Source organism: Myxocyprinus asiaticus, chromosome 22, assembly GCF_019703515.2.
Source record: "Myxocyprinus asiaticus isolate MX2 ecotype Aquarium Trade chromosome 22, UBuf_Myxa_2, whole genome shotgun sequence".
Classification (NCBI taxonomy): Eukaryota; Metazoa; Chordata; class Actinopteri; order Cypriniformes; family Catostomidae; genus Myxocyprinus; species Myxocyprinus asiaticus.
This window is the reverse complement of record NC_059365.1, coordinates 45639543-45711631: the sequence shown is the minus strand read 5'-3', so window position 1 is coordinate 45711631 and position 72089 is coordinate 45639543. Positions and strand designations below refer to the sequence as shown.

The 72089-nt window shown below is 39.0% G+C and overlaps 1 protein-coding gene across 2 annotated transcripts; it reads left to right on the top strand.

Moving 5' to 3' along the window:
* Positions 1–26786: 26786 nt before the first annotated feature.
* LOC127413333 (ras-related GTP-binding protein A) lies at positions 26787–66932 on the top strand. 2 transcript variants are annotated; one of them, XM_051650388.1, is made up of 11 exons: positions 26787–26935; positions 27414–27502; positions 29445–29544; positions 34959–35025; positions 35324–35546; positions 45386–45481; positions 45560–45682; positions 47305–47396; positions 47470–47585; positions 48160–48285; positions 66473–66932. In XM_051650388.1, the coding sequence occupies exons 2-10, from the start codon at positions 27476–27478 to the stop codon at positions 48261–48263; spliced, it is 948 nt and encodes a 315-aa protein (XP_051506348.1). In that variant the 5' UTR covers positions 26787–26935; positions 27414–27475; the 3' UTR covers positions 48264–48285; positions 66473–66932. The 2 variants fall into 2 exon arrangements, with proteins under 2 accessions (XP_051506348.1, XP_051506350.1); XM_051650390.1 differs by lacking the exon at positions 26787–26935 and adding an exon at positions 27181–27340.
* Positions 66933–72089: the final 5157 nt, after the last annotated feature.

The window sequence follows — 72089 nt, the reverse complement described above, 5'->3', positions numbered from 1 at the left end:
GCATGAATAAGTAGGTGTACTGGTGTACCTAATAAAGTGGTCAGTAAGTGTAAATTTCTGTTGATCACATGACACCTGACATGAAGGTTATCATGACCTTTTTAATTCAACAGGTTTCACTGTTGGAGATTTATTTTTTTTTTTTTTTATGTTTTTTTAAGCTAATGTTTTTTAACCAACGTGACTTAAAAGAAAGTTTCTCTCTCTGACAGGCCTCTAGTGCAGGGATGTGTTCAGAATAATGACAGATGCATTAAAATGAGAATTAGGAGGTCAGCTGCAAAAAGCAATAAAAACAAATTAAAAGCATTAACACATCTGAGAGGAAGCTTTGTGTTAGGAAGATGACAGTGTGTGTGTTTGTTTGTGTAATGGAAAATGGGGAAGGCCCTTTACTTAACTGATTGGACACACAAAAGATCAAGCGAACCAATGTGTTCGGCTTCCTGGTCCATCTGACAGCAGTCAGCCTTGAGAAAATTTAATGTTTCAACAAGGGGGAGAAAAATAAACCATCAGACATCCGGACAGCTGATTTCAGGTAGTATGAACACAGAAGTGAGAAAAAATATAACATTTTCCCACTGCTTTCAATATCACATGGTTTATCCATGAAGGTTTAGCTTTAAATATTTGCAGAGCTATAAGTCACAGCCAGAATTGAGACTATGTTCATTTTGAGTAATGATGTAAACATACAGTGGCTCTAAAAGTGTTTGGAAAGTTAAAACACAATAAAAAAATAAATAATAAAAAAGTATGGATATCATTGAATTAGATTAAAAATATCAAAGCACGTGTAATTATTTTAAAGAATCATAGAACAATATTTTACAAATAGTACAGTTTAAATATATTTGGCACTTTATAGTTGTCAGATGGTAGTGGAACATATACCTACTTAATGTGCTGAAGTGCACCTGTAGTTACTCTTCTAGGACACCTGTGTGACCGTGAGGGGGACTTCATCCACTAAAAACTACTTGGCACCAGCTGCTTAAAGTGTCATTGCAGAAAATTGCTAAATTGAATTTAGTTCTGAGAAAAGCTCTGCATCATTTGTTTCAGATGACATTGCTTTTAAAAGTGTGATTTAAGTGTCCAAATACTTTTTGGGGCCATTGTATCAGTATGTTGTCACATGAGCAACATTTAACAAAAGCTAATTCATTTGAGTGTATGGCATGCCTCAACAGGCCGCAATTAATTTATTTTAGATTTGTAATTATCTAGATACTTGCATTCATGGCTTAAAGGTATTGGTGCAGTCCAGCAGAGACTACCATACGTTAGGATTGCTCTGATTCATCAAGCTAAAGCCCAGAGGTTCAGACCTCGACTACACACATAACTTCATCAACGTCAGTATGTGTGTGTGTGCACAAGATGTCTGCTGCCCAGCTGATGCATCAGTCAGGGGATCTTTATTATAATTTAGCTGGACAGACATTTTCTGTGAAGCAGAGGTTGTGTGGCCGCAGCCTGGCAACATCTGTCGGCACAGAGGCTGCACTCAGTACCTGAATTGGTTGCAGCTGAGGCAGACAGAGCCACAGTAATTAAGGATTGGCATGCAATAGTCTGAACACCTCTTCCGACCTAGGTGGGACATTTGACCTCCCATCTGTTTCTTGTTGAGAAACTGTGGCAAAGGAAAGAATGACCAAACAAGGGCCACTATCAAAACTGACCATTTGAGCTCCTTATAACTAAAAGGAAATGGTTGAAGGGATTAACACAAACCACCTAATAATAGATAGAAAAATAACATTCAGGGCCTGAAGCAGGTTTCCCCCATATTGATTTCTTTCTCATTATGATTAAGTGAAAGGGACAATTTGAATCTAAACAACTTAACAATAAACAAAACTGGAGTTAAATATCCCCTTTACAGAAATCAAGTGACATAATTGTTCACATATGGAACAAATATGTGTAAATACTACAAAAATAGCCATTTTCATATATGTAACATATTTCCAAATACTACTGGAATTTACTGCCATACAGATTTATGTATGGGTTAGAAGTTTATTTTATTGTAACAGACAAAAATTGGAAATCTTGAAAAACAGGCATGTACCACTAAATAATAAATAATGCTTGTTATTCTCCACTGTACTGTCATAAAAACACTGTTAAAAAAAACTCTCTTTAAAAAATAATGCTTTTACAGTAGGGACAATAACTCTAGGAACTATGGGATTCTGCAAAAACAATGGTTACAATGGTACAAACAAATTGAGCAACTCGCCATGCATTGCTCAGGATGTCAACATGTACAGAAGATGCCAAAAACAGCTCCATTGCACCGTGGGAATGCCCCACATCACCATGGCAAAGGATTCATGTGGACTTTGCAGGACCTTTCATGGGCACTACATTTCTAGTTGTGGTCGATGCGCGTTCTAAGTGGCCAGAAGTTTTCAGTATGACGTCCACTAATTCTGTTCAAACTGTCAAGGTACTGAGAGAACTCTTTGCTAGAACGGGTGTACCAGAACAACTGGTGAGTGATAATGGGCCCCAGTCTGGGGAGTCCCAGACATTCCTAAAGAACAACGGAATCAAGCATGTGACTTCAGTGCCATATCACCCAGCTACAAATGGCTTATTTTATTTTTTTTATTAACATTTTTTTATTGATTCCATGCAGCAAATCAAATAGACAGAAAAAGCAGAATCAAACCACATGAAATCACAACTTTTCCCCCGAACATTAACCCCCCCCCCCCCACCCGACACACGAGCACCCCAGTGGTCAAAAGCCAACTGATATAGACAATAAAACAGCAGAAAATCTGTAGAAAAAAAAAAGAAAAAAAACACACACACAAAAACACTGCCACTGCCCCTCCCCGAGAGCCTTCCAAAAAGGCTAAATAGCTGCCCCATTTCCTGATGTACAAATCCAGGTTGCCTAGCCTTCTACATGCCATCTCCTCAAATGCTGCTACCCTGCCCATCTCGGTGGACCACTCATGAAATGAGGGCACATCAGTTGACTTACATCCCCTGAGAATTACCGGTCTGCCAGTCATCACGCTGGTTAGGACCCAGCTTTTTATATATTTATCAACTATATTCAGGACTGCCCCATCACCTAAAATACACAAATTGAGTGTCCACTACATCACACACAAAGCTCTGAACCCTCAACCAAAACTCCTGGATCCCAACACATCCCCAAAAGGCATGGGTTGTGTCCCCGTCTTCTGATTGGCATCGCCAGCAGGTGGGAGTGTCTTTAAGACCAAGCCTATACAATCTAGATGGGGTCCAATAAAATCGATGCAAAATCTTAAATTGCATCAGACACACCCTTGCATCTCTAGATGCAGACTTGACATTTTTTAGGATCCTAGCCCACACCCCCTCCCCCAATGTCAAGTTTAGATCTTCCTCCCATAATCTTTTGAGAGAATTCAAAGTTCTGTCCCCCAGACTCAGGGAGTAATACACTGATGCCTCATGACCCTTCCCAAAAGCAGCAATCACCACTCCCAGAGTATCCGCCACTTTAGGGGGGTGCGTGCCACTCCCAAAAACAGTGCAGAGTAGGTGGCGAAGCTGTAAATACTTATAAAACTGAGATCTGGGAATGCCAAAATGTTGAACCAAATTTTCAAAACGTCTCAATACTCCACCCTCATATAGGTCACCGAGTGCATTAACCCCCCTCACAATCCAATCTGACCAAAAGAAAGGGGACTTATTAATACATAGTTTAGGGTTCAGCCATATGCTCGAGGCTGCGTTTAAATAAATATCTGAATTAAACACTCTGGACACTTTTGTCCATATCGAGTGCAAATGCAAAATAATGGGGTGCGACTCTCCTCTCCGGCTAGTTTGATCGAAAGGCTTTGCAGTGGCGAGATAGGGGCAAGAACTTCCTTTTCAATACAAAACCAGGGAGGGGCTCTCTCAGGTGGAAGCGAGCAATGAGCCAAATGTCTAAGACCAAATGCATAATAATAAAACAAAATCTTGGGTAGGCCTAACCCACCATTGTCAATCGGCCTATGTAACTTATTGAAATTTAACCTGGGGCGCTTACTATTCCAAATAAAGGACTTCGCTATGCTATCAAATTGCTTGAAATAAGAGAGGGGGACATCTACAGGGAGAGACTTTTAGAATACAATTCATTTTAATAACATTAACCTTCCCAATCATCGGTAAATGTAATGAAGCCCACCTGCCCATATCGCTTGGAAAAACATTTTATTAAAGGGTCAAAATTAACACGAACTAAATCAGACAAATTTGCTGGGAAAAAAATCCCCAAATAGTTAATGCCCTGTTTGGGCCACTGGAAGGTGCCCGGCTGGAAAGCCGTTACTGGACAGTATGCTGTCAGAGCCAAAGCTTCGGATTTAGACCAATTGACTTTGTATCCTGAGAACTTGGAAAAGGAATTAATAATTCTGTGGAGGCAAGGCATAGATCTAGTAGGTTCAGAGACAAATAATAAAATATCATCTGCGTAAAGCAGAAGCTTATGTGCCACACCTCCCGCAACCACCCCTGGAAAATCATCCTCCTTTCTTATCGCAGCTGCTAATGGTTCCAGGGCAAGACAGAACAATAATGGGGAAAGAGGGCAGCCCTGCCGAGTGCCCCTATTCAGAGTAAAATAATCTGAAATTAATCCATTTGTTTGTACCGCTGCTACAGGGTGTCTATAAAGTAACTTAATCCAACCAATAAATGTACTCCCGAACCCATACATTTCCAAAATCTTAAAAAGATAATCCCATTCTACCATATCAAACGCCTTTTCGGCATCAAGTGAGATGGCAGCGATCGGAGATTGATCATTCGCAACTGACCACATGATATTGATGAGATGCCTGATGTTATCAGAAGAGCTGCGGCCCCGAATAAATCCCACCTGATCTATATGTATAAGAGATGTCATAACCTTACTTAATTGGTTAGCCAAAATGTTTGACAATATTTTTACATCTAGTTGGATCAGGGAGATTGGACGGTAACTTTTACACTCGCTTGGATCTTTGTCCTTTTTAAGAATCAGACTGATCTGGGCTTGTGTCATGGTTAGAGGAAGCTTTCCATTCTTTAATGATTCAGTATAAACTTCTAACAAAAGTGGAGCCAGTTCTGTAGCATAAGATCTAAAAAATTCTGTGGCAAAACCATCTGTCCCCGGGGCCTTGCCTGTAGGTAGGGACTTAATTACCTCGTCAAGCTCCTCCAAGGTTATCTCAGAATCAAGAGAGTTTCTTTGCTCAATCGTCAGTTTAGGGAGATCTAATGGTTCCACAAAGTTTCTAATATATCAGTAGATGAAGATGTGGAACTATAAAGATCAATATAGAATTTTTTAAAGGCATTATTAATATCAATGGCTGAGGTAAAAATTTCACCACCAGCAGATTTCACTGAGGGAATGGTAGAAAGAGACTCTCTCTGCTTTATATATCTAGCCAAAAGCTTCCCTGCTTTGTCACCCAACTCAAAGTATGACTGTCTTGCCCTGAATAACCAAAACTCCACTTTCCGCGACAAAATAGTATTATATCTATATTTAAATCAGGTCAATTCTCTGAGGCCATCAGCTGACATACAGCGTTTCAGCTCTGCCTCTGCATTTTTAATATTTCCTTCCAACTCCACGAGTTCTCGTGCTTTGGATTTTTTGATGAATGAGGCATACTGTATGATCAAGCCTCTAAGAACCGCCTTAAATGCCTCCCAAGCCACGCCCACAGAGGATATTGGGGACCAGTTGGCCTCCATATAAACACTTCACATTTCAGTCTTTAACATTTGTTGGAAATCAGGATTTTGCAAAAGGGATACATTAAGGCGCCAACTATATGATTTCTTTTACTCTATATGTGGCATCACCTCTAAACTCACCAGGGCGTTATCTGAGACTAAAATGTTTCCAACTGAGCAATCCACAACAGATGAAATGAGGGATTTGGATATAAAAAAAAAAAATCTATTCTAGAATAAATCTTATGGACTGATGAAAAAAATGCATAGTCCCTACCAGATGGGTTCAAAAGTCTCCAAATATACGTAAGACCAAGATTTGTACACATCCTGTGAAGCGTCAATGTTGCTCTAGGGAGTTTACACACTTTTGCTTCACTGTGATCAAGGACTGAGTCCATCAAAAGATTAAAGTCTCCTCCCAATATTATATCATGTGGGGTGCCAGCGGTTTGCAACATCCCTTCAAGATCTATAAAAAAGCCCTGATCATCAGCGTTAGTTGCATAAATATTAGCCAAAATCAACCTTTGCCCTTGAATTTCAGCTAAAACAATAATGACTCTCCCTAATTTATATTTAGTCTGTTTGAGACATTTGAATTGTAGATGTTTATTTACCAATATAATGACTTCCTTGCTCTTACTTGAGCCAGCACTAAAAAAATATGTCCACCCCATATCTTCCCAAATTTTTCAGCTTCCTGCAGGGAAAGGTGTGTTTCTTGAAGAAACACTATATCATATTTCTTACGTTTAAGAAAAGTAATAACCTTCCTTCTTTTTATGGGGTGCCCCTACCCATTTACATTCCATGTGGAGAGAGATAGTACACTCATATTGACATATGACATTTTGAATTAGTAGAAAAAATAAATTGTGTGTCAAAAACAAAATTATACAGACCACATTCCCCATTAGTGAAACAATCAAACCCCGAACTTCCCCCCGAACAAAACAAACAGAAAAAAGAAAAACATGCGCATTAACCCCACGTACGAGAGCGCCAACCGGCGACAATCCCTCTAAACTCAAAAGGTCCATGAATGCCCACGAGCACCCACGACAACTTTGCCATCGGATTGCACAATTTTGCCTCACAAATTTGTGAGGTAAAATTACATAACAGAAAATACTTTGTAAAATAAACCCAGTCAATAGGAAGAATGAACACAAAGAATGTGTAGATTCATTCACAGAACTGTCTCAAAGGTGTGATCTTCCACAAAACAAATTTCAGCTGATATAAAACGTTCAGATATGTTCAGTGAGCTGGCTGTTATGAGTTCAATGGATGACATAATCATTCCAATGTCCCGTAAAAAAACTCAACAAAACAAACTACAGCCAGCAAGATCAAACAGATTAATCCACAGCTGTTCCAAAGGAGTGTTATACAATAGAACAAGCTCCAGCCGCTAAGTGGAACCAATACAAAAAGAAACAAATCCGGCATCCCGGTTCCCCGGATGGTCGAGTCAATTCACTCGGAAGCCGCATAAACGTATATACCATGACTTACACAATCCGTCAACTTTATAAAAGACATCCTTTGTGTGAGCATGTAGATATTTTGCGGTCATCTGTAGTGTCCACTCTCAAACTGGCTGGGAACTTCAATGCAAAAGTTTCTTTAAGGAAAAGTGTTATTCACAAAACAAGCTCCAGCCGCACAGCGGAGCCAACGCAAAAAGAAAAAAGATACCAAAATGTCACCCAGCTTCCTCAAGAGTAAGTACAGTGAGTCGACCCACTCACATGAGAAACACCCAATTGTTTACTCAATAAAAGACATTGCCTGATTGGGACATGTAAATACTTTAAGACCGACCTTCATTTCTATTCTCAGTTTGGCCGGAAACATCAGAACAAAAGTGATCTTTCGCCGATGTAAGAGTTTCTTGCATTCCTTGAACCGATCGCGTTTCTCTCTTGTCGAGTTCGCAAAGTCCGGGAACAAGAAAATATTATGGTTCTTCCAAGAAAGCGTCCCTTTGCTCCTCGCCTGGCCCAACACAAGATCTTTATCGGATGATCTCAGAAATCTGGCCAGAATTGGTCGGGGCCTATCTCCCTCAGGAAATCTGTGAGCTGGGACTCTGTGAGCTCGCTCGATTTCCAACTTGTGGCCTGTTATGTTGAGCAGACTCTGGAAAAGCTCATTAGGAATTTCACCAAATCTCTGCCCTCCTCATGCTCAGGCATTCCAACAATTCAAACGTTATTCCTGCGGCTTCTATTCTCAAGATCTTCAAGCTTTCCAAGGAGATATTCCAAATCAACTTTAGTCGTGGGCGGATTAGTGGTTAATTCCCTCTCCGAAGATTCCAGACAATCGATTCATCTCTCAACATCAGTCACTCTTGTAAGTAGCTCAGAGAATTTTGTTTCCATCGCCATAATCGATCGACGTATTACAGTGAGATCCTCCAAGTCAGCAAGAAACTTTGTCAACATCACCGACATGTTGGACAACTGACGCTGTATCTCCTCTCCCGCCGCGCCATCCAAATCGAGTCCCCAGTCTGTAGGCCTGTCAGGGCTTTCATCCTGAACACGTAAGTGTCTTTTAATGTCTTCAGAGCCCGAGGATTTTGACTTCTTTGCCATGGTTTGCATCAAAGAGCATTTGTGTTACTGGGTGTAACAAAATTCACCAGATTATAACATGAATATAATTTAAAATTTAGCAAAGTTCGCAGAGCTCATCACTCACACGTCTGCTTCTTGCATGGCGTCCTACAAATGGCTTAGTTGAGAGATTTGTGCAAAGTTTGAAGAATGCAATACGTGCTATGACCGATGAACAGATCACACTACATCAAAAGTTGCACAATTTCTTGTTTGCATATCGGAACGTCACTCATTCTACCTGCAATGTTGTTCCTTGGAAGATCCTTGCCTTCAAGGCTGGATTTACTAAGACCAAATTTGAAAAGAACAATACAGGACAAACAGATGAAACAATCTAAAGGAGGAAAAATATGGGAGTTGGAAATTGGAGAGAGTGTGCTTGCTAGGGATTACAGAGGAGATCGCAAATGGATGCCTGCAAAGGTCAAGGAAAGAACAGGACCGCTCTCTTACACAGTAGATATTGCACCAGATTCTATTCGGAGAAGGCATATTGATCAGTTGAGCTATTCAAATGCGCCACTCACATCCACTGTTACTGCTACTGGTGGAAGTGACACAACTACATCACAAAATGTCGCTGAGATTCCATGGCAATCGTCACAAACACCAGTCCTAACTTGTGTTGAGAAATATTATCCTACCCATATTCGTAAAACTCCTCAACATCTTGATTTATATATATATCTACACACAGGTGCATCTCAATAAATTAGAATGTCATGGAAAAGTTCATTTATTTCAGTAATTCAACTCAAATTGTGAAACTCGTGTATTAAATAAATTCAATGCACACAGACTGAAGTAGTTTAAGTCTTTGGTTCTTTTAATTGTGATGATTTTGGCTCACATTTAACAAAAACCCACCAATTCACTATCTCAAAATTAGAATACATCATAAGACCAATAAAAAAAACATTTTTAGTGAATTGTTGGCCTTCTGGAAAGTATGTTCATTTACTGTATATGTACTCAATACTTGGTAGGGGCTCCTTTTGCTTTAATTACTGCCTCAATTCGGCGTGGCATGGAGGTGATCAGTTTGTGGCACTGCTGAGGTGGTATGGAAGCCCAGGTTTCTTTGACAGTGGCCTTCAGCTCATCTGCATTTTTTGGTCTCTTGTTTCTCATTTTCCTCTTGACAATACCCCACAGATTCTCTATGGGGTTCAGGTCTGATGAGTTTGCTGGCCAGTCAAGCACACCAACACCATGGTCATTTAACCAACTTTTGGTGCTTTTGGCAGTGTGGGCAGGTGCCAAATCCTGCTGGAAAATGAAATCAGCATCTTTAAAAAGCTGGTCAGCAGAAGGAAGCATGAAGTGCTCCAAAATTTCTTGGTAAACGGGTGCAGTGACTTTTGTTTTCAAAAAACACAATGGACCAACACCAGCAGATGACATTGCACCCCAAATCATCACAGACTGTGGAAACTTAACACTGGACTTCAAGCAACTTGGGCTATGAGCTTCTCCACCCTTCCTCCAGACTCTAGGACCTTGGTTTCCAAATGAAATACAAAACTTGCTCTCATCTGAAAAGAGGACTTTGGACCACTGGGCAACAGTCCAGTTCTTCTTCTCCTTAGCCCAGGTAAGACGCCTCTGACGTTGTCTGTGGTTCAGGAGTGGCTTAACAAGAGGAATACGACAACTGTAGCCAAATTCCTTGACATGTCTGTGTGTGGTGGCTCTTGATGCCTTGACCCCAGCCTCAGTCCATTCCTTGTGAAGTTCACCCAAATTCTTGAATCAATTTTGCTTGACAATCCTCATAAGGCTGCGGTTCTCTCGGTTGGTTGTGCATCTTTTTCTTCCATGCTTTTTCCTTCCACTCAACTTTCTGTTAACAAGCTTGGATACAGCATTCTGTGAACAGCCAGCTTCTTTGGCAATGAATGTTTGTGGCTTACCCTCCTTGTGAAGAGTGTCAATGATTGTCTTCTGGACAACTGTCAGATCAGCAGTCTTCCCCATGATTGTGTAGCCTAGTGAACCAAACTGAGAGACCATTTTGAAGGCTCAGGAAACCTTTGCAGGTGTTTTGAGTTGATTAGCTGATTGGCATGTCACCATATTCTAATTTTTTGAGATAGTGAATTGGTGGGTTTTTGTTAAATGTGAGCCAAAATCATCACAATTAAAAGAACCAAAGACTTAAACTACTTCAGTCTGTGTGCATTGAATTTATTTAATACACGAGTTTCACAATTTGAGTTGAATTACTGAAATAAATGAACTTTTCCACGACATTCTAATTTATTGAGATGCACCTGTATATATATATATATATATATATATATATATATATATATATATATATATATATATATATAAGGGCATTATAGCCATGTGAATTGCAATTGTTTATTTGCATAGATAGATTTTTTTTTTGTTTTTGTTTTTTTTTGTTTTTTTGCAATGTTGTATTGAAGAGAAATTGTTTTGTGGGAATTTCTTATCTAGAGGGGAGGAATTTTAGTGTATGACACTGAGTGTTAGACATACACCCAAAGATGGATATTAGTTGGCCACTGTTGTATTGTAACCATATGTTCAGTTCTGAAATGATAAGTAAAAACAAAAGAAAAAGAACTGCCACAGTAATCCTGACTCTTTATTGTGTATGATTTCATTAATCAACAAACACAACAGAAGGTGCTGTGGCACTTATTATTTTAATTGGTTTTCTTATTAGGGACCAAGCCTCGAAGAGGCTGTAGCCCCTCTTGCATCCATTAGTATTATTACTAATGGATTGACTTTGACCCACTCCAGTGGGAGTCTATGGCAGCCCATAGAACACTGATAGGCACACTGATAGGGGTGGTCATGAATAGCCCCCATACCAAATTTGGGGTTTCTATGACATACTCTATAGTGCCACCACCATGCCAAAAATTCACTTTTCTTTTGGGCTTAACTTTTGAACCATTTGTCCTACAGACAGAATTATAATTTTTTGGGGGGATTACTCTCCTCCTGATGATTCCCCTTACATTAAAACTCCACCCATTACAGTGGCCGCCATCTTGGATTATGATGTTTACAGTTTCAACCTTTCACATCCTTTGAACTTTGTCTGATTTTCCCAAACAATGGCTCAAAATAATCTCCAGACTGAGCCGCACAGATATGACTTCACTTCATTTAGATTTTTGCAATTGTTGAAAAGTTACCGCATCGTGAAGTTAACGAGGTTGACGTGAAATAGGATTTAAGGCTAAATCTCGGCAACACATTGTCCTATCGAAACTAATCTTGGTATGCTTCATCAGGACCATGATCTGAGTGTACATGCAGAGATTGGAGACAGCACCACCTATGGGTCAAGAATTTTTTTTTTTTTTACTGTATGTCTTAAAATCATGAAGTTTGTGTCTCTGGATTCCTTGGGTCATGAGGATTCCCATACTGGAGTATTACTTTGTACTGTGCTTATTGAATGATTGCAGGGCAAAATGAATTTTGATTTTCATCTTTGTTGTAAAGTTACTTCAATATGAAGTTGATCATGGTAACTGCTGTGCTTACTGTCAGCATGGTATGACACTCTGGTGGCTGTCAACCACGATAGAGCATGGTTCAGTGGATTGTGCACAGAGCTGTAATATGGAATATTACAGGTTCGAACGCTGCTTGGGATGACTTGTATGTGTGCGCATTTGCAAAATACACCATAGCCACTCTGAGGGTGCTATAGGTCCTGTAGGCCATAAAGGCAAATTAGGGGACTTGGCCCCAGAATGGCTGCTTGCAGATAAATTTATTAGGGGCCAAGCACCAAAGGTATTGTGGCACCTATTGTTTTTGTTGGTTTTCTTATTATTATTATTAGGGGCCAAGCACTGAAGGTGCATAGGCACCTATTGTATCTGTTAGTATTATTAGGGGCCAAGCGCCGATGGTGCTGTGGCACCTAAAGTTTTCGTTAGTATTACTATTATTTCTCCCCAGTGGGAGTCTATGGTAGCCCTTGGAAATGTACATAGGAAAATTATTACATTTGACACACTGATAGGGGTGGTCATGAATAGCCCCCATACCAAATTTGGGGTCTCCAGTACATACTCTATAGTGCATATCAAAAATTAACTTTTCTTTTGTTTATATCTTTTGAACCGTTTGTCCTACAGACACAATTCTTGTTGTGTCTGATTACTTTCCTCCTGATGATTCCAGTGGATCCCTTATATTAAAACTCCATCCATTCCAGTGGCCGCCATCTTGGATTATGTCATTCATAATTTTTCACTTCTGCTCTTTCAAACTTTGCCTGATTTGCCCACAAAATGGCTCAAAATAATCTCCAGACCGAGCCGTGCAGAATGAATAATACAGAATTTTGATGTTTTACTTTTTTGAAAAGTTATGCAAACACATAACGAGGTGGCTGTGAAAAAGGATTTGAGGCTGTATCTCGGCAACGCTCTGTCCTATCGAAATGAAGCTTGGTATGCTTCATGAGGACCATGGTTTGAGGGTACATGCAGAGTTTCGCGACAGCGCCACCTATGGGTCAAGAATTGTAAAAAATGTGGATTCTGTGGATTCCTTCGGTCATGCAGATTTCAGCGATACCAGTTTTTCCCATATCAGCCATACGACCTCTCGCCCATATTGACATTTAATAAAAAATTATATATCTTTTTAATACATTGTCAGATTTAAAAGAAAATTGGTATGCATCATTGACATCATGTCCTGATTATACTTGAGCAGTTTGGAGACTGATAACCCACACTTATGTGCTGGCTCTAACCTCATGAAGTCTCTTTGCCACTCATTAGGCATGTCATCTGAGTGGCTCAGTGTGTTAAAGCACTGGTTTATAGTTTGAAAGGTTGTGGATTTGATTTGACACTTGTGTGCTGACTCTAACCTCAGGAAGTCTCTTTGACACTCAGTAGGCATGTCAGCTGTGTGGCTCAATGTGTTAAAGCATTGGCAGGGGTGGAAAGAGTACTGAAAAATAATACTCAAGTAAAAGTACTGTTACTTCTTAAAAAATGTAGTTTGTGTAAAAGTACCTGTACTAAAAACAACTCAAGTAAGAGTAAAAGAGTAGCTCATTTAAAAGTACTCATGAGTAGTGAGTATTGAGTACTGAATTGCGAAAGCTATGCCCCTTTAAAATAAAAACTCGATGCTGCAATTTAAAAATTAATTAAATCCACATACTGTAATTTACATTCCCTTCTATGGCTGTTTGCCAGAAAGAATAAAAATAAAAAAAAAGGTATTTTATAGGTGTTTGTGATTGACAACTTTTAAAATACATCACTTATCTATGATACTGTAAACACTACATGAATCGGATTTTTTTTTAAATAAATAAAAGGGCGCTATGATTACAGAAATGAAAAGATGAAAGTTATTTCAATATCATAATGTATGAAACAATTACATTTAAAATCAGTTTATGTGTAGGGTCAAAATTTTCCTTAATGCCGACTGAGAAAGTTATTGTTGTGTATAGAACATGTTCAAAACAATGCAAGGAATGCAAAACAAAACCAACTAAAAAAGCAGGGTCACTTGGTGCGTCATGTCCCACACAATAGAGGTGGTAGAGCAGTTGTTTGGTACAGGGGCCACATTGGGCTTTAAAGGAATAATTCACACAAAAATATTGTTGTTTGATATAAGCCATATCAGCTCTCTACCATTTTGAATAAAAAAACATTTTTATTTTCACATGCCTAATTCCCAATGTGTGCTAAGTCCTTGTGGTGGTGTAGTGACTCGCCTCAATCCGGGTGGTGAAGGATGAATCTCAGTTGCCTCCGCCTCTGAGACAGTCAATCTGTCCATCTTATCACATGGCTTGTTGAGTGTGTTACCGGCTCACACCGTTCTCCATGGTATCCATGCACAACTCACCATGCACCCCACTGAGAGCGAGAACCACATTATAGCGACCACGAGAAGGTTAACCCAACATGACTCTACCCACCCTAGCAACTGGGCCAATTGGTTGCTTAGGAAGCCTGACTGGAGTCACTCAGCACGCCCTGAATTTGAACTTGAGACTCCAGGTGTGGTTGTCAGTGTATTTACTTGCTGAGCTATCCAGGCCCCCAAATTTTGAATACTTTTTTTTTATTCAAACCTTGCTGACTCTCTGGTATGTCTCTTCAGCAACCATAAAACCTGTGGCAATGTGGTCCAGTGGTATGGTGCATAAAACCTTTGTGCTGTGGAGCTTGAAAGGTTGCTGGTTTGAGACCAGCTTGGGATGACTGGAAAATCTTCGAATAATTGCAAAATGCCTCTTGACCTGTTTGTTCTTCTTTCTGCTGTGTTTGATATCAGCCATATCACCAATCCACCCCTCTGAATACTTTTTAAATTTAAAACATGCTAACTCTCATCTTAGTATATCTCTTCAGCATCTGTAAAATCTGTGGCAATGTTGCGCAGCAGGCAGTGTACCATGCCTTTTGTGCTCTGGAGATCAAAAGATTGCTGGGTGGAGTCTAGCTTGTGACAACTTGAAAAAGTTTGAGTATTTGAAATTTACATTATGACAGTCTGTTCTTTCTTTCTGCTGTGTTTGATATCAGCCATATCGATTCTACCATTTTGAATCCTTTTTTAATTCAAAACCTGATGACTCTCAGCTTGGTATATTTCTTCAGCACCCATGGTAATGTGGTCCAGTGGTAAGGTGCACCATACCTGTGTGCTGTGGAGATTGAAAGGTTGCTGGTCCGAGATTAGCTTGGGGCAACTGATAAAACTTTGAGTAATTGCAAAATACATACATCATGACCTGTTTGTTCTTTCTTTCTGTCATGAAGATTTCAGCAATACCAATTTTCCCATATCAATTATACTGTCTCTCCACCAAATTGAAATTTATTACAAAATTATATTTCTTTTAATTATATTGTTGAATTTCAAAGAAAATTGGAATGCATCATCGACATCAATGCCTGATGATACTTGAGCAGTTTGGAGACAGTGCCACCTATAGTTCAAAAGATAACCTACACTTGTGTGTTGACTCTAACCTCAGGAAGTCTCTTTGCCAATTAATGGGCATGTGAACTGAGTGGCTCAGTGTGTAAAAGTGTTGAATTATAGTTTAAAATGTTGTAGGTCTGAGTCCCAGTTGGACTGGTGATAGTGTTGATGTTCTATTGTACTGGAGGTCTTTGAATTGTGTTTACTTAATAGTTGCAAGGCTCATCACAGATCATTTCTGTTTGCAAGTATACTTCTTATTCTTTATCTTTGTGTTGTTCTTCTGATATATATGGCAGTGATATCTTTTGAAAGGACTGAGAAGTTTGGAGACAGCGTCACCTGTAGTTAGAAAAAGAACATGATCTTTTTATCATGGTTATCATGCTACATGCTATGATAGCTTAGCATACTAATCGTTTAGAATGCTAACTGTTGAGTTTTCTGTCTTATTAGGCTATTTGATCACAATGCTATCTGTAGGGCAACATTAGCTTAGTATGCTAATCGGTTAGCATGCTAAACAGCTAGCATGCTAATAAGTTAACATTCTAGCCAATGCATTTGTAAGGCTATTTGATCACAATGATATCTGTAGATGACATTAGCTTAGCATGCTCATCAGCTAGCATGTTAATCAGTTAGCATGTTAATCAGTTAGCATGCTTACCAACACATTTGTGAAATCACTCTAAACATGTCAAGTCTCTTTATCATTGATTGGGTATCTCAACTGAGTGGCCAAATGGTTAAAGCATTGAACCATTTTTCAAAAGGTTGTGAGTTCTATATTACTCCCGGTTATAGGCTCATTTTGATTTGGAGTGTCAGGCACATCCGAGAGACAGGATAAGATAGAGTAACTTGTGGATAAATGTTGACTCGAAATGCGAACTGTTTCAAACGATTCAGTCCGATTTAGTGAACTAGTTCAACTCGTTCATTAAAAAGAACCGGTTCAAAAGAACAATTCGTTCACGAACTGGACATCACTACTGTCGCCTAGTGGTTAGAGCATTGGACTCTGGTTCAAAATAATATAAGTTTGAGTCTGCTTATGAACACTTTTATAAATTTTACTTCTGTTGACCTTGTGAGTCTTCACAATTTGCTTACTTTAATGCAGGGTTGTCAAATTCCTGCTTCAGTTTAAACCACTTTGATGTATCAAAAACATTATCTCAGCAACAACTTTGAACTCTTACATTTGAATGCAAATACAAAGCTGACTCTAGCAACTATGGTTGTGCTAATTCTCAACCTGTTATGTCCCATTGGTGACTGTCAGTGTCGTGCCTCTGTAGTACAGTGGACTGTCAATTGGATTGTTGTATAGAAAATTGCAGGTTTAAACTCAACCTTGAGTGCCTTGAAATAGTGTTTTTTTTCCTTTGTCATTTGATCTCTTTGTGTTCTTTGGGTTGTGCTTAGTGTTGTGCAGTGGTTGCCATGCTTGTGCTTGGCCCCGGTGTTACTGCTTGCAGCTATATTATTTAATTCATAATTATTCTTGTTCTCACACTGAGGAAAAGCCATTGTTACAGACGTGACAGTTGTGAAAACAGCATTTACCTATACATGATGAGGTAAAACCATCCAAAATGCTTTGAAACCAGCAAACTTTGACTATTTAAACATTGGTATGGTATCCAATTAGGCTTTATGTTTGATTGAGTTAAGATCAAAATCGCAATATGGTTTTGCGTGATTATTAGAGATTAAAAAAGCTTCAAATTAGACTGCATTCAGCAATTCAGTAGCACTTCAATTAGCATTGTGTAAGCAAATGGCGCCCTCTAGCGGAGTGTATGGCATTATCCATTATACCACAATAGAACTTAAAGTTGCACTCAGTAACTTTTGTTTTTGTGTCATCTTGGACTCACACTGACACCTAGCAGCTTGGATGCAGCATAATTTAAAATCAATAGTTTTAAGTTTGAGATGCCATTGTAGATTTTTAGTATTTACAGTCAGCCATGATTACTTTAATCAATGAGTGAAAGTGTCAAATAACAGGACAGTTACTAAGATTAAGCGAGTAGTATTCGACCAGTCATGTGATTCTAACATGGCAGCCTCCATGTGCGGATCCTCTCCATGTAGAATAAAACAGCTTTTATAAGGTTACTGATATAACTGGAGTTTTCATTTTAATGTAAGTGGTCATGATTTCCTACATACAGTATATTGCAAAATTACAATTCATGTCTTTAGGAGTTAAACTTTTTAATGAAGAAAAAACTACTAAGTGCACCTTTTAAAGGGCGTTTTGCTCTTTTGTTAACTTTTATTTTTTCCATGATGTGGTTGGCATTTCCATGGAATTGACCAAGATATGCATAACATGAATTTGTGATGTTCTATTTTATACGTACATTACAAACATGTAAAATGTGACTGGTTAGGTCTGTTTTGAATTGCAAAACAATTTCAGAAGTACAATATAATATTTTTTCACATCAGTCATTATGCTGTTATATTTAGTTATTTTTCAATATTTTATTTAGCTTTGCATCTTCTATTATTCTTTCATTGTGGCTCTCTTTAAACTTTTGGCCTGTCATGTGTTCAACAGATCCAATTCATTTTCAATGGAAATTATTTATTTTTAGAACAATTAAAAGCTTTTGTACCTCTTTATGCATTTTTAAAACATCATTTCTGAGCAAAACAGTGATCTGATGACAAAATTTGATGAAATGATAAACAATGGTTTTTAAAGATTATTTTATTTGCACTGAGCAAAGTCTTTGTGTTTTTTCTTCCTTTGAAGTTCTGCAGTTTAAAATATCAAGAAAAGATCCTATACTTTGTTGTGTGATATATCGTCCTCCAAATTATAATTCCAATATTAGGGATGAATTCTTAGAACTGCTCTCTGATTTGGTTTTAAAATATAATAAGATGATTATTATCTGGGATTTTAATTTTCATGTAGACAGGGCTGACGATCCTGGAGTAAACACATTTCCAAACATTACACAGTCTTTTCATTTAGAGCAGCATGTATCTGGTCCAACACATAATCGAGGTCATACGTTAGATCTGACGTTTACTCTTGGATTAGTTTAGAGTAATCTGAAAATAGAGGACACTTGTATCTGATCATAAAAGTATTTTTTTTTTTAACATAGTATTAACTAAAGATAAAAGTAAGATAAGTTGCTCCTATCAATCTTGTTCTAACTCCAAAAATTGTATATAGATTTTCAGCCATTTTTTCTGCTTCTTCAGATAACTGGACTCATGAGGCCAGCACAGCTAATCAGTTAAAAGATTTCAACTATTTATGTCTGTCAACATTAGACTCAATTGCCCCTGTCAAAACAAGAACTAGGTCAGAAGTACATAAATCCCCTTGGATAGACAATGATATTCACATTTTACGGAGAAAGGCATTTAGTTTTAGGAAGGCAGAATGTGCTTGTAAATCAGCTATTTCAAGTTCACTTTGAGCACATGAAGGATCTCTTCATCCTGTACAATAAGACGGTTAAAGCTGCAAGAACTGCCAATTTTTCTGAACTAATAACTACTAACTGCCATAACATAAAAAAATATTAGATAAAAAAATATGGTCATCTGGTCATCCCTGTGTCTAGTGCTGCTTGCTCTCAGATAGATTGTAATATATTTTTATCTTTTTTTGTTAAAGGGTTCATGAGGAATCAAATTTTCTTTGATCTTTTGACATATAATACGTCATTGTACTATAAAAACATACGGTACGTTTCAGAACTGTAAACTTCCTCCTTAATAGAAAAAGAGCATTTATTTAAACCAGGCTGTTGAAACAACTCATTTGGAATTTGTGGAATTTGTGATGTCACAAGGACCAAATATATCTGCATATGACTGCCTCTTCAGCAAGACAATCAATGCCTATTTTTCATCATTGCACCCTTGGCCCCGCCCACTGGTGCTCAGTCTTTCACACAGGTGAATGGGAGAGAGATGAGCCTGTCATGGGAGATTTATCTACACCAAAGGGGACTTAAGCCCACTATACATGGTAGGATTTTTACAGTCCTTTAAGATTGTTGCTTGTCAGACTGTATGATATGAATGCATAGATATCGCAATGTACGATACACATCGTAGCCGACTGTGGTCCCAATCGTCACGATCAGTGAACGTGACTTACGTTACGTGAGTAGAATAGAAGCGAAGCGGCAAGAATTGTTGGTGGGGTTGTTGGTGGAATGTGAGTTGCGTGGCACAGTGCGAAAGTTGCGAGGCGAGGGCGATTAGTCTATGTTCCGCTACCGGGTCCTTGAATAATGTATAACGTGCGAGTAAGGGCAGCCGGTGGAGTTTCTGGTGCCCCCCTAGGGTAACATGGTGCCCCCTATGGAGTTGGTGCGCTAAGCAGACTGCTTAATATGCGTATAGGGAGCGACGGTAATGAGAAGACACCCTGATCACAAATACAAAAAATTACAGATGTTGAGAGTGAACGCGAGTGGGGGAGGTAGCCTACAGTAATAATTAGCTACCACAAGCAAAGATTCATTGTGGAAATAAAAAGAATTGTGGCCCAAAAAATTACAAATGTCTGCGTTCACATAGGGGAAAACAAAAAAGGTGAGTTATAGAATGTCTTTCTCCTTTTTTAGATTAGTAACCCTGTAGGCCACACAAAATTTCAAAAATTCAAATAGGCTGATAATATGCCCTGCATACAGACGCGCGTTCCGCTTCTGTATCACACCATGGTGCGATCTCTATTTCATTGAAATCGCGTAATATGGAATCAGCTTCTCACCCTTTTATCAGATCCACTGATGTGCAGTAGAGATTTTGCTTAGTTTATTAAAAAGCTTGAGATCAAAAGGCCACTCGACCAACACACTGTAAAATGTTTCACTGTTATTATTTGTATATTTATGTATGTACTCATTTTTTGTTGATTCAGCATTTATTTTTATTTTCTGTGCTTGTAGGGTTCCCCCATCTATGAAATCCCAATTTAACCCCTGCCCTTAAATACTTACCAGTATAAATTGTTAGAACTTTTTTTTTAAATGAAATTGGAGTGGTGTGAATCTGAACTAAAGAAGTTTACAGACGTTTAAAGTAAATTTATTAAAAGTAAAATAATAATTAAAATAAAGTTGTAAAGAAAATGAATGATAAATGTAAAGAAAAAAATATTTTAAGAAAATGCAATCATTTCTTTATTTCTGTTTTGTAAGCTCTGTATTTATTTAATTTGGGGAATAATGCTTTCATATTGCAGAAGTGTTACACTTTGTCCAAGTGTTTTCAGTTTATTTATTTATTAAAACTTTTTTATATAAAATGAAAAAAAGAAAAAAACAGTGAAAGAGCTTGAGTAGAGTGATAACTGGGCACAAATGTTGCTATGGTGCAGACGCGGAGCAGGTTTCTTTTCAAGTGAATTGGGGTGCGAGAGAGGAGCGGACTATCTCATCTGGCCGTCCTAATAGCAGTCACACTATACGGCTGCGATGCTAAATTTCTGAAACTGCCAGAACTTCGTCGTAGGCTAAAGATCATCGCAAAGGCCATTAATCTGCCGTCGGTGAACATGTCACACTGAACATTGTAAGATTGCCGATTTTGCCTTACGATGACAGAAATCCTTTAGGACTCCTGAAATTTGTCTCAGACGGCAGGATCGAGGCCAAAATTGGCCTATCTGAATTTAAATGTTTTTCTACATAAACCTACACTAGATGCTTTGACTGTTATCATGCATCGTGCCTCTTTTAAAAGATGCAATGTCAAGTTTAACTCTAAAAAGTAAACATCTGTTCTATTTCATTCAGCTGCACTGTGTCTTGCTGTATTGAAGGCATTCTGGACCATTTTTGCACCCATTTGTGCTATATTTAATTGTTGATATTTTGTAAACATGCACTTGATGGATGTCTTTGATTGTTTGATGCATTTCCGGTGATGTGTTTTAAGAGCAACTTTTAAAAACGCTTCACATTCTGCTGCTGCCACTGACTGGGTAAAACATGCAGTCCTGTATGTAAACAAACATGGAAGATGTGAGATGTGAAGATCATCGTCTCTGCTTTGGCCTGTTGAAGCCGGTTGAAGCACCCAATATCATGGATTGTATTACGTTTGCGTATTCAGAACATTTAAGCGTGGATTATATGTGACACAATATCATATCACAATATGATTCAAGCTTTGGAAAGGAACTGTTTTTGAAAGATGAGGCAGTTAAACACTACCAGACCCATGAGTAAACTGTTTCATTCACAAATGTTTCAAATATCATGACTGTTTTTAGTTGCTTGCTTGAGAGAACATTTTGATACATTCAGATGAAATGTGTTGGGTGTACGTTATGTGTTAACCCTGAAATGTGGTTTTATAAATTATAATGTGAAGCTTGTTCATTTTCTTCCGATTGAGTTTCAAATATGGCTGAATTTGAGGGGCTGCACGAAGTTAGCCAATCAGAACAGTTGTCGTTTACATTGAAGTCTTAAAGGGCCAGATAGTTTAAAACCAAGCATTTCAGACAGATGGCTAGAGACAGGGTGGAAAATTATAATATTTTATCTGACATTATAAGTGGACCTCAGGGAAGATAATGCAATTATTAAAAAAAGAGTTTCAGTAGTTCTCAAGTACAGTAAATGTAATCCTGCATTGAGGATAGTGTTAATATGTGTGGCTCGCTGTCCTGGTCGAAAGGGGCCCGAGGCTCGAATCCCCCCCCCCACCCCCGCGGACTTAGATTAGTTATTGATGGATAGATAGTAGGAGAAGGGGAGGTGGAGGAATGCCAGAAGACTCTATGCCATGTCGAGGTAAGCAGCTGTTTATATACTCTGGCAGTGTGATTGGTCGGATTTAATGACTTGCTCCTCCCGAACCTTGTTAAATGAAACTCCATTTCAGTAGTTCGCAAGTAAATGTAATCTTGCATTGAGGATACTGTAAACATGTGGCTCGCTGTCCTGGGCGAAAGGGGCTTGAGACGCAACCGGAGCTCGAATACCCCCCAAAAGGTGCCAGAAATTGGGAGAGTGAGCTGTTGACTACGGAGCCTTTGCATTTGAGATGAGATGAAGTATTTTACAATGCTTCATATATCCCCCAAAAAGGAGGGTGAAACTTGCGTTTGCTGAGCCCTGTGTGAGGTGGGCAGAGGTGCCAAAAAAAAGAGAGCTGCCCCCCACAGTGGGGCAGGGTCACCCTGGGTGGAGGCATGAATCCTAGCCGCCTGAACTGACCTTAAGTGTCCCTCCAGACTTGGTGGGTTCGACGGATGGGCCCGTGCAGCGAACGGGCGAACCCCAAGGGAAGGGGCAGAGTGGCCGCTCAAGCAGGCGAGCCCAACCTGTGATCAAATGTGGGCCCTCGCTGCATTTGACCGGGAGAGTCCTCCTGGGCTTCCAATGGAAGAGTCCATGATACAAATAAATGTGTATAGCTCACTCTGCATTCGGACAGGAGAATCATTGCTGTGGTTTGAATGGGAGAGCCCTTGATGGATTGTGCTGGAGGAGTCTGCCCGAGAGGAGGTGTGAATCCTAGGCCCTTGGAAACTACCTAAGCCCCTCCTCCTGACAATGGGGGCTCTCACGGCATTCGAACAGGGGAGTCCTCACTGTGCTTCGAACGGGGGAGCCCACGATACAAATAAATGTGAGTTAGCTCGCACTACATTCAAATGGGAGAACCCCCTGCAAATCATATTTTTAAGGGTTTTATTAAATCGCTCCACCAGGCCATCTGTTTGTGGATGGTAAACACTGGTGCGGATTGATTTAATGCCCAATAATTTGTAAAGCTTGCGTAGTGTCCGTGACATAAAGGTTGTGCCCTGATCGGTGAGTATTTCTTTCGGAATCCCCACCCGGGAGATTATTTTGAAGAGTGCCTCCACAACACTACGTGCTGAGATGCTGCGTAGAGGCACTGCTTCCGGATATCGCATTGCATAGTCCACTAGGACCAATACAAAGCGATGTCCGCATGCTAACCGCTCTAATGACCCGACAAGGTCCATTCCAATTCTCTCGAAGGGGACCTCGATCAGCAGAAGGGGGCACAATGGCACTTTTGGGGCGGCTGGTGGATTCACCAGCTGACATTCATGGCATACCGCACAGCACCTGCGGACATCGCCACCAATGCCCGGCCAGTAAAAATGGGCTATTAGGCGGTTCAGTGTTTTTCTTTCCCCTAGATGACCCACCATGGGATTATAATGAGCCGCCTGGAACACCATTTCCCGACAACTCCGCGGTATTAAGAGCTGGGTTGTATCTTCCTTTGTTTGAGCATCCTGCTTCACTCTATACAACCGCTCATTTATAATTGCGAAATAAGGATATGAAAGTGCGACATTCAGCTGGAGTTGCTGACCATCACTCTCACTTGGTCAAAGACGTGCTTGAGGGTTTCGTCTCGTGACTGCTCCAAAGGGAAATCCCCTTCGGTAAATCCCCTGAGGATGGGAGGGGCTGCAGCCTCCCCCCCTCCCTCACGTCATCCTGATGTGAAGCTGACGAAGACGGCCCCGGCTCCGCCTCCCCTACCAGAGAATCACACATTTCACATATCATCATGGACCCATCCGCGCATATTCCCTTTAATACGTTTCTAAATTCAGGCCAATTAGTCACCAAAATCAAATCAAATCAAATCACTTTTATTGTCACACAACCATATACACAAGAGCAGTAGTGTGTGTAATTCTTGGGTGCAGTTCCGAGCAACATTCATGACAGTGATGAGACATATACCAATTTACAATAAACATCAGATTTACACAACACAATTTAAAATCTAATATACACATAATTACACACAACACAATATACAAATAATAACATACAATGTACTATCAATACACACAATATAGAATACACTTTATACAATAAAAAATAGTATATATAGTATATATAAAATGTACAGTAGGTTGTATTGTACTGTATTGACATTTAGGCTGTCGGTTGATAGTCAGTTGCCAGTGTGTTGTTAAATCAGCAGATGGGTGAGGCGGGAACTAACCGCGGCCTCCACTCTATGTTTTGTTCCCTGGAATTTAATCACAAGGGTCACCACAGTGTAGTTGTGAATATCCCCATGCACACACTTCACCCTCACCATTTTAGCTGTGCCCAAAGCCTCGTGTTGAACCAAGCATTTGTGGATAGTGGTTTGATCAAATACAAAGAAAAACCCACAGGTAACCTCAGGAGAAATATAGGCTGCTCTGGAAAAATACGGTGTGGTTGTTTCAAGGAGCACAATACAACGATACTTGAACAAAAATTAGCTGCATGGTCGAGTTGCCAGAAAGAAGCCTTTACTGCGCCAATGCCACAAAAAAGTCTGGTTACAATATGCCTGACAACACCTTGACATGCCTCACAGTTTCTGGCACACTGTAATTTGGAGTGAAGAGACCAAAATAGAGCTTTATGGTCACAACCATAAGCGCTATGTTTGGAGAGGGGTCAACAAGGCCTATAGTGAAAAGAATACCATCCCCACTGTGAAGCATGGTGGTGGCTCACTGATGTTTTGGGGAGGTGTGAGCTCTAAAGGCATGGGAATCTTGTGAAAATTGATGGCAAGATGAATGCAGCATGTTATCAGAAAATACTGGCAGACAATTTGCATTCTTCTGCACGAAAGCTGCACATGGGACGCTCTTGGACTTTCCAGCATGACAATGACCCTAAGCACAAGGCCAAGTTGACCCTCCAGTGGTTACAGCGGAAAAAGGTGAAGGTTCTGGAGTGGCCGTCACAGTCTCCTGACCTTAATATCATCGAGCCACCCTGGAGGCATTTTGCCAAGACGAATGGGCAGCTATACCACCTGCAAGAATTTGGGGCCTCATAGACAACTATTACAAAAGACTGCACGCTGTCATTGATGCTAAAGGGGGCAATACACAGTATTAAGAACTAAGGGTATGCAGATTTTTGAACAGGGGTCATTTCATTTTTTTCTTTGTTGCCATGTTTTGTTTTATGATTGTGCCATTCTGTTATAACCTACAATTGAATATGAATCCCATAAGAAATAAAAGAAATGTGTTTTGTCTGCTCACTCATGTTTTCTTTAAAAATGGTACATATATTACCAATTCTCCAAGGGTATGCAAACTTTTGAGCACAACTGTATCTGCACCAGAACATGGTTGACATTTCCGGGTTGGCTCATTTGACTCAGACTGGCAAGGAGCCTGTTGATTATCACCCTGGTAACTGCCTAGCAACAAGATGGGATTACCCTAGCAACCAAGTAACAAAACATATATCTCTGCACCAGAAAATTTTAGACACTTCCAGGTTGGCTCATTTGACTTAGGCTGGCAAGGAGCATTTTGAGTATCACCCTGGTAACTCCCTAGCAACCATGGAACAACACCAATATCTTTGCACCAGAACATCCTACTGTCATGGGGGTAGCCTCTTTCAACTTGGGGCAGTTGGTGGGACATTGTGGTGACAAATTTTGCCACAGCAGGCACCACTCACATTTTCTTCAGGAAATGTACCTATCTAGTTCTTCTTCTTCTTCTGTTTCTTCTTCTGCTTCTTCTTCTTCTTCTTCCGTGCACAACTTCGGCACCTAACTCATCCCGCACCGTTTGGCATAGACCCACGAATGAGGTGTCAAATCGACCAGCCTATTGAGGACACCTGTGCTATGACTTTTCTAAGGGGTGGGGGTACGGTGCACCCCTTTTTTTTTCCCATTGACTTAATGTTATTTTAACTTATTTAATTATTGTATGACTCAATAGTTTCCCTAAAGAATAATAAAAAAAAGCTCATAAGGCATTTTTTTTTTGTTGAAAAAATTAAATAAAAATAAATAAATAAATAATAATAATAATTTTGTAAGGAAGATTGATGTATTCATGTTGGAATATGTTAGACGACTAGGGTCTTGTAAACATAATTGCTTGATTGTACTTGCTTTATGACTATGTTCTCCTGATAATATCAAAATAAAAATAAAAACTTCCAGCGGAAAAAAAATAAGTAATTTTGCATACCCGTTTGCACCAACAGCAAAAGAAGAAAGAAAAAAATTCAACAATTATGCTTTCATAGCTTTGCAAAAGAAGATAAAAATATACTGCGCTAGACAACAGCAGTAAGAAGATAAAAACAGGCGAAATGTTTTTTCTTTCCCTCAGCAGCTGTGTTAGATGCCTCATCGCAGCTGTGGTAACTGATATTTTAAAACAAATTCCAGGTACAATGTTATAATTGTACACTAAATATTTTTTTAGTGGAAATATAAAAAAGTTGGCTACATTTACGTTGCTAAAGAAGGCGGAACTTGTCATAACAGGTCTGTTAAAAGGGTCCAATGGCTGATGTCTCTGTTAGGATGACAGCATGTTAGTATCTTATTGGCGGCTGCCAGCAGCAGGTTTCTCCTCTTCGACAGACATGAAAGGCACTTCCTGCTGCCAGCTGAACGCCCTCTCACAACAAGTCATCGCGAGATCGCGTGTTTGTAGTGAGTCATGTGCTCATCATCGCCATTCGCGAACTGTGAGGCAAACATTGATCAGGGTGTTATTTAGATCAGGATTTGATCTGGACTTTATTCAGGTATGTGATTATATCATTATTCTAACTGCATACTAACAGAGACTGAATCTTATGCGCTGCTCTAGTGTGTTTCGGAAAGTCTTTACTTTGATTCAGTCTATCAATCTAGTGTGAACATATGAATTAAAGTTCATATTGACAGAAACAGATCCGGATGTAGATTATTTTTATTCATATTTTGTCATGTCATTACAGTAAGAATGCTCGTGACCGCTGTCAGCTGATCTGCTGTTTTTCCTGCTCGTGTTCCACCCCTTTTTAATGCGTTTTACAGCCATTCTCACCAGAAACACCAATAACTACTCACAAATCAAGACGAATCATGAATCTAAAACACTCAAACATCATAATCTGCCTCGCTTGTTAAATGCAGCAGTATATGGCCCCTCCAGCTTCTTTTAACACGTGAGATGATTGTTTTATTAGTTATTTGTATTTTTATTAGATGTGTTTGTGTTATTAATTTGTGCGTTCTTAGGTTTCTGTTGCAGTTATTGATCATCTGCAGGCTACAGTGATACAGTGAAGTTTAGCAGTGAAATGTCCAGCACTGCCATGAAGAAGAAGGTGTGTTCATCCCACCTCCCACTATGAACTATCTTTAGAAGTGAATAGAAAACGGATTGTCTGTTGTAATGGTGAATAACCAACTTTTATTAAAAACTTGCACAGTTTGGGTGTTCTACATTTGCTTCCTTGCAAAGAGAAAAACATCAATGTGTAGACAGCTGTGTCATAAAATATCTTTCTCAACTTCAGACTTATGCAACATCATCATCATCGTCCCCCTTTCTAATAGGATTGTGTAAAACTATTTTGAAAACCTGTTTAGGATAACGTAGAGCAACATGAATAGTGGATTTATGTAGCACTTCTCTCTAGGATTCAGTGCAGCTATACGATGACATCTGTCCACTAGGGCTGCAACTAATGATTATTTTGATAATCAACTAATCTATTGATTATTAGAACGATTATTCGTCGATTATTACAATGATTAATCATTCGCTCTTAACCGACTATTCATCTTGTGCCTCGACTTAAAAGGTTGTATTAAATGTGAATACAACAGTAAAGAGGACAATATCATCTTTTAAAAATACGTCTAAATGACATTCACTGAATTACAAGGAAAAAATACTTGGATTTTTATTTAATTCATTAAAAAAAAAATCACTGCAAAAATTCCTATAGTTATCTAGTGTTTTTGTCTTGTTTTCCTTTTAAAATGATCTAAAAATCATATAAGATATGATAGAAACATATAAGATAATTAGACTTGCTTTCAGAGAATGTATCTTGAATATAAGTGTATTTTTTCACTTGTTCATATTTCTGCCAGTGCAGTAAAGACAAAATATACTTGTATTCAATATATATTCTATATTGAAAGCAAGTATAAATACCTTATATGTTGCTTCTCAGGTAAATGTATCTTGTTTTAAGGATTTTTTGATATTTTAAAATATTAAATATATATTAAATATTATATTCAACATTCTTTAAAAAAAAAAAAAAATCTTCTGCAGTATAGCTCCTAAAATAAATGTACGTAAGGAGTTTTAGATAGTTATTTTGGAAAACAAACCTCTGTAGCACCAAAAAACCTCTGTAGCAAACAAAAAATTTTTTTTTTTTTTTTTTGCATTGTAAGCTAAGACTACACTCTCTCACCTTTCTGTTCACTTCAATCCATCTTTAACTCACTAAAAAACAAACTCTCACTTCTTAACAGAGCGGCGTATCGTGGATTTTCTTCACGATAAGATACACACCGTGACACATACAGTATATTATGATTCACTACGTTGCAAGCCATCACGTTAAAATCTAAATGCAGCAAACGCACACGAAGGACGAGTGTCTCCACACGAGAGGGTTTATCAGCTGGTAGAAGTTTGAAACTCTCTCTCTCTGTTTTTCATACGACTCATATAAGTGGATTTGACCACACAGAGAAATGCCAGTTTCGGTGCTTATTTAGAAAACCCGCATCCTTATTATTTGAACTTTAATAAAAGATGCATTAAACATAATGCTGTGCTATTTCATTTTTAGATGTCTGACAGGCATGTTTGACTCAAGCAGAATGCCAGGTCCGGCTTTGCTTTATTTCACGTCAGGATGACACTGTTTCTATATTTACTTATTTTGTTTTTTTGTAGTATAATTCCCTCATTCTTGCGATCTAAATCACCTTATGCTGTTTGGAAAGTTTGGAGTGCCTCTGGACTATGAGCTGTGTCTTCTTCCTCTCCTCAATCAGGCACAAGCTGCAGTGCTGCTCTTGTGTGCAGTCATTAGAATTTCATATGATCTCGTGTTCCGTTTAATGAGCTCAATGGCTATTCGACAACGAAAAGTTTTGTCAGATTTTTTATTGTCGATGTTGTTGATAACCTTGACTAATCGTTTCAGTCTTACTGTCCACAGTGCGACCTTATATCGTAGTTTTCTCCTTCCTTTGTAAAGACATTTCATTTGTGACTGGTATTAGCTGTGTTTGCAGGTGTTGTTGATGGGAAAGAGTGGATCAGGAAAGACCAGTATGAGGTCCATCATCTTCGCCAACTACATCGCCAGAGACACTCGGCGCCTCGGCGCCACAAGTAAGATATGTTAAAGCAATAATACTCATCATTTACTCACCTTCATGTAATTCCAAATCCATATATCACGGCAAGTTGTGGCAGGCTTAATTTTAGTGACACCAAACAGCACTGGTTCTCACATGTGTTGTAACCAATTGCTATGCTTCAAATTTGAATATGCAGCAGTACAAATGATATTTTAGAGCTATGGCAGAGAAGTAGATTTTCAGAGAGCTACAGTGGAGAGCTAGTTTTTCAGAGAATACAGCTTTAATTTTGGTTTCTCACACAAAGCTGGCTAGCTGTGTATTATGTGTATTTTATGTGTACAAGTGTGTATTATGTCTTTAGAAGCCTTGGAATATAGCATAGCACACAAGTCATATGGACTACTTAAAAAAAAAAAAATTTAGTTTCATGAGGTCAATTCCAGCATTATGGATATGATGTGCTGGTAAAATGCAAAATGTAACTTAACACAAGGTACTAATTGCAAGTACTGTATATTCATGCACCCCTGCAGGTAGAGTCCAGACATCAGAAAATGTTCAGTCTACACTGAGGGTTGCACAGACTAGTCAACTACAACTAATGAAGTTGACACTGTCAGCCTGAAGTCGACTAGTCACTGACCACGTGATTTATAAAACAAGCCTCTGGGAATACAGCAGGTGTGAAGCCCAGTGGCTCAGCACTGACTCAAATATAGTGGCTCAAATATAGTCAAGTCAAATCTTTTTTTATTTGTAGTGCTTTTCACAACACACATAGTTTCAAAGCAGCTTTACAGAAAATCATGCATTAACAGAAAATTAAACTTTACTATCTGTGAAGTCTTAGAGTCATCATTGTGTAGTTTGATTAAATATGATTGTAAATTGTGTATAAAAATAAATAATTAAATCATAATTGTATTTAGAACCCCAGTGAGCAAGCCGAAGGCGACTGTGGCAAGGAACACAAAACTCCATAAGATGTTGGTTAATGGAGAAAAAAATAACCTTGGGAGAAACCAGGCTCACTGTGGGGGCCAGTTTCCCTCAGGCTAAACAGCATGAATATAATGCCAATTAGGGCAGGACGATATGTCTTAAATTATATCTCAATATTTTTCAGCCCTGAAGGATCGTGAAATTAATCTACTGATGTGCTTTTTATTAAACATAATGGCCAAATTAAAGCACATTAAAATCATCGCAATATTGACGATATTGGTCAATTTTATATCGTCAGCAAAATTATCTCGATTATGTCATTAATATTCTATATATCGCCCAGCCCTAATGCCAATATTAGTTAATTGTGCAGTGCAAGTCATGGTTTAAAATTAGTAAACGAAGTAAATTTTGTTAAGGGCCAGTGTTTAAACAAAGATTTTGTATGAACTGTAAGATTAATGACTAATGTCTTTAAAGTTCATCCTGGATTGCATAGATACATTGTCCTTTGTTAGTTGGCTGATGAAGGCTTTTCTTGGCAATTAATTGATAGACTATGTATTCCATTTTAAGAGTGTAGTCCATCATTAGACCAAGTTGATGCAGGCAGAGATCAGTGAGGTGCATCGCAGTTCAACCGGCAGGTCATTTCGGTGAGGTCTATCTTAAGTCCAAGGTTCAGGCAGTGGCATATGAAGTATTCCATGTCTTATGGTTGGAGTTGGCATCAGTTCATCCCCTGAAGTCCATCATAATAGACTGAAGTGATGTCTGGCTGGCACCAGCTGCATTTAGTCGTCATCACTCAGAGACACGTAGCAGTGGAGTCTGACACCAAGCAGGAACAGAGCTGGATCTGGCCGGGTTGAGAATATGAATTTAAATATGAAGCCCGAGGTTGAGACAGGGAAACAAATAGAATAATATTAGTGTAAATACCATTAAATATTTTGATCATGATAAATGTTTCTGGTTCTGGCAGACCTAACTAAAGCAGCCTAATTGTGTTGGATAAATTAGGTGTATGCCTGGCTAAATAGATGAGTCTTTAGTCTAGACTTAAACTGAGTGAGTGTGTCTGTGTCCCGAACAGAGTTAGGGAGACTTCCATAGTTTAGGAGCCAAATAGGAAAAGGATCTTCCTCCTTTTGTGAATTTTGATATTCTAAGAACTATTAACAGGCTAGAATTTTGCAATTGGAATGAACGTGATGGAATATAGTGTGGTATAAGGTCACTTAAGTACTGCAGAGCTAGACCATTCAAAGCTTTGTACAACATTTTGACAACATTTTAAATTAATATTAAATTTCACAGGTAGCTAATGTAACGATGATAAAATGGTGCTAATGTGATCATATTTCTTGGTTTTAGTCAGCACTCTGGCTGCATTTTGAACCAGTTGAAGTATATTTACTGAACTTGCTGGACATCCTCCCAATAATTCATTACAGTAATCTAGTCTTGAATGCATGAATTAGTCTTCCGGCATCAGCAACAGAGAGCATTTAAAATTGGTCTATAATTAGCCAATTCTCCAGGATCAAACTGTGGCTTCTTAACAAGCAGTTTGATAACTGCCTTTTTAAAGTTTCTTGGGACATGTCCTAACGATAGAAGAAGTTCTGAAATTACAGGGAATACCTATTTTAAGAGCTTAGTTGGTATTGGATGTAACATACATGTTGTGGCTTTTGATTTTTCTACATTTTAGTAGCCCTTCATGACCTATGCCAGCGAAGTATTGAAGTTGCTCATGAGGAGAATTGTGAGATGCTGTTTTCTGAGGTACTGTGAAAGACTTGTGCATAATTCCAATTTTATTTTTGATGATCAAAATTGTATCAGTAGAGTAATTCATTAAGTCATTACTATTGTGCTGCGATGGAATATCTGGTTCAGTCAAGGCTTTATTCCTAACCAATTCAGCCACAGTACTGAATAATCACTAGGATTGTTGTGGTTATTTTCTGTGAGTTTGCTAAAATATGCTGACCTGGCAGCTTTTAGTGTCTGTCTGTGACTACAGACAATATTCTTCCATGCTCTGCGAAATACCTCTAATTTTGTATTCTTCCACTTGCGCTCCATTTTCCGAGCTGCTCTCTTGAGAGCATGATTGTGATCATTGTACCATGGTGTGGGGCTTTTTAATCTTGATTTTTCTTTAAATCGAAGGGGGTGACACTATCAAGAGTGCTAGACATTTTCTGTTATTACTTCAAGTTCTTCTAGACTTTTTGGCTTACTGAGTATATGAGATAATTCTGGAAGATTGTTAGGGAAGCTATCTTTAGTGGTCGAAAGAATAGTTCTGCCTGAATGATAACGTGGTGTAGATTGAGTAATGATCTGAGATGTCATCGCTCTATGGCAGAATTTCTATAGTATCAACATCAATACTATATGACAGAATTAAATCTAGCGTATGATTATGGCGATGAGTTGGTCCTGTCACATTTTGTCTGACTCCAAGAGAGTTGAGAATATCGATAAATGCTAATCCCAATGTGTCTTTTTCATTATCTATGTGAATGTTGAAGTCACCAACAATTAAAGTTCTGTCCACAGTAACTACTAGATCTGATAGAAAATTAGCAAATTTACCAATGAAAAAGGTGTTCTAAATACTGTAGCAAGGGCAAAAGATGACAGAGACTTTTTATTTGTATCTGACGGTCACATTAAGCATTGTTAGTTCAAAAAACTTAAACTTATATCCTGTCCTCTAACACCAAAAACTTCATTGAAATTTGCAGCTACACCTCCTCCTCAACCCTTCAGACAAGGCTCATGTTTATAACAATAACCTGGGGGAGTAGGTTAATTTAAACTAAGGTTTCAGTCAAACAGACAGTATCCAAAATATGATCTGTTGGGTGGACCTAATGACTATAATTATGAAAGTTGTCCAGCTTGATGACTATTTACAAGCCAATTTTGGAGACTGTAGGTGAAAATAGGGGTGCTACAGAGGCTGTCTTACCCATTTTAGAGGGGGCGCTACAGAGCCCCCCCATAAACCCATGCATGAACTTTTGCCTAGTCCTAATGGATGCAAACTCTGTGTGTGCAAAATTTCATGAAATTTTCATGTGCCTCGACACCCAAATATAGGAAGAAAGGAATAACAAATAATGTGTTGCCTTGGCAACAGTATTTAAGATATAAAATATTCCTTTACAATTTTACATCAGCAGTGTCTTGACATTGTTAAATGATTTTGAAGCAATTTCAAAAATTTTTTTTCATTTTCATCAAAATCACAGAATGCCCACAGAAGATATAAGAAATTAGCTGTTTCCCATTTTTTTGCCATAAATTTGTTGCTTCACCATGGCGACACCATTCAAAATATAAAAAATCTGTTTGCAATTTAGCATCTACAATGTCTTCGCATGATGTTGCGCAAATTTGGTGCCAGTCACATGAATCCCCCTAGGAGGAGTATTTAAAAGTTCAGAGCTTGCGATTTTCAGAAAATCCAAAATGGCAGACTTCTGTTGGTTGGAGCTAATGACTATAATTATATATGTTGTCCAGCTTGGTGAGAACTATATACAGTATACACCAAGTTTGGTGACTGTAGGTGAAAATGGGGGTGCTACAGAGGCATCTTATACGCCCATTTTAAAGGGGGCACTACAGAGCCCCCCTGTAACTTTTGCCCAGCCCTAATGGCTTACGACTCTTATGTGTATGCAAAATTTCATGACATTTTAAGCATGCCAAGGGCCTCAAAAACACACAAATATAGGAAGAAAGGAAAAATAACAATTAATCATGTGTTGCCATGGCAACACTATTGAAGATATAAAAAATATCCCTTGACAGTTTTACATCAGCAGTGTCTTGACATTATTCTAAATTATTCTAAAGAATTTTGAAGCAGTTCATTTAAACATAAAAGGGCTATTTCAAAGTCTGTTAAAAGTGCTATACTTTCTGCTGCCGGTTGGTGGTACTATGACCGTGACCCATAATAGCTGCATCCATTTGATCAGCCCCCATTACCAAACATACAGCTGAATTTTCATCAAAATCACACAGTACACAGAGAAGATAAAAGGCACTTCCTGTTTCCCATTTTTTCACTATGAAGTGATTGCTTCACCATGGCGACACCATTTTAAAATATCAAAAATCAGTTTGCAATTTAGCATCTACAATGACTTGGCATGATGTTGCACAAATTTGGCCTTTTGCCCAGTCCTAAACTCTGATGTGTGTGCAAAATTTCATGACATTTTAAGCATGCCAAGTGCCTCAAAAACACCCAAATATAGGAAGAAAGGAATAACAACAATTAATGTGTTGCCATGTGACCTATAATATTAGGCAGGTGGTTTTAATGCTGTGGCTGATCTGTGTAAATAAATTAGATTCATACATTGAAAACCCCATATCAGTCAACCACTAGTCTTTTTATAATTCAGCAAAATGTTAAAATCGACCATTTCTTAAAACTTTTTTTTTTTTTTTTTTGTATTTTAGTTGATGTGGAACACTCTCATGTGCGATTCCTGGGTAATCTGGTGCTGAATCTGTGGGACTGCGGCGGGTGAGTTTCATCGTGTGTAGCCCATTGCAGCCAGGAAGGTTCCATGATTTGTGTCTGTCAGGTTGACAAAACCCATACCTTTTTGAGCCTGTAAGTCTGATTAGCCTGTCAGGTACAAACGGGACACTTTTTGTACACTGGTCCTTTTAGATGGGTACTCTTCTGTAAGGATATGCTTTTTTAAATGTCTTTGCTCACAAAATTCAAATCTTTTATTTTTGCTTCATCTTAAAGCAATAGTTGAAACTTGGTTTCTTTTAATTAGCTTTCCCTTTACATGTAACTTGTGTTTGCACAGTCAGGACACTTTCATGGAAAACTACTTCACGAGTCAGAGAGACAACATCTTCCGCAATGTGGAAGTGTTGATTTACGTGTTTGACGTGGAGAGTCGAGAGCTGGAGAAGGACATGCATTACTACCAGTCGTGTCTGGAAGCAATTCTGCAGAACTCACCCGATGCCAAGATATTCTGCCTGGTGCACAAGATGGATTTGGTACAGGAGGATCAGAGAGACCTGGTGAGAAACAGGCTTGAATTTCCTTTCATGAAGTCTTTCTTTAAGCCTTAATGGGTTACTCTCACAAAACATGTCAGGAACATTACCAGGGGCCAGTTGCATAAACACAGCCATTAACTTAATGGAATAGTTCACCCAAAAATGAAAATTATCTAATTATTTACTCACCCTCATGCCATCCCAGATGTGTATGACTTTCTTTCTTCTGCTGAACACAAACAAAGATTTTTAGAAGAATATTTCAGCTCTGTGGGTCCATACAATGCAAGTGAATGGGTACCAACATTTTGAAGCTTCAAAAGTACATAAGGCAGCATAAAGGCAGTCCCATATGACTTCAGTGGTTAAATCCATATCTTCAGATGCAATATGAAAGGTGTGGGTGAGAAAAAGATCAATATTAAAGTCCTTTTTACTAAAACTCTCCACTTTCATTTTCACATTGTTGTTGTTTTGTTTTTGGAGGTTCACATTCTTCATGCATATTGCCACCTACTAGGCAGGAAGGAGAATTTATGGTAAAAACGGACTTAAATATCGACTTTTTTTAAACAAGCCGTCGTGTTATCCTGTTTATGATTTGACACACATCGAAAAGACGCGATTTGCACCATCTAGACAGAACAGCCTCCCCAAATGCACTTGAAATACACAGCTGCCTCATGTTTGAAGCGTGGCCAGTCAACAAACATGATTGCTTCGGTGCGATTATGTAGTGGACTGTGGCCCATTCTGACGTGTGATTTCCATCTTATGTCCAATATCCTATACACAGAGAAGAAGTGATGGAATGGCCAATCCAAATGGCCCTAAAACCATGCACCACCCCGAATGCATATATACTGTCAGTGTAAATGTTAAAGGACATACCAGCCGCGTGTTTGCAGGCTTCAGTTAAAGCTATCAGTCCCGCTGCTTGTGCGGATGGGTGTCTGGGTAAGGAGTGTGCAATGATAGTATCAAATGCAGTAACTACAGTGAACCCAGCCCTAGTTTTTTTCCGTGATAGGGTTCCTTGAGGCAGAACCATCAACAAACAGTTCCAACTCATCATTGGAGAGTGGTGTATCCTTGAGGTCAGGCCTGGGGTAGCAAATGGCTGTTATTGAAGCATCACAGTCATGTGGATCTCCATCATCTGCTGTGGGTAAAAGAGTAGCAGGGTTAAGAACTGTACATCTTTTAACATTAATGTTTAGCATTTCCAATAATACAGCATTATATCTTAACCATCATGCCGCAGACAGGTAAGCTGTTTTTTGTTCTAACAGTATGATTGATACTGCATGTGGGACCAATAAGGTTAAATGTTGATAACCCACCATATCTCTGGAAGCGAGCACTGCTTTTTCTGCAGCAGCAATAGCTCTAAGGCATTTGGGCAGCCCAGCTGCCACTGTGTCTAATTTAGATGAGAAATAAGCTACTGGCCTTAATTTTCCCCCATGGTCTTGTGACAGACCAGAAGTCGTGTAACCTCCTTTTTCGTCCACAGTCTGAACATTATGCTTAGTCATGTCAGGTAGTCCCAATGTGGGTGCAGATTGTAAAGCCACCTTTAGAGAAGAGAAGGCTTCATGTCCGAATTCAGTCCAAACTACTTCGTCATGTGAGGTCAATCCTTTAATATATATAATTACAGACAGTGGAGCCTCTATTTCTGCATAATTAGGGATCCACTGCCTGCAAAATGAAATCATTCCTAAAAAAACTCATAACTTGTTTTTTGGTGATAGGCTGTGGAATGTTTGTATGGCCACAATTCTTTTGGGCGAGAGGGACTTACCCTCAGCTGTGATCACATGGCCCAGGAATGTAACTTGAGGCCTTACACACTGCAATTTTGTTTTGCTTGCTTTGTGGCCATTCTTAGCCAAGTGTTTCAAACGGGTCAGAGTGTCAGCTTTGCATGCAGTGGTGGCTCAGCGGTTAAGGCTCTGGGTTACTGATCAGAAGGTCAGGGGTTCAAGCCCCAGTACTGCCAAGATGCCACTGTTGGTCCCTTGAGCAAGGCCCTTGACCCTATCTGCTCCAGGAGCGCTGTATCATGGCTGACCCTGCACTCTGACCCCAGCCTAGCTGGGATATGTGAAAAAGAAGAATTTCACTGTATATGTGCAAATGTATAATGTGTGATAAATAAAGAAAATTAAATTAAAATTAAATTAAAATTAATAAAAGCAGTGCACTATTTTTTGAGGCCCTTTCAGGGCTGCATTGTAAATTGCAGGGCTTTCGCATTAACCCTGTGCCAATCTTGTCCAGGTGTATGTTTTCCACTCGAAAGAAAACGCAAACCAATATTGTGAGTCTTTATCAACTGGTATGCTAAAGAAATCATTAGACAGGTCGATAACAGAGAACCACTTGCTATTTGATGGAACCTGGGACAGAATGGTGTGTGGGTTGGGCACATTTATGGCACGCGCATGTACGGCTGCATTCAGAGCTTATAAATCTTGAACAAATCTCCATTCTACTGGCTGGCCAGCATCTCTTATTTTCTTAACTGGAAAATTTGGAGTACGCACCGGTGATGTTTGGCATGGCACAATTATACCTGATTTTAATAATGAATCAAATACTGGTGGAATGCCTTCCAGTTTTGATTGGATATTGTGCCCTGCATGCCTAAGAGAGGATTCAGGAGTGATCACAACCGTTTCAGCGCATTTCATTAATCCCACATCATATTTACTTTGGGCCCAAAGAGAACTTGGTATTTCAGCCAGCTCAGGAGGGTCTTCACCAGACATGTGGTTGACCATTAAACATGTCTCCTCAACAGTCTGAACAGTTCTGTCTACAGTTATGCCTAAGGGCATCTGTAATCTGTGAGTAGCATGCTTAACATTGTATTGAACCCCTTATGTCTTGCCAATCTGTTTCAAATACACAATTATTTCTGGTCAGTACTACCCCTTCTTCAATAGCCTTTAACATAATGCCAGGAGTACACATTAAATCGCGTCCCAACAAATTTATTGGACAGCATTTTGACAGTAAGAACGAATGTTTTATGATGCCCTTCAGATCATCTTTGATTGAATGTCAATGTGATGGTAGGCATAATTTTATAGGCTGAATTGGAAAGCATTGCATACATTGTTTGTGTGTGTTATACTCTGACTCACGTGTCCTTGGTTTACAATCCCCTGTCCTCAACCCCCCAGGGAGTCAGTCCTCCTTTTGATTTATAGGTGGCTGTGGTCACTCCTTAATGTCCTTTCTAATCTCTGGACAGTCTCTGATCCAGTGGTCTGTTGCCCCACAGTTGAAGTAGCCTTTTTTTTTTCTCCTTGGTTTCTTCCTCTGCCCTGCCCAGGACCTCTCTGGCTCTGTGCCTTGTATGCTTGCAGCTGTGCCATTTGCAGTCTGTCAGTAGTTGCTTTCTCTTTCAGTTGTATTTTCTCATTCAACAGTTTTTTCAGTATGCACAGCTTGATTTTCTATGTCCTGCAACCTTCCCATTTCACAGTTTACACAATGATTTTTCACATGTTCTCTTATGTCAGATCTCAGTCCTTCGAGGAAATGGTCGTGCAAATACGCTTCCCAGGGCGACATGGTATTGGTGTCCGGTGGTTTATCGATATCACAGTTTGCAGTGTGCACCTCAGGTGGAATTCTGTTCAACAGTCCAGTCACCGCCTGCACATGCATGCTGGTATCTTTTTAAGTTTATGGGTGCTCTTCCATGACAGGAAAATCAGCGGTTGTGGCAGTGCAGGGCTGGCAGCTTAAGGGGGCTCCTCCATCATTTTCTGCTTGGTTCGGACATTGTCCGGGAGGGGTCGAGTCCAGGTCTGGGTCACCTATATATTTCAGACACTCAGAGATTTTGTTAGCGGGCCCTGTCCCTCCCTGGTGTGTTTTTCTGTCCCTCAGGTTTGTTTGTTAACCAATCAGAAAATGCTTTACAATCACCCTTAAACAAATCATGTTTTTATTTCTGCTCTTTCTTAGCCATTTTCTTGACTTGCCTTTTCCTTCTCTATCAGTTTTTCCTTTAACTGTTTCACCTGACTTGTGCTAAAACCTCCAATCTTTGGAAAGCCACATTCAGCTACCCGGATCTCTAATTGATTGCAGCTGTTTGGTCCGTAATTAGTTAACATGTATTTACAATTTGGAGCATCCATATCTGGACAGAGGTCTGGACCTCTATTGATGTCATTATTTTAACTCTAATTTGATTCCATATTCGCAGTTAGGCGATTCTCTAGCGGTTCTAAACCTGCCCTAGTAACCCGTCGGTTAAAATAATTTCATCAATTATTTAGAATCCCATTTCAGCATTGGTCTTTCCTTAATTAAAGATTTGAATTTCTCTCATTAAGAAACACAGCGGAATCCCTTTTATTCCATTGTTGGTCTTTCCTCAGTTGATGATTAAATTTCTCTCATTAAGAATCGCAGCAGAATTTAATCCAGCGTTGGTCTATTCTTAACTAAAGATTTCAATTTCTCCAATTGAGAATCACAGCGGAATTTTCTTACCAGATATGTCACCTTTGTCTGAGTCTGTGGGTTTTCCCCTTTTTTGTTAAGTGGATGGCGCATTGATCTGACCCCGCACTCAGGCTTCAGGTTCCCACTTCTCACCTTCTTTTGTAGGGTAGGTTCAGGTTTTTCAGGGACTCTAACCCCGACTGTGCACAGCTTTATCCTTCAGCACTGAGTCCATTGTCGAGTCAGACGACCATCCTGTTCGTGACTGCCAGCTTGTTGGTGGATATTCTGTAATAAAAGACTCAAAGACTGCAAGGTGGACTCAAAACCATACAGAGACTCTAACTCTGACTGGTAGTGAGCAATGAAACCTTCAAATTCTCTAGCTTATATGGGCCCTATGATGCAGCTGGATTCCATCATTCAACATTTCTGATAACAGACTAACGTATACAGTATAATTAGTTTCTCTCTGGGGTTAGCCGCCCCCACCCTTGTGACTGCTCTAGCTTCCTCAACAGTGTTTGAGTTATAAGAAACTGGAGGCGGGGGTGCAAGGCCACTCTTATCTCCACAGGTGCAGGGAGTGAGTTTAGTCGTGCACACAGAGAGGAACACAGAAAACGCACAGTATTTTCACTTAAGACTTAAAGTATGATTGTGATAACATTACTTAGTGTATAGTATTACAATTTCTATTACAATGCAATTAAGATGCTGGATTCAGCCTCGTCGAAATTTACCTTATTTGGCTGTAGTTTGTCCGGAGCTGTTATGGATCGTGTGGTCACGATCACTTTAGTTGAGTCATATGCCATAATTACATTTACATTGTAAACATTAATAGTCAACTCAGTGTAAATCGTACAAGTGCATGTAAACAAAATGTAGTAAGTGTAATAAATTTGTAAATAATAAACATTTAAAGGGAAAATAATACATTATGAAATAATTTTTCTTACAAGAACATTGTAAATATTAAAGAATTTAACAAATAGGTTCTTGTAGTGTCTGTGCTGGGTTTGGTAATAAAAAAAAATACATAGTAGTTTTGGTATAGTAAATTATTATTATAATTAAGTAATTTTTATGTGTGTAATTCTGTTTTCATTATTAGGTTTCAACCTTGTGAATATTTTGGTAAAATGTGTACTGTATGAAATTTCAAATGTGACCACAGTTTGTGTCATTATTAAAAATGCAATTTCATAACATATAAATTGATGTGAATGTGACATTTGTATATTTTTACAAAGCAAAAATGTGATTAAAATAATAAAAAGCTCAATATTAAATAAAATGTACTATCTCGCATACTCTATCACGTGAAGTCATTCATATAAATATTATATATGTGAAGATGCCCCCTTCCTGGTTAGCTTAACATCTTTTTCTGTTTTCAGTTGCATAATGCTTACATGTCATTAAATGTCTGGCAAGTAAAAACAGAAATGTACTAGCCAATAGTGATTCTTTCTACAACGTGTCCGTAGAAGGTTGGAAATAGAAAATTATAATGAGCTTAAAAATTATTTTTAGAAACATTAAAAATTTGCTCATTTCAGGGTTTTTGCTGAAAGCAGCCTTCTAAAATGTCATACAAATACAGTTTTCCTTATAATGGTCAAGGGATTAATAAAAAGCAGTTTTTACACACCCAGATTTCTGCTGCAGAATGCAACTTATGTAGTTTTTAAAAACTAAAGGCTGCACTGGAAAGTTAAGGAAACAAACACAGAATCAACTCTGGGACTAAATTAAGCGAAGCAACGGAGAACAAAAAATAGCTAAGACTTCCTCAGATGCCATGTTTGTTATTTACACCAGTGTCAAGGAGGAAATTACATTAAATCCCCTTTTTTGTGAAGAAAGCTGCTAGCTGACCGAGCCGCATGTATACAGGAGTAAAGAATAAAGGCCCTTTCACACGAAGCTCAAATTTTCATTGTGAAATTTCATTGCGAACAAGCTTTTGAATAGGAACAATGGATTCCTATGGCGCTATTCACACCGGGTGCAGCAAATTGAAAGTTTTTTACTGAGCAGTCCGATATTTTTTTTTTTTTTTTTTTTAAGAATATTGATAATTAATGACCAATGTAATATGAGCTTTTTGAGACAGAGTCGTTGCTTCTGTTTATGCAACCCATTTAAAATACATATTCTATTCCAACAAAAGCCAAATCCGACAAATTCAGCTGAAAAGGGGCATTTATCTGCGATGTGCTTGCCTTGCATTATGATCATTGTACTTTAAATCTAGAACATGACATGCATTTATTGAATCAACGTTAGCGAATACAGCTGTATTAATTGAAAACATGTGAAAGAATAGTGCAGGACCAATAGAGCAAACCTAATATCCTGTTCTAAATGGAATTCACCAAGTAAAAGTTACTTAACATATTAAAACAGTCAGGACACTGTTGGAAATAAATAACAGATAAGCCAAATCTACATGAGAGAAAAAAATTTGCATATTTCATGACATTCATGAGTCTATGATCGAATATAACCAAAAACAGTTAAGATGTAAAAAAACAAAAATAGCTAGGATGGAATGGGGCCTGTGAAAAATGTTCAATAAACCTAATGTATTGTTCTAAACATGACGTGCACACAGAATTAAAGATAGCAGTTAAGCAGTCAGTACATCATTGAAAATAGCCTTCTTGATCAGCAGGGTAGAAATAATTTGCATACCTAGCCTAAAATAATAATTTTCTCGGCTACTAATTTAGAGCATTCATTTTATTTATTTATTTATTTATTTTGGGGTGGGGGGGGGGGTTTCCACTTTTTCTCCCAATTTGGAATGCCCAATTCCCAATGTGCTCTAAGTCCTCGTGGTCGCATAGTGATTCGCCTCAGTCCGGGTGGCGGAGGACGAATCCGCGTCTGAGACAGTCAACCCGCGCATCTTATCACGTGGCTTGTTGAGCGCATTGCCACGGAGACATAGCGCATGTGGAGGCTTCACGCCATTCACCGCGGCAACCACGCTCAATTCACCACACGCCCCACCAAGAACAAACCACATTATAGCGACCACGAGGAGGTTACCCCATGTGACTCTACCCTCCCTAGCAACTGGGCCAATTTGGTTGCTTAGGAGACCTGGCTGGAGTCACTCAGCACGCCCTGGGATTCGAACTAGCGAACTCCAGGGGTGGTAGCCAACGTATTTTACCACTGAGCTAACCAGGCCCCCTAGAGCATTCATTTTTGATGAACAAAATTTAACTGTTAAAATGACTTACCTGAGGCGATTTGTCCTGCACTTGAAAAAGCCAGTTTGGCGGGAAAATAACTTGCAAGCGCACACAGATTTAAAGATTCAAATGTGAAAACATCCATAGTGACTTGCAAGCCAACATTTTGGAAATCTGCTTCCTGCACCATCACCATGACCGAAGTGATTTCTATAGATTCTTTACTAGTCTTCCGAGAGAGGAAATTTTTCTATGCGCCGCGAGTGAGAGATGGAAGAAACGCGCTGCGAGTTTAATTCAATTTGTGTGAACTATTGTGCTACTCAGTTGTTGTCCACTTTAGGAGATATACATATATATTAGCTGAAGTCAGAAGTTTACATATACTTAGGTTGTGATTAAAGTCATTAAAACTCTTTTTTTTTTAACCACTCATATTAGCAAACTATAGTTTTGGTAAGTCGCTTAGGACATAATAATTAATAAATAAAAGTAATTTTTCCAACAATTGTTTACAGACAGATTGTTTCACTTTAAATTGACTATATAACAATTCCAGTGGGTCATAAGTTTACAAACATTAAGTTAACTGTGCCTTTAAGCAGCTTGGAAAATTCCAAAAAATTATGCCAAGCCTTTAGACAATTAGCTTCTGATAGGCTAATTGGAGTGTACCTGTGAATGTATTTTAAGGCCAACCTTCAAACTCAGTGCCTCTTTGCTTGACATCATGGGAAAATCAAAAGAAATCAGCCAAGACCTCAGAAAAATAATTGTGGACCTCCACAAGACTGGTTCAATTTCCAAATGCCTGAAGGTACCACGTTCATCTGTACAAACAACAGTACGCAAGTATAAACACCATGGGACCACGCAGCCATCATACCGCTCAGGAAGGAGAAACATTTGTCTCCTAGAAATGAACGAAGTTTGGTGCAAAAAGTGCTAATCAATCCCAGAACTACAGCAAAGGACCTTGTGAAGATACTGGAGGAAACAGGTAGACAAGTATCTATATCCACAGTAAAACGAGTCCTATATTGACATAACCTGAAAAGCACCTGAAGCCACTGCTCCAAAAGGCCATAAAAAAGCCAGACTACAGTTTGCAAGTGCACATGGGGACAAAAATCTTACTTTTTGGAGAAATGTCCTCTGGTCTGATGAAACAAAAATTGAACTGGCCATAATGACCTTTATGTTTGGAGGAAAAAGGGTGAGGCTTGCAAGCCGAATGACACCATCCTAACCGTGAAGCATGGGGGTGGCAGTATCATGTTGTGGGGGTGCTGTGCTGCAGGAGGGACTGGTGCACTTCACAAAATAGATGGCATCATGAGGAAGGAAAATTATTTGAGATGATGCTTCAATATCCACGACATCAGTCAGGAAGTTAAAGTTCGGTCGCAAATGGGTCTTCCAAATGGATACTGATCCCAAGCATACTTCCAAAGTTGTGGCAAAATGTCTTAAAGGAATAGTTCACCCAAAAATGAAAATTTGCTGATAATTTACTCACTCTCAGGTCATCCAAGATGTATCTGAGTTTCTTTCTTCATCAAAACAGAATTTAAGACTTTTAGGATTTCATTTCAGGCCTCCTCCTCTAAACAATACAAGTGAATGTACTCCATTTTTTGATGGTCCAAAATGCATATTTGGGGTGCATCAAAATAATCCACACAACTCCAGTCGACAAATAAAGTTCTTCTGAACGCAAACGATTGATGATTTTGAGAAAAAAACAATACTTATATACTTTTTAACTACAAATGTTCGCTTCCGTACATATCTGTGATGTGTGCTCATGAGAGGGATGACGTAAGCTCGTTGGTAAGATCACGCGTCACTTGGAGGAGAATCAGGAAGTGTGTTTAAATAAAAAGTGTAGATATTAAAAGTGTAGGTGTTTAAATTTTATCAGGTGTAATTTCACATTTGTCCTGCAGGTGTCTGCATAAGTCTGTGTGCTTACGATGCTCTTAGCACTGTACGATTACTCTAGAGCACTTGTAAATCTATGAGCGTTTGCCAAGTACTACTTAAGTTACACACTGGTTTGAGTATTTCTGTAACTGATCTCCTGGGATTTTCACACACAACAGAATTTCACCATGCAAGGGTGAAATTAACTTTAATTATTATTCATTATCTTCTTTCTCTGTGTTTGTGTAGATATTTAAAGAGCGCGAGGAGGATTTGAAGAGATTGTCTCGGCCCCTTGCCTGTACCTGCTTCAGAACATCTATTTGGGATGAAACGCTGTATAAAGTAAGAACATTTCCAACAGCTCAACATTAACAAATTTTAGAAGGTGTGTTGATGTTATTTATGTGTACATGTCTGCAGGCTTGGTCCAGTATCGTGTATCAGCTCATTCCTAATGTACAGCAGCTCGAGTGTAACCTGCGCAACTTTGCTCAGATTATTGAAGCTGATGAAGTATTACTGTTTGAAAGAGCCACTTTCCTGGTTTGTACCACACAATGCTAACACACATATGTTTAAACAGCCTATAATGATTAACATTCCAAAATTTGGGGAAACAATCGTTTTATAGTACATCATGTTTGGAATTTCAATTCATAAACATTTAGCATTCCATATTGCAGCTGCTTAGATGTGAAAGCTATATGAACTAGATGCATAAAATCACATTGAAAAATAACATTTAGTAGTGTTTGCTTAGGCTAACCATAACTGACTATTACTATTGCTAATATTAGTACACCACTTCTATAATGAACAAGTTTTCAATTTCTGAGTTCAAAGTCATTTTTTTTTTACTTTTTTTTCTGAGGCATAAAGTAAAAACAGAAATGTCTAAGTGGTGTAACTGCCTGAAGACAAAAAATGAAAATAAATAGGTAAATTGTTTGCAGAAAATGTAAGTTGGGCTTGCCGTTGCAAACTTGCAGCTGCAATGTCCCATCAAGGGCCTCAATACCCTAGCCTGTGTAAAAAAGAGCCCACCCCATGTGACATTCCGATCCGGAGATGATCTAACTTATCAATGTTTAAGGAATAGTTTACCCAAAATGAAAATTCTCATCATTTACTCACCCTCATGCCATCCTAGATGTGTATGACTTTTTGTCATCTGCAGAACACAAACAAAGATTTTTAGAAGAATATCTCTGCTCTGTAGGTCCATACAATGCAAGTGAATGGGTACCAAAACTTTAAAGCTGCAAAAGCACAAAGTAATCCATAAGACTCCAGTGGTTAAATCCACGTTTTCAGGAGCGATATAAGTGTGGGTGAGAAACAGATAAATATTGAAGTCCTTTTTTACTATCAGTCTCCACTTTCACATTATTCTTTTGTTTTTGGTGATTCACATTCTTTGTGCATATCGCCACCTACTGGTCAGGGAGCAAAAAAAGGACTTAAATTTTGATCTGTTTCTCACCCACACCTATCATATCACTTCTGCAGCTATAGATTTAACCACTGGAGTCTTATGGATTACTTTTATGCTGCATTTATGTGCATTTTGGAGCTTCAAAAGTTTAGTACCCATTCACTTATCTGTTTTTTTTGGGGGGGGGGGGGGGGGGTTTACCTTGAAAAATACATTTGAAAACTTTAGAAAATGAATGATTAAGTTGTGTATACTCCAGTATTTTAATTCCTTATACTTGACTAATGCACAACTTGACATTTTCATTAAATACTTTTTTTTTTTTTTTTTGATAATGCTATGAAAGTTTTTCAAACATTTATGAAACCAACATGGACACAAAGATTAAATTTTTATGCACTTGACATGTTTTAAACTAGATTTTTTAAAATATTTTTATTTTTATCACCTTGAACAACCTCATTTGTCAATGGCCCAACTAACTAACGATGCCCTGGCAAACACCCCAGTATATGAAGTGGACTACGAGTCTTGTGTAGCCAGACCTTTGAGTAAAAAGGCAGAATGTCTGCTCCGTATTGCAGCTTATTCTGGCTAAGAACCACCCATTTAGACAACAAGAGCTGACTGCCATGTAAAGAAATTGGGCCTGGCAGATACAGCTGAAACATGAACAGCAGTTCTGGTGTGATTCTCTGAATGAACATTTTGTCTCTGCATGTATGTTCAGGTGATTTCTCATTATCAGTGTAAGGAACAGCGAGATGCTCATCGCTTTGAGAAAATCAGTAACATCATCAAGCAGTTCAAGCTCAGCTGCAGGTCAGTCACATGTCAGTTTTTACTTGTTTGAGGTGCTAAAGCAGCATGCTGATTTTTGTTTTTGATCCCACAGTAAGTTGGCTGCCTCATTCCAGAGCATGGAAGTACGCAACTCGAATTTTGCAGCTTTTATCGACGTATTCACGTCCAACACATACGTCATGGTTATCATGTCCGACCCGTCTATACGTAAGCATCAGCCTGTTTTCTGTTCATGTGTGGCATAAAATTTCATAAAAACTTCTTACCATTTTTTCATTTCTAGGCCTAACAATGGAGTACTTATAGGTGAATCTCATGAAGAAATGTCTGGGTCATATTTCAACCCAAAGTCAAAAGAATAAAATAAAAATATTTTGCATGAAGAAAATGAAGCCTATTTATAGGAACATTAGGATCTTTTGCTTTTTGACATTTATTTTCATAGCAATTAAGCACATTTCCAGCTGTTTTCCTTTTGCGTTTGTTTGTAATTCTCATTGATCTCAGTTATATTCTCTGGAAAAAATTTTAATAATGCAGCAAAGAAAATCTTAATAGTACTTAAAATAGGCTTCATTTGTAAAAAAAAAAAAAAAAAAAAAAAAATACATTTTCATAACATTTCTACCCTTGTGGTAAACTTATTTGATGTTTAAATACTTCGTGTCCTGGAATTTTTATATTCAATTGTGAAAGTAGTTTTGTGGTTTGGCCGTGAAATAATCACTGAGTAAAATATTTTATTGTAGAGTTCACTGTCCCACTATCTTACTCTCTCCAGCATCTGCTGCCACCCTCATCAACATTCGGAACGCCAGGAGACATTTTGAAAAGCTGGAGCGAGTAGACGGACCCAAACACAGTTTGCACATGCGCATGCGCTAGACATACACATGCAGCAGAGAATGTGAGTGTGTGCAATGTGCACGCCTAAATCTGTTTCACATACATGGCACCCAAGCTACTGAAATGAAAACTAACTATTTTCCACATTGTACAATAATAGTAATAATAAAGAATGAGTACCTGCTCATTTTATTGTATGAACTTTGTCCAAACTTTTACTGGTATTTTATGAATCCAAGACGTGTGCTCTATAGTACACATAGATGGATAATTGGATATTTCCTCAAATAAATTGATATTTACACTATTCTACTTCGGTTATCAGTTCTTTAAGATCGGGCTAAAGTTAGACATACAGTGCATCCGGAAAGTATTCACAGCGCTTCACTTTTTCCACATTTTGTTATGTTACAGCCTTATTCCAAAATGGATTAAATTAATTATTTTCCTCAAAATTCTACAAACAGTACCCCATAATGACAACGTGAAAGAAGTTTGTTTGAAATCTTTGCAAATTTATAAAAAAAAAAAAAATGAAAAAAAAAAAAAAAACGTACATAAGTATTCACAGCCTTTGCTCAATACTTTGTTGAAGCACCTTTGGCACCAATTACAGCCTCAAGTCTTTTTGAGTATGGTGCTACAAGCTTGGCACACCTATTTTTGGGCAGTTTCACCAATTCTTCTTTGCAGGACCTTTCAAGCTCCATCAGGTTGTATGGAGAGCGTCGGTGCACAGCCATTTTCAGATCTCTCCAGAGATGTTCAATCGGGTCCAAGTCTAGGCTCTGGCTGGGCCACTCAAGGACATTCACAGAGTTGTCCCGGAGCCACTCCTTTGTTATCTTGGCTGTGTGCTTAGGGTCGTTGTCCTGTTGGAAGATGAACCTTCACCCCAGTCTGAGGTCCAGAGCGCTCTGGAGCAGGTTTTCATCAAGGATGTCTCTGTACATTGCTGCATTGATCTTTCCCTCGATCCTGACTAGTCTCCCAGTTCCTGCCACTGAAAAACATCCCCACAGCATGATGCTGCCACCACCATGCTTCACTGTAGGGATGGTATTGGCCCGGTGATGAGCGGTGCCTGGTTTCCTCCAGACATGATGCTTGCCATTCAGACCAAAGAGTTCAGTCTTTGTTTCTCATGGTCTGAGAGTCCTTCAGGTGCCTTTTGGCAAACTCCAGGCGAGCTGTCATGTGCCTTTTACTGAGGAGTGGCTTCCGTCTGGCCACTCTACCATATAGAGTGGATTGGTGGAGTGCTGCAGAGATGGTTGTTCTTCTGGAGGTTCTCCTCTCTCCACAGAGAAATGCTGGAGCTCTGTCAGAGTGACCATCGGGTTCTTGGTCACCTCCCTGACTAAGGCCCTTCTCCCCCGATCGCTCAGTTTGGCCAGGCGGCCAGCTCTAGGAAGAGTCCTGGTTGTTTCAAACTTCTTCCATTTACGGATGGAGGCCACTGTGTTCATTGGGACCTTCAATGCTGCAGAAATTTTTCTGTACCCTTCCCCAGATCTGTGCCTCGATACAATCCTGTCTCGGAGGTCTATAGACAATTCCTTGGACTTCATGGCTTGGTTTGTGCTCTGACATGCGCTGTTAACTGTGGGACCTTATATAGACAGGTGTGTGCCTTTCTAAATCATGTCCAATCAACTGAATTTACCACAGGTGGACTCCAATCAAGTTGTAGAAACATCTCAAGGTTTCCATCAGTGGAAACAGGATGCACCTGAGCTCAATTTTGAGTGTCGTGGCAAAGGCTGTGAATACTTATGTACATGTGATTTCTTTTTTTTTTTTCTTTCTTTTTTTTTTTCTTTTTTTATTTTTAATAAATTTGCAAAGATTTCAAACAAACTTCTTTCACGTTGTCATTTTGGGGTATTGTTTGTAGAATTTTGAGGAAAATAAGGAATTTAATCCATTTTGGAATAAGGCTGTAACATAACAAAATGTGGAAAAAGTGAAGCTCTGTGAATACTTTCTGGATGCACTGTATAACAAAACAAAGATGACCTCATATAATGGAAGACACATTTTGCAAAATGTAGTTACACTAATTAAATAAAGAGCCTTGGACAAGTGTGTATTGCCAATAAAGCTGGTTAATTATAAATTCTGATGATGTTGATATTGTGTCTAAAGCCAGAAATAAGACAATAATTAAAAATCGGTTGTGCATATTGGTTTTGTAAGGTGACCCAGGGGTGCACAGCACAACCAAAATAGCAAAGCAAATTAAAAAGCTGAAAACCCAATAGAAACACAACAAAACAAAATTAAGCTGCAATACACAGAATAAAAAGAAAATTAATATTTTTTTAAATGCTGTATTTTAAGACGCGTGGCAGAAATACAGTCACCTCAAAGGGAATCCGCTCTATCGTGAATTTTGCACGATGGACTTCTGGTCTCGCAGATTTCGCGTGGAGTTAAAGTTTGGTGAACTTTGTGACGAACTTTCACCGTGTTGACCAGTAGGGAGTTGCTTGTGACCTTTGAGTGGGTGGTGCTTCGTAAGCAGCTTTACTGAATATTCACAATGGACAAGGATATCATTTTAGCGGCGAGTTCACTTCACTCTGGGAGATTATGAAGTGTTGCAATAAAAAGAGGCTGCTTGGCAATTGTTTTTTTTTTGCTGATTTCACACGCTCAGCATCAGCCCATGCCATCTTTGCCTGCAGAATTTCACAGTGCAAAGGTATGTGTGATCGCACCTTAAAGGCCAAAGCGAATGTTCTGCGTGATTTCTTGCCAACGTTTGTATTCGAAACAATAGATTCCTAACAAGCCATTCTCACCTGGTGTGAACAGTCGCGTCAAATCACGCTGCATCAAAGCGAAACGTTTTTTTTTTTTTTTTCGGGGAGTATGGTGTAGATTGTTTTTTTTTTTTTTCTTTTCTTCGCCCTGCAAAAAAAAGGCCTGACCAATAATATATAAGCTTTAGTTCTCGTGTCAGAAGCCGTTGCAGTTATGCCTTCGAATACCAAAAACAAAATAGTTATTGCTGTGCTATTTTTAATAGTCGTTAGCAGTATTAAAGTGTCTAATAATGGGTCAGACTGAAGATGGGATTTGTTGGGTGAGATCTGTGTTTTATTGCTTGCACTCTTGTAGTGTAAAAATTTCATCAGGTTTAATTAGTTACATGCAGGGTTTTTAGCAAATATAACACATGTAGATGTACATGGATTTAAGATACAATCAAATATTTATTTTAAACATTTGTTTGAACAGTCATTATGAGTCTGCATTACACAGTGATTTTTAAACAAGTATATACAGTATGCGTGGCAGTTAATCGGTGTTGTTCCAAATTATAAAGGGTTTTAACCATTAATATGTGTTCCATTCATTGTGCTGAGATTGTAGATGTGGACTTTAAAAACAGTAGAGTACAGAACTTCTTAAGAAGCCTGTGAATCATGCCCTGATCAAAACAAATGGCATAGGACCTTAGAAGAAGAATTGAAGCGATGAAGCTGGAAAAGGCTACAAAAAAATTCTAAAGACCTGGATGTTCATCAATCCACAGTACGACAAATTGTCTACAAATGGAGGAAATTCAACACTGTTGATAGATTGCCTACGAGTGAGCAACCTGCACATTTCACCCTAAGAGCACAACTTGCATTGCTTAAGTGAAAAAAACCCCCAAAGGTAACAGCAAAAGATCTGCAGAAATCTCTTGAACTTGCTAATGTCTCTGTTCATGTGTCAATTATAAGAAAAATACTGAAAAAGATTGGTTTTCATGGGAGGACACCACATAGAAAGCCACTGCTCTCCAAACAAAATATTTCTGTACGTCTCAAGTTTGCAAAAGACCACCTTGATGCTCCTCAAAGCTTCTGGAATAATGTTCTGTGGAGAGATGGAACAAAATTAAATTTTTTGGCAGAAACACTACTATATTTGGATGAAAAAAAGCACAGCACAGCACATCAACACCAAAACCTCATCCCAGCTGTGAAGCATGGTGGAGAAAGCATCATGGTGCCCATCTGGCACCAACAATCATGCCACGATCCAAATCACTGAGATCAAATTTTTTCACCATTCTGATGGTTGATGTGAACTTTAGCTGAAGCTCCTGACCTGTATCTGCATGATTTTATGCACTGCTGCCACACGATTGGCTGATTAGATAATCGCATGGATGATTGTTGGTGCCAGATGGGCTGGTTTGAGTATTTCTGTAACTGCTGATCTCCTGGGATTTTCATGCACAACAGTCTCTAGAATTTACTCCGAATGGTGCCAAAAACAAAAAAGCATCCAGTGAGTGGCAGTTCTGTGGACGGAGATGCCTTGTTGATGAGAGAGGTCAACAGAGAATGGCCAGACTGGTTCGAACTTTGACAAAGTCTACGGTAACTCGGAGAACAGCTCTGTGCAATTGTGGTGAGAAGAATAGAGATGTGGGTTGGCGCTGTTTTGGCGGCACGAGGGGGACCTACACAATATTACGCAGATGGTTTTAATGTTGTGGCTGATGCGGTGTATATGTGCTCCCTTTGCATTTAATTAAAAATATAACAATAATGACACATTTCTTAGAGTTTGCTACATTTCCTTTTTTGTGGTCTTAAAATTGTTTAAAAAATGTTTTCAATTCAACTTCATGGAAACCTGCAGAAACCCTGTTTAATATAAAATGGGACCAAAGAATCTGTATTGTGATCGGTCATTAATATGTATACTACATGCACTCAGAGGCCACTTTATTAGGTACACCTGTACATCGACTTATTCATGCGATTATCAAATCAGCCAATCATGTGGCAGCAGTGTAATGTATAAAATCATGCAGATATGGGATGGGCTACAACAGCAGAAGACCATGTTGGGTTCCACTTCTGTCAGCAAAGATCAGAAATCTGTGTCTGCAGTGGGCCTCAGCAGAAATCCAGATTTGTCAGATTAAGCGATTGTTTTTCCAGTAGTTTACTGTCCAGTTTTGGTGAGCCTGTGCCCACTGCAGCCTCAGTTTCCTGTTCTAAGCTGACAGTAGTGGTACCCGGAGGGGTTTTCTGCTGCTGTAGCCTGTAGGTGCTACTGGTTGTTTAAATCAGTTTTACAATCAGAAATAATCAATAATTAATTGTTATTAATTATGGAATAATCAAATAACAATTAAATAACTAAATAGAATTTAACTCAAACTATTCTCCAGAAATGATCAATAATTAATTGTTATTAATTATGGAATAATCAAATAACAATTAAATAACTAAATAGAATTTAACTCATTAAACTATTCTCCAGAAATGATCAATAGTTAATTGTTATTAATTATGGAATAATCAAATAATTAAATATAATTTAATTCATTAAACTCTATTCTCGGGGCACCACTCTTTGAAAAGAGAAAAATGATAGCAAGTTACTGATTGAGTCTCATAAAACAAAATCTACCCTGTAGGTTGAGTATCTTAATTGTTAATCAAAATAATCAACAAGGAGGAAAACTAGTTAAATTATTGGTATACAAATCCAACAGTAATCTAGTTACAGTTAGTTTCTAACACCAATAACATAATAGTACTTATAATATAACAAGATTTATTATAATCAAGCAGTAGTGAACACAGTCAATACTATCCGAATATAATCCAAAAATAAAATTAAGGATAACCTAAGTTAACAGTGGAGCTATATGCTAGTGTGTGTGTGTGTGTGTGTGTCCAGGTGTGGTAACAAAGGAATCAAAATGGAGGATCAGGTTCAAAATGGAGGGTTAAATCCAAAATGGAGGGTTAAATCCAAAATGGAGCTAATACCACGTGCGGGTGGAAATGAGCGGACACACAAAGGAACTGACGGAACAGGCGGGAGAATTTGGTTTGCCAGCCAGTGAACACAGCCAATACTATCTGAATATAATCCAAAAATAAAATCAAGGATATCCTAAGCTAACAGTGGAGCTATATGCTAGAGTGTGTGTGTGTGTGTGTGTGTGTGTGTGTGTGTGTGTGTGTGTGTGTGTGTGTGTGTGTCCAGGTGTGGTAACAAAGGAATCAAAATGGAGGATCAGGTTCAGAATGGAGGGTTAAGTCCAAAATGGAGCTGATCCCACGTGCGGATGGAAATGAGTGGACACACAAAGGAACTGACGAAACAGGCGGGAGAATTTGGTTCACCAGCCTGAGTCAAACACGAACCGAAGCGCCGCTCACTCAGTGAATATCAGTGAGAGAGAGAGAATGAGAGTGAGCGGGAGCGAGGAAAAATGCATGCAGTTTAGTTAAGGGTAACGCTCGTAACAGCGGGACTGAATTACTAGTTCAAATCACTCAACAAAACAAACGTAACCCCAAAAGAAACTAAAACAAATCTCCCAACTTGAAACAGCGAGCAGAGTTTAACATACAAATATATATACTCAAAACATCAGCATTTAGAATCAAAAATACGATTTAGATTCACAAGAAAAATCACAGTTTCTAAACTAAATCTGCCCAGATATCAAGCCTTACTTGGGAAATCCTGTGTGATTTCAGTAGGTTTGTCCATTGGAATTCCTGTTGCATCGAGCAGTCAGGAGAAACGGTCTGGATGGTTCCTTGTCTTACGCTCGTCAGCGAAAAGACGTGTCTCTGCTTTATTCTTCGGATCCAGCGATTGAGAAGAATGCAGAAAGTAGTCAACGTTGAATGAAAAAGAGGGAGAAGGGAAACTGGTCGCCTTTCCGTTTTTCAAAATAAATTCACTGTTGCTTTACAGTGAAACTGAACCGGTTGATACAAGTATACTATAAGACTTGAACAAAGCTAAGTTAATCTTACTCTACCGTGGCCAAATGGCGAGGTTAGAAAAACGTGGTCTCTTTGTTCTCAGTCCAAACGGAGGGAAATTTCCTTCAGTACGTGCACAGTACAGATGTCCCTTTACAGCCAGGCAGAGCTTAGCACAGAGAGGCCGAAATTCATCTGTCCGCGGGTTTTGTTGACGAGATGACGTCATCGGTCGTAGGCCGCTCGACCAATGGTGTTTAAGACTGGGTCCATGTGCGGGACTTCGCATCCAGTTGTGAATTTGTGAAGGATCCTAGGAAACTGAGTTCAATGTCTCTCCTTTTGATCATAGAACAAAGGGCCATGCGGTCTCTGCTGCCATTTTAAGTGGGCCAAGGCCCTACAAGCCCATTTGCCTCAATGTTTGATGTGCTGTACGTTCAGAAATGCTTTTCTGCATAGAACTGTTGTAACGCGTGCTTATTTGGGTTACTGTCACCTTCCTGTCAGCTAGAACCAGCCTGGCCATGCTCCTCTGACCTGTCATTAACAACCATTTTCGTCCACAGAACTGCCGCTCACTGGATGTTTTTTGGTTTTCGCACCATTCTCTATACACTCTAGAGACTGTTATGTGTGAAAATCCCAGAAGATCAGCAGATACAGAAATACTCAAACAGGCCTGTCTGGCACCAACAATCATGTCATGGTCCAAATCACTGAGATCACATTATGATGGTTGATGCGAACATTAACTGAAGCTCCTGACCCGTATCTGCGTGATTTTATACATGTATATACACATAACGATACACATGCAGCGATATGATTCAATGCAGTAGCCTCACGATACAATACAATATGATTATAAAAAAATACAAATAAAATTTCGCTTAAATTTATTCAAGGATTCAAAACAAATGTATTTTACATCTTAAGTGGCAGTCGGAAATTGGCAAAAAAAAAAAAAGGCAGAGCTCCATAATAAAGTAACTTAAACAACAGCACTGCATTTATCAGCAGATTGTTATGAGAAACTCACATTTGCGAGTTCCACTGGTTTGCAGGGCGATGTCGGTGTAAATAAAACAACATTTTTGATGTAGCACCGGAACATTTGAGGTACATGACACCGTTGTTTGGCAAATTCAACAAGCTGTATAATCTACTTGCCGTTTGCCATCTTTGTTTCTAGACTAGCTGCTCTGTTCTGCAGTAGGATACTACTGGGCTGTGAGTGCTCAGCACTGCCTCTCCGGGGAAGAGACCGTTACGCCGCTCAATGTTGCATTGCTTGGTTTTAAACACTTAAGCTGTAGCCATACTAAAACTACCAGTTATGTATTTATTTATGTATGGAACGATACAATCGCTATTTTATCAAGAGTGATGTATAGTACGAAACGATATTTCTTTTACATCCCTTGCTCAAAAGTTTGCATACCCTTGGAGAATTGGTAATACATGTACCATTTTTAAAGAAAACATGAATGAGCAGGCAAAACACATTTATTTTATTTCTTATGGGATTCATATTCAACTGTAGGTTATAACAGAATGGCACAATCATAAAACAAAACATGGCAACAATGAAAAAATGAAATGACCCCTGTTCAAAAGTCTGCATACCCTTAGTTCTTAATACTGTGTATTGCCCCCTTTAGCATCAATGACAATGTGCATCTTTTGTAATAGTTGTCTATGAGGCCCCAAATTGTTGCAGGTGGTATAGCTGCCCATTCATCTTGGCAAAATGCCTCCATGTCACGCAAAGTCTTTGGTCGTCTTGCATGAATCGCACGTTTGAGATCTCCCCAGAGTGGCTCGATGATATTAAGGTCAGGAGAATGTGATGGCCACTCCAGAACCTTCACCTTTTTCTGCTGTAACCACTGGAGGGTCAACTTGGCCTTGTGCTTAGGGTTATTGTCATGCTGGAAAGTGAAAGAGTGTCCCATGCGCAGCTTTCGTGCAGAAGAATGCAAATTGTCTGCCAGTATTTTCTGATAACATGCTGCATTCATCTTGCCATCAATTTTCACAAGATCCCCCGTGCCTTTAGAGCTCACACCTCCCCAAAACATCAGTGAGCCACCACCATGCTTCACAGTGGGGATGGTATTCTTTTCACTATAGGCCTTGTTGACCACTCTCCAAACATAGCGCTTATGGTTGTGACCATAAAGCTCTATTTTGGTCTCGTCACTCCAAAGGCATGTCAAGATGTTGTTGGGCATATTGTAACCAGGCTTTTTTGTGGCATTGGCGCAGTAAAGGCTTCTTTCTTTCTAGCAATGCGACCATGCAGCTCATTTTTCTTCAAGCTTCGTCGTATTGTGCTCTTTGAAACAACCACACTGTCTTTTTCCAGAGCAGCTTGTATTTCTCCTGAGGTTACCTGTGGGTTTCTCTTTGTATCCCAAGCAATTCTTCTGGCAGTTGTGGCTGAAATCTTTCTAGGTCTACATGACCTTGGCTTGGTATCAAGAGATCCCCAAATTTTCCATTTCTTAAGTGATTGAACAGTACTGACTGGCATTTTCAAGGCTTTGGAAATCTTGTTATATCCTTTTCCATCTTTATAAAGTTCCATTACCTTGTTATGCAGGTCTTTTGACAGTTCTTTTCTGCTCCCCATGGCTCAGTATCTAGCCTGCTCAGTGCATCCACATGAGAGATAACAAACTCATTGACTATTTATACACAGACACTAATTGAAATTTAAAAAGCCACAGGTGTGGGAAATTAACCTTTAATTGACATTTAAACCTGTGTGTGTCACCTTGTGTGTCTGTAACAAGGCCAAACATTCAAGGGTATGTAAACTTTTGATCAGGGCTATTTGGGTGATTTCTGTTATCATTATGATTTAAAAAGGAGCCAAACAACTATGTGATAATAAATGGCTTCATATAATCATGATCCTTAAATAAAAGACAGTGTTTTTGCATGATCAGTCATATTTTCAAAATCAGTGCCAAAATTTCACAATTTCTGCCAGGGTATGCAAACTTTTGAGCACAACTGTGTATGTATGCGTGTACGTGCGCGCGCGTATGTGTGTGTGTGTGTGTGTGTGTGTGTGTGTGTGTGTGTATGTATATATATATGCGCACACACACTGGTGCCCAAAAGTTTGGAATAATGTACATATTTTGCTCTTATGGGACGAAATTTGGTTTCACCAAAGTGGCATTCAACTGATCACAATGTATAGTCAGGACATTAATAACATGAAAAATTACTATTAAAATTTGAAAAAAATGTTCAGAACTTCTTAAACTACTACAAAGAGTTCTCATCATAAAATCCTCCACGTGCAGCAATGACAGCTTTGCAGATCCTTGGCATTCTAGCTGTCAGATTGTCCAGATACTCAGGTGACATTTCACCCCACGCTTCCTGTAGCACTTGCCATAGATGTGGCTGTCTTGTCGGGCACTTCTTACGCACCTTACAGTCTAGCTGATCCCACAAAAGCTCAATGGGGTTAAGATCCATAATACTCTTTTCCAATTATCTGTTGTCCAATGTCTGTGTTTCTTTGCCCACTCTAACATTTTCTTTGTTTTTCTGTTTCAAAAGTGGCTTTTTCTTTGCAATTCTTCCCATAAGGCCTGCACCCCTGAGTCTTCTCTTTACTGTTGTACGTGAAACTGGTGTTGAGCGAGTAGAATTCAATGAAGCTGTCAGCTGAGGACATGTGAGGCATCTATTTCTCAAACTAGAGACTCTGATGTACTTATCCTCTTGTTGAGTTGTATCTGGGCCTCCCACATCTGTCCTTGTTAGAGCCAGTTGTCCTTTGTCTATGAAGATTGTAATATACACCTTTGTATGAAATCTTTTTTGGCAGTTTTAAGCATTGTATAGCCTTCATTCCTCAAAACAATGATTGACTGACGAGTTTCTAGAGAAAGCTGTTTCTTTTGTGCCATTTTTGACCTAATGTTGACCTTAAGACATGCCAGTGTATTGCATACTGTGGCACACCAAAAACAAACACAAAGACAATGTTAAGCTTCATTTAATGAACCAAATTGCTTTCAACCGTGTTTGCTATAATGGCAAGTGATTTTCTTGCACCAAATTAGCAATTTAGCATGATTACTCAAGAATAAGGTGTTGGAGTGATGGCTGCTGGAAATGGGGCCTGTCTAGATTTGATCATAAATGAATTTTTTCAAATAGTGATGGTGCTGTTTTTTAGATCAGTAATGTCCTGACTATACTTTGTGATCAGTTCAATGCCACTTTGGTGAATTAAAGTACCAATTTCCTTCTGAAACAGCAAAATATGTACATTATTCCAAACTTTTGGCCACCTGAGTGTGTGTGTGTGTGTGTGTGTGTGTGTGTTAGTTGAAGTCAGTAGTTTACATACACCTTTACATTTAAACAGTTTTTCAAAATTCCTGACATTTAATTGTAGAAAACATTCCCTGTCTTGGGTCAGTTGGGATCACTATTTTAAGAATGTGAAATGTCAGAATAATAGTATAGAGAATGATTTATTTCAGCTTTTATTTCTTTCATCTCATTCCCTGTGGGTCAGAGGTTTACATACAATTTGCTAGTATTTGGTAGCATTGCCTTTAAATGGATTAGCTTGGGTCAAACGTTTTGGGTAGCCTTTCACAAGCTTCTCACAATAAGTTGCTGGAATTCTGGCCTTTTTCTCCAGACAGAACTGGTGTAACTGAGTCAGGTTTGTAGGCCTCCTTGCTCGCACACGCTTTTTCAGTTCTGCCCACAAATTTTCTATTGGATTGAGGTCAGGGCTTTGTGAAGGCCACTCCAGTACCTTGACTTTGTTGTCCTTAAGCCATTTTCCCACAACTTTGGAGTTGTGCTTGGGGTCATCGTCCATTCGGAAGACCGAGTTTTAACTTCATGGCTGATGTCTTGATATGTTGCTTCAATATATCCACATAATTTTCCTTTCTTATTATGCCATCTATTTTGTGAAGTGCACCAGTCCCTCCTGCAGCAAAGCACCACCACAACATTATGCTGCAACCCTCATCCTTCACGGTTGGGATGGTGTTCTTCGGCTTTCAAGCCTCACCCTTTTTCCTCCAAACATAACGATGGTCATTATGGCCAAAAAGTTCAATTTTTGTTTCATCAGACCAAAGGAAATTTCTCCAAAAAGTAAGGTCTTTGTCCCCATGTGCACTTGCAGACTGTAGTCTGGCTTTTTTATGGCGGTTTTGGAGCAGTGGCTTCTTCCTTGCTGAGAAACCTTTCAGGTTATGTCGATATAGGACACGTTTTACTGTGAATATACTGTAGATACTTGTCTACCTGTTTCCTCCAGCATCTTCACAAGGTCCTTTGCTGTTGTTCTGGGATTGCTTTGCACTTTTCGCACCAAACTATGTTCATCTCTAGAAGACAAAGCATCTTCTTTCTGAGCAGTATGATGGCTGCATGGTCCCATGGTGTTTATACTTGCGTAATATTGTTTGTACAGATGAACATAGGACCTTCAGGCATTTGGAAATTGCTCCCAAGGATGAACCAGACTTGTGGAGGTCCACAATTTTTTTTTTCTGAGGTCTTGGCTGATTTTCTTTTGATTTTCCCGTGATGTCTGGCAAAGAGGTACCGAGTTTGAAGGTAGGCCTTAAAACACCTCCTATCAGAAGCTAACTGGCTCTTTGACTAAAGGCTTGACATCACTTTTTGTAATTTTCCAAGCTGCTTAAAGGCACAGTTAACTTGGTGTATGTAAACTTCTGACCCACTGGAATTGTGATATAGTCAATTAAAAGTGAAACAATCTGTCTGTTAACAATTGTTGGAAAAATTACACTTGTCATGCACAACTTGACAAAAGTATATGAAATCTGTGGAGTACATTAGAGTCTCTAGTTTGAGAAATAGATGCCTCGCATGTCCTCAGCTGACAGCTTCATTGAATTCTACCTGCTCAACTCCAATTTCATGTACAACAGTAAAGAGAAGACTCAGGGGTGCAGGCCTTATGGGAAGAATTGCAAAGAAAAAGCCACTTTTGAAACAGAAAAACAAAAAGAAACTGTTAGAGTGGGCAAAGAAACACAGACATTGGACAACAGGTAATTGGAAAAGATGGATTATGTTATGGATCTTAACCCCATTGAGCTTTTGTGGGATCAGCTAGACTGTAAGGTGCATGAGAAGTGCCCGACAAGACAGCCACATCTATGGCAAGTGCCACAGGAAGCGTGGGGTGAAATGTCACCTGAGTATCTGGACAAACTGATAGCTAGAATGCCCAGGATCTGCAAAGCTGTCATTGCTGCACGTGGAGGATTTTTTTGATGAGAACTCTTTGTAGTAGTTTAAGAAGTTCTGAACATTTTTTTCAAATTGTAATAGTCAATTTTCACATTATTAATGTCCTGACTATATATTGTGATCAGTTGAATGCCACTTTGGTGAATAAAAGTACCAATTTTATTCCGCCCGTGTATATATTTAAGCAATTTCACATGAGTAAGAGTGCGATATGGCCCTATATCAGCACTGCTGTGATTACCTACGGCACTCGGCCTGTGGCCGAATCACAGCAGTGCTGATTTAGGGCCATATAGCATGATTGTGAGTGTGATATTGCTTATATACAACGGTTCAATGAACAAGTAAATTTTAAAAAAATTAGGAAAAACTGAGTACGGTCACAAAAAATACGCATTTGTGCATAGAACTACTTTCTTACGTGACTGATCAAAATCTGCCTTTGCTGGTTCAAACCAAATGATGCATCTAAGTCTCTCAAAAACATAACTTCAGAATTACTAGTATCATAGCTTGGGCTGTTTCTAACATGTTATTGGAGAAACAAGTGTGTGTGTGTGTGTGTGTGTGTGAGAGAGAGAGAGAGAGAGAGAGAGAGAGAGAGAGAGAGATGGAACATGTGCGATCACCTGTTGATAATGCTGTAGTCTGTCAGTCAGCTTTCTGAAGATAATGTCATTTTGGTAAAATGCATCCTGTTTCTCAATGGAAAAATAGCCGTTCAAGCGGGCGTAATCCTCTCTATTTCATGGTAGCCGCTGCGCAAGAGTCACTATAGAAACCGCAATGTCATCCACCATTTTGTCCTCTCCAATGTGGAAAGTCCTGTAAGATGTAGGCGCCTTGAGTTTGTGTAATTAATCAGTCTGTTGTGTTTCTCATCTGTGATGATCCTAGCTTTAGTCGTGTAGTAATAATACGAGCAATCACGGAAGTGCTGTTGAATATACAGGTGCATCTCAATAAATTAGAATGTCGTGGAAAAGTTCATTTATTTCAGTAATTCAACTCAAATTGTGAAACTCGTGTATTAAATAAATTCAATGCACACAGACTGAAGTAGTTTAAGTCTTTGGTTCTTTTAATTGTGATGATTTTGGCTCACATTTAACAAAAACCCACCAATTCACTATCTCAAAAAATTAGAATATGGTGACATGCCAATCAGCTAATCAACTCAAAACACCTGCAAAGGTTTCCTGAGCCTTCAAAATGGTCTCTCAGTTTGGTTCACTAGGCTACACAATCATGGGGAAGACTGCTGATCTGACAGTTGTCCAGAAGACAATCATTGACACCCTTCACAAGGAGGGTAAGCCACAAACATTCATTGCCAAAGAAGCTGGCTGTTCACAGAATGCTGTATCCAAGCATGTTAACAGAAAGTTGAGTGGAAGGAAAAAGTGTGGAAGAAAAAGATGCACAACCAACCGAGAGAACCACAGCCTTATGAGAATTGTCAAGCAAAATCGATTCAAGAATTTGGGTGAACTTCACAAGGAATGGACTGAGGCTGGGGTCAAGGCATCAAGAGCCACCACACACAGACGTGTCAAGGAATTTGGCTACAGTTGTTGTATTGCTCTTGTTAAACCACTCCTGAACCACAGACAACATCAGAGGCGTCTTACCTGGGCTAAGGAGAAGAAGAACTGGACTGTTGCCCAGTGGTCCAAAGTCCTCTTTTCAGATGAGAGCAAGTTTTGTATTTCATTTGGAAACCAAGGTCCTAGAGTCTGGAGGAAGGGTGGAGAAGCTCATAGCCCAAGTTGCTTGAAGTCCAGTGTTAAGTTTCCACAGTCTGTGATGATTTGGGGTGCAATGTCATCTGCTGGTGTTGGTCCATTGTGTTTTTTGAAAACCAAAGTCACTGCACCCGTTTACCAAGAAATTTTGGAGCACTTCATGCTTCCTTCTGCTGACCAGCTTTTTAAAGATGCTGATTTCATTTTCCAGCAGGATTTGGCACCTGCCCACACTGCCAAAAGCACCAAAAGTTGGTTAAATGACCATGGTGTTGGTGTGCTTGACTGGCCAGCAAACTCACCAGACCTGAACCCCATAGAGAATCTATGGGGTATTGTCAAGAGGAAAATGAGAAACAAGAGACCAAAAAATGCAGATGAGCTGAAGGCCACTGTCAAAGAAACCTGGGCTTCCATACCACCTCAGCAGTGCCACAAACTGATCACCTCCATGCCACGCCGAATTGAGGCAGTAATTAAAACAAAAGGAGCCCCTACCAAGTATTGAGTACATATACAGTAAATGAACATACTTTCCAGAAGGCCAACAATTCACTAAAAGTGTTTTTTTATTGGTCTTATGATGTATTCTAATTTTTTGAGATAGTGAATTGGTGGGTTTTTGTTAAATGTGAGCCAAAATCATCACAATTAAAAGAACCAAAGACTTAAACTACTTCAGTCTGTGTGCATTGAATTTATTTAATACACTAGTTTCACAATTTGAGTTGAATTACTGAAATAAATGAACTTTTCCACGACATTCTAATTTATTGAGATGCACCTGTAAACACTAAGTGATGCTGACTCACTTCACATCACCAAATGGCTCATATTACACACAAAAATGGTCTTTTGCCTCCACCTGCTGGCTAAAATATGTAATGTCACAAAATTAAATGTAAAGAGACAGATAGCTCTTAACACATATGCACTGCTCTTACACTTTAGTTTAGAACGGTACAAACTCATATGGAGTGATACACACAGTGAAGCGTCCGAGTGCTGATGGTGTGAGGCCATCAGTACTCATGGAACGTCTCTCTTCCAATCAGATTCGAGGACTGGAACTAACTGTTGTATGTATATTCACTGCTGTTCAAATGTTTGGGGTCACTTGACTGAATGTTTCTCATGATCTTAAAAACCTTTTGATTTGAAGGCGTATGCTTAAATGTTTGAAATTAGTTTTGTAGACAAAAATATAATTTTGCCAACCTATTAATTTGTTTCATTACAAAACTAAAATTGTATAAAAAAAATATATAATTGTTTTTTTTTAATGGATGACTTGGACCGAAAAAGCAGATAATAAGTTTCCAGTATTGATGGGAACTCCTTCAATACTGTTTAAAAAGCATCCCAGGGTGACATGTCAAGAAGTTGGTTGAGAAAATGTCAAGAGTACATTTCTGCAAAGTCTAGGCAAATGGTGGCTACTTTGAAGATGCTAAAGTAAAACATAGTTTTGATTTATTTTGGATTTTGTTTTAGTCACAACACAATTCCTATAGTTCTGTTTTTGTTCTTCCAAAGTTTTGATGACTTTACTATTATCCTTAAATGTGAAAAATAATAATAATAATGAATAAGTGACCCTAAACATTTGACCGGTAGAGTGTGTGTGTGTGTGTGTGTGTGTGTGTGTGTGTGTGTGTGTGTGTGTGTGTGTGTGTGTGTGTGTATATACAGGTGCATCTCAATAAATTAGAATGTCGTGGAAAAGTTAATTTATTTCAGTAATTCAACTCAAATTGTGAAACTTGTGTATTAAATAAATTCAATGCGCACAGACTGAAGTAGTTTAAGTCTTTGGTTCTTTTAATTGTGATGATTTTGGCTCACATTTAACAAAAACCCACCAATTCACTATCTCAAAAAATTAGAATACTACATAAGACCAATAAAAAAAACATTTTTAGTGAATAGTTGGCCTTCTGGAAAGTATGTTCATTTACTGTATATGTACTCAATACTTGGTAGGGGCTCCTTTTGCTTTAATTACTGCCTCAATTCGGCGTGGCATGGAGGTGATCAGTTTGTGGCACTGCTGAGGTGGTATGGAAGCCCAGGTTTCTTTGACAGTGGCCTTCAGCTCATCTGCATTTTTTGGTCTCTTGTTTCTCATTTTCCTCTTGACAATACCCCATAGATTCTCTATGGGATTCAGGTCTGGTGAGTTTGCTGGCCTGTCAAGCACACCAACACCATGGTCATTTAACCAACTTTTGGTGCTTTTGGCAGTGTGGGCAGGTGCCAAATCCTGCTGGAAAATGAAATCAGCATCTTTCAGCAGAAGGAAGCATGAAGTGCTCCAAAATTTCTTGGTAAACGAGTGCAGTGACTTTGGTTTTCAAAAAACACAATGGACCAACACCAGCAGATGACATTGCACCCCAAATCATCACAGACTGTGGAAACTTAACACTGGACTTCAAGCAACTTGGGCTATGAGCTTCTCCACCCTTCCTTCAGACTCTAGGACCTTGGTTTCCAAATGAAATACAAAACTTGCTCTCATCTGAAAAGAGGACTTTGGACCACTGGGCAACAGTCCAGTTCTTCTTCTCCTTAGCCCAGGTAAGACGCCTCCTGACGTTGTCTGTGGTTCAGGAGTGGCTTAACAAGAGGAATACGACAACTGTAGCCAAATTCCTTGACACGTCTGTGTGTGCTGGCTCTTGATGCCTTGACCCCAGCCTCAGTCCATTCCTTGTGAAGTTCACCCAAATTCTTGAATCGATTTTGCTTGACAATCCTCATAAGGCTGCGGTTCTCTCGGTTGGTTGTGCATCTTTTTCTTCCACACTTTTTCCTTCCACTCAACTTTCTGTTGACATGCTTGGATACAGCACTCTGTGAACAGCCAGCTTCTTTGGCAATGAATGTTTGTGGCTTACCCTTCTTGTGAAGGGTGTCAATGATTGTCTTCTGAACAACTGTCAGATCAGCAGTCTTCCCCATGATTGTGTAGCCTAGTGAACCAAACTGAGAGACCATTTTGAAGGCTCAGGAAACCTTTGCAGGTGTTTTGAGTTGATTAGCTGATTGGCATGTCACCATATTCTAATTTTTTGAGATAGTGAATTGGTGGGTTTTTGTTAAATGTGAGCCAAAATCATCACAATTAAAAGAACCAAAGACTTAAACTACTTCAGTCTGTGTGCATTGAATTTATTTAATACACGAGTTTCACAATTTGAGTTGAATTACTGAAATAAATGAACTTTTCCACGACATTCTAATTTATTGAGATGCACCTGTATATATATATATAATATATGCATGCTACACACATTTTCCATCCTGAATAATATATATAATAATAATTCTCTTGCTTTACTCATAATTGTTTTACTCATTTACTCAGTCTTGTTTTGTAGTACCCAGAGCTTCAGGGAGACTTTAACTTAAATGTGATGTTTGGTTGCGCTGTTTTACTGGTGATGCTGTTTTTTTCTCTTATGCACAGGATTATAATAAGGGTGAACTGCTGCAAATGATTCCAAGGAATTTCTCCAGTTTTGCCAACTTCACTGCATCCAGTGTTTTTTCCATCTGATGTAAAAATGGGTTTAACTCGTTTTATTTTTATTTTTTGCTTCCTGCTGTTGCAATGGGGCAATAGTTCATATTGATACACTCTGATAAGGGAAAGGGATTAGATATTATAATGGCTCCTTAAAATTTGAGTTGTGTCATACAGTAACTTGAGTTACTCATACACAAAAACTAAATCATAAAGTCAACATTGTATTTTTCTGTCTCCATTATATGTTGTTTCATATTGTTTAAGCATTATCAAAGCTTTTTGTACTTTTTGAACAAATGTTGAAAAGGTTGAGCAGAAATCTGTGACTGTAAAATTGGTCTGTTTGAATTACATGGATTACAAATATTCAGCAAAAATAAATACACATGCAATGACTGTCTTTCCATTTAACAAAACCATAATTATTTTACCAACTAAGGGTTTAATAATTTAAAGAAAATGTGTCTCATCAAAACTATTTGTGGTTTCATAGGAGGCTAGATCTGCTTGTATTTTGGCAACTAAAATGTTTTAATATTTGAAATCATTACATCTGCAGTTGGTACAATATAATATAGTGCTCTGCAATTTCGGTTATTGAGCATCTTATTGAGAAAACCTAAGATTACGCTTAAAATGATGTTTGTATAGCCTTTAGTCTAAGCTTATCTTGAAATCTATTTTAAATAACATGTTGCCTGATGTGTTCAAATAATTCTTATTATAAAATCTGTCATATTTGTTACTCGGTAACCCAAACGCCTTCTATCAGCTTTTAAATTCAACTTTTTTTTTTTTGCTACAAAAATATATTTTGAATATTTGTAAAAAAAATATTTATTTTTTTTAAAAACAGCGCCATCCTACAAACAATTCAAGAGCTTATAATAGATAAGTTTAAAGCAAATAAGGGAATCTCTTGTCTCACTAACTTGTCTTAAAGCATGTCACCTCACATCAAAAATCGAAATATTGAAACAAATATAGAGTGGTTTTAAATTTGGATTGACAAAGCTATAAAATAATGTACACAGGCCTCCATAAAGAACATATTTATATTTTTATAGATATACAAAATCGCTTATATTTTCTCTTTACAGCAAGTCATTTATTTGGCTGTAAACTGTTAATGCTTTAGATTTACATATAAGCCTGAACCTAGACTTGAATAACAAGGTTTCATGCTATTGTAATTTTTTTTTTATTTCTCATCCCCCTTTCTCAGTATCCATTTTATGTTTGTAATTATATATTTAGGGGCCAATCAGCATAGGTTATTGTTGGTTTTCTTATTAATATTCCGCCATTGAAGTTTTTGGCATCCCATAGAACCCTTTGGAGGAAAATTGGCACACTGATAGAGGACAGTCTGAACTTATACATAGCAAATTTGGGGTCTGTATATCTATATCAAACCCTCTAGCACCACCAACAGTTCAAAGTTGCACTTGGGTTTATTTTAATAACTTTTTAACTTGAAGGCCTAGAAACAAAATTATTATTAATATTCCTTTATTGATAGCACACGTTCATCACCCAGACATCAATTTGATGTGTGTTTTCATCTGGAAGACATTTTTTTTTAGGCGTTTTCTCATCTGCAATACATTTATAAGACCTTTTCTCTCAGGTGTCAAAAAGACTTTCAGCAGATGCCTTTGAGACATTTATGATTTTCAGTGTTTGTATATTTTAGGGTTACACAGGGAACCCAGTTTCTGTGAATTAAGTCAACATGCCACGGTATGGGTGAGCCTTGCTGAGGGTGAGACGTATAGCAAATTGATCACGCCCCGCATGCAGTCATCCTCGACAAATACAGGTGCGAGCCGGCCGGCACCTTCTCTTTTGCTGACTGGCACCATGCGTTTTCCAGAGTAACCACCCTGTGTGGCATGTTGACTTCATCACAGAACCAGTGTTACCTGTGTAACCCTCTGTTCTATTTCACTTCAGTCATTAAGCCACAGTATGGGTCAACCAGAGAGGGCCACATAGTGCCATAGTTGGCACTATGACCAGGATCACAAATCTCTGGTAACCAAACAATTTTGTTAGTTTCCATTTTAACTGCACAAATAAACCACCAGGTGTTGGACACCTGACCACCCATTTTGCCACTTGCTCTTTGGACTCAGCCTGGCCTCGCAATGACTCACCATAGCAAACAAACAGTTGATCAATTTGCCTTAAACTGTAGATTGTGTGCAAGCAATGTACCTCCTTTGTGCTCTGACTGGGAAAATTAGATGGAACTTACTGTTTAACTGCTTCTTCAAAATCATGAGGAGGGGGGTGAAAATGATCTAGGACCAAAGGTCTGGATTCAAAGGAGCGGAGCAGTACTGTAGTGAACAATGGACAAGATGGCATTCCAGGGGCTCCAGTTTATGGCTGGGCTCTTCTATAACTGTCATGGTGAAGAAAAGTTGCAACATTTTGTTTGGATTGTGGTCGATCAACACAAACAAATGCAGAGCAGCCATTAGATAAAGCTGCTCAGACAACTGCCAGACACCTCTTGCTGGGTAGGAAGGGACTTCTAATTGGTTCACATGTTTCTCAGCACCAAAGTCCTCTGGCACATCTTGACTCCCATCTAAGCTAAGATGGCCATAAAAATTCCTTAGGACCTCCAGATGCAGCATGTTATTTAACTGCCCATGTGGCAGCAGTGACTGAAACAAAGGAAGGCTACAAGGAAAGACAAATTCATCCATACATATGCTTAGAATCCTTAATATTGACATCATCTGCAACACATCAACTCCATTCTCATTTGCAGAAATGTTTATGTTAATTGCAGTTGTGTAATTAAAGCTGCATTACATAACTTTGTGCTCTCTAGCGACATCTGTGGTTGAAACTTAACATTTCAAGCAATTTGCAGAAGAATACTTAACAACAGTCGTGTTTCAGCACTGGTCTTCTGGTGGATCCCTGGACATGTGTGACTGACTAAACAGCATAGTTTATCCAGCCGGAACATGGGACTGCCGGTTCTTCTTTCCTGTGTTTATGGACATGACGTAATGACGCAAGGATGTAAGTCATAAGCCAGCGATCCGGAAGCAGTGCCGAACCTTAGCACGTAGTGTTGCGGAGGCACTCTTCAGAATAATCTCCCGAGTGGGGATTCCAAAGAAATCCTCACTGATCAGGGCACTACGTTCATGTCACATACACTACGTGAACTATAAGAATTATTGGGTATTAAATTGATTCGCACCAGTGTTCACCATCCACAAACAGAAGGGTTGGTGGAACAGTTAATAAAACCCTGAAAAATATGATTCGTAAGTTCATACACAAGGTTGCTAGAAATTGGGACAAGTGGCTTGATCCCCTGTTATTTTCAGTTCAGGAGGTCCCACAAGCCTCCACAGGGTTTTCCCCATTCGAGCTGCTGTATGGGTGGCGACCTCATGCTGTGTTCGACATCATGCAGGAGGCTTAAGAGGAGGGACCTTCAAACAGTAAAAATTAAATTCAGTACGTTCTTGATCTTAGAGCAAAACTCCACACTTTGGGTCAACTAACACAGGAGAATTTGCCCCAAGCTCAAGAACGTCAAAGCCGACTGTATGACAGAGGCACTCGGCTTTGGGAATTTGCACTGGGAGACAAAATGCTTGTATTACTCCCAACGTATGTATTACTCTAAATTACTTGCCAGGTGTTCAGATCATGCCCGGCTCCAATGGTTCCACCGCAAGAAAGATACCAACACATGGATCACCCTGTGGTATCTGGCTCTTTAGCCGTTTAGGTTCGAGGTGGTCCACAGACAAGGGGCGTGGATGGCTGTCGCGGACTTCCTTTCCAGAAATGGGTGGGAGTGGTGGGCAGACCGGAGGACTCCCTGGCCTGAGTCGGGCAGTGGGGGTATGTGGCGGTGGGTTCGTGGTCGAGCGTTTACCTGGAGAGAGATAAAGTGGTAAGGGTGCACACACCTGAGCGCTATAATGTCTAACACCTGTTTCTGATTGCAGTAAGCACTTAGGAGAGTGATAAAAAGAGGGACCACGCCGGAGACGAGAGGAAGATACAGACTAGAGACTGAGTGTCTGTTGCAAGAGAGTGTTTATAAGCTGAAAAGCAGACTTGTGTTTGAGTGCAAAGCTGGAAAGCGATTTCTGTTTTATTTTATTATAAACTGACCCATGTGGAGTGTGGAAACAAGATCTCGCTTCCTCCTTTATCTGACCAACGCAGAACATTTACAGAGGGTTTCAAGAAAAAAGGCTCTGCTCTTATCCAACAACAAATTCAAGCATCTTCAGTTTGCCAGACACTACTGGAACTTCAAATGGGACCGGGTTCTATCGTCAGATAAAATAAAAATAGAGCAAATACCAGAGATGGGTTTGGCGCACACAGAGAGGTAGCCATATGGAAAAGTACCTCATGGCCATGGTTAAATACAGTTGTGCTCAAAAGTTTGCATACCCTGGCAGAAATTGTGAAATTTTGGCACTGATTTTGAAAATATGACTGATCATGCAAAAACACTGTCTTTTATTTAAGGATAGTGATCATATGAAGCCATTTATTATCACATAGTTTGGCTCCTTTTTAAATCATAATGATAACAGAAATCACCCAAATGGCCCTGATCAAAACTTTACATACCCTTGAATATTTGGCCTTGCTACAGACACACAAGGTGACACACACAGGTTTAAATGGCAATTAAAGGTTAATTTCCCACACCTATGGCTTTTTAAATTTCAATTAGTGTCTGTGTATAAATAGTCAATGAGTTTGTTAGCTCTCACGTGGATGCACTGAGCAGGCTAGATACTGAGCCATGGGGAGCAGAAAAGAACTGTCAAAAGACCTGCGTAACAAGGTAATGGAACTTTATAAAGATGGAAAAGGATATAACAAGATTTCCAAAGCCTTGAAAATGCCAGTCAGTACTGTTCAATCACTTAAGAAATGGAAAATTTGGGGATCTCTTGATACCAAGCCAAGGTCATGTAGACCTAGAAAGATTTCAGCCACAACTGCCAGAAGAATTGCTTGGGATACAAAGAAAAACCCACAGGTAACCTCAGGAGAAATACAAGCTGCTCTGGAAAAAGACAGTGTGGTTGTTTCAAAGAGCACAATACGACGAAGCTTGAAGAAAAATGAGCTGTATGGTCGCATTGCTAGAAAGAAAGAAGCCTTTACTGCGCCAATGCCACAAAAAAGCCTGGTTACAATATGCCCAACAACATCTTGACATGCCTTTGGAGTGACGAGACCAAAATAGAGCTTTATGGTCACAACCATAAGCGCTATGTTTGGAGAGGGGTCAACAAGGCCTATAGTGAAAAGAATACCATCCCCACTGTGTAGCATGGTGGTGGCTCACTGATGTTTTGGGGGTGTGTGAGCTCTAAAGGCATGGGAAATGTTGTGAAAATTGATGGCAAGATGAATGCAGCATGTTATCAGAAAATACTGGCAGACAATTTGCATTCTTCTGCACGAAAGCTGCGCATGGAACGCTCTTGGACTTTCCAGCACGACAATGACCCTAAGCACAAGGCCAAGTTACAGCGGAAAA

Coding starts and splice junctions, on each gene's coding strand:
- LOC127413333 (XM_051650388.1), top strand. CDS start 27,476: ATGTCCAGCACTGCCATGAAGAAGAAG. Junction 27,503..29,444: donor GCACTGCCATGAAGAAGAAG/GTGTGTTCATCC, acceptor CTGTGTTTGCAG/GTGTTGTTGATGGGAAAGAG. Junction 35,026..35,323: donor AATCTGTGGGACTGCGGCGG/GTGAGTTTCATC, acceptor GTGTTTGCACAG/TCAGGACACTTTCATGGAAA.